Genomic DNA, 72089 nt, shown 5'->3' with positions numbered 1-72089 from the left:
GACAGGGGGCACTCCTTATTGACAGGGGGCAGTCCCAATTGACAGGGGGCACTCCTCATTGAGAGAGGGCACTCCGCATTGACAGCGGGAACTCCTCATTGACAGAGGGCACTCCTTATTGAGAGCGGGCACTCCTCGTTGACAGGGGACACACCTCATTGACGGGGGGCACACGTCATTGACAGGGGACACTCATCATTGACAGGGGGCACTCCTCATTTACGGGGTCATGCCTCATTTCCAGGGTCACTCCTCATTGACGGGGCACTACTCATTGACAGAGGGCACTCATAGTTGATAGCGTGCACTCCTCATTGAAATGGGTCCCTCCGCATTGACAGGGGGCAAAACCCATTGACAGGTTGCACTCCTCATTGACAGGGGGGCACTCCTCATTGACAGGGGGCACTCCTCATTGACAGAGGGCACTTCTCATTGACATGGCGCACTACTCATTGACGGGGAGTGGAACTCCTTATTGACGGGGTGCTCTCCTCATTGACAGGGGACACTCCTCATTGACGGCGGGCACTTCTCATTAACAGGGGCACTCCTCATTGACGTGGAGTGGAACTCCTTATTGACGGGGGGGAACTCCTCATTGACAGGGGTCACTCCTCATTGACATGGGGAAATCCTCATTGACAGGGAGCACTCCTCACTGACAGGGGGCACTCCTCAGTGACAACGGGCACTCCTCATTGACAGGGGGCACACCTCATTGACAGGGGGCACTCCTGATTGACAGGGGTATTCCTCATTGACAGATGGCACTGCTCATTGACAGGGGGCAGTCCTCATTGACAGCGGGCACTTCTCATTGACAGGGGGCACTCCTCATTGACGGGGGGGGGGGGTGCACTCCTTATTGACCGCGGGCACTTCCCATTGACAGTGGGCACTCCTCATTGACAGGGGTTACTCCTCATTGACAGGGGGCACTCCTCATTGACGGGGGTGGGGGTCACTTCTCATTGACGGAGGGCACTCTTCATTGACAGGTGGTACACTTTATAGACGGGGGGGCGCTCCTCATTGACAGGGGACACTCCTCATTGACAGGGGTCATTCTTCATTGACGGGGGGCACTGCTCAATGATGGGGGGTACTCCTAATTTACAGCGGTCACTCCTCAATGACGGTGGGGCACTCCTCATTTACAGGGTTACTCCTCATTGACAGGGGGCTCTCCTCATTGACAGGGGGCACTCCTCATTGACAGGGTGCACTCCTCATTGACAGAGGGCACTCCTCGTTGACAGTGGGCACTCCTCATTGACAGGGGGCACTCTTCATTGACAGGGGGCAGTCCTAATTGACAGGGGGCACTCCTCATTGAGAGAGGGCACTCCGCATTGACAGCGGGAGTTCCTCATTGACAGTGGGAACTCCTCATTGACAGGGGGCACTCTTCATTGACAGGGGGCAGTCCTAATTGACAGGGGGCACTCGTCATTGAGAGAGGGCACACCGCATTGACAGCGAGAGTTCCTCATTGACAGTGGGCACTCATCATTTACAGGGATCATTCCAAATTGGCAGAGGGCACTCCTCATTGACAGTGGGCACTCCTCATTGACACAGGGCACTCCTCATTGATGGGGGCACTCTTCTTTGACGGGGGCACTCCTCATTGACGGAGGGCACTCCTCATTGATGTTGGGCACTCCAAATTTACAGAGGGGTTACTCCTCATTGACAGGGGGTGCACTCCTCATTGACAGGTCCAACCCTCATTGACAGGGTCACTTATTGAAAGAGGGCACTCCACATTGACGGGGTGCACTCCTCATTGACAGGTGGGGCACTCCTAATTTGCAGCGGGCACTCCTCATTGACGGGGGGGGGGGGGCGGTGTTCACTCCTCATTTACAGCATCCTTCCTCATTTACAGCGTCACTCCTCATTTGCAGGGGGCACTCGTAAATGGCAGGGGGGAGTCCTAATTGACAGAGCCACTCCTCATTTTTGGGGGACACCACCCATTGACAGGGGCACTCCTAATTGACACGGGGCACTCCTAATTGACAGGGTGCATCCACCTCATTGACATGGGCACTCCAAATTGACATGGGGCATTGCGAATTCACATGGGGCACTCCGAATTGACGGGAGGCACTCCTTATTGACAGTGGGCATTCCTTATTGACAGGAGGCATTCCGTATTGACAGTGGGCACTCCTTATTGACAGGGGGCACTCCTAATTGACAGGGGGCACTTCTAATTGACAAGGGGCACTCCTAATTGACAGGGGGCACTTCTAATTGACATTGGGCACTCCTCATTGACAGGGGGCACTCCCCAATGACGGGCGGCACTCTTCATTGACGGGGGCATTTCCTCATTGAATGGGTGCACTCCTCATTAACGGGGGGCACTCCTCGTTTTCAGTGGTCTCTCCTCATTGACCGGGGAAAGTGCTCATTGATGGGGGCGCTCCTAATTTGCAGAGGTCACTCCTCATTGACGGGGTGCAGTCTTCATTGACAGGGGGCACTCTTCATTGACGTGGGGCACATTTCCCATTGACGGGGGGCACTCCTCATTGATGGGGGCACTCCTAATTTGCAGTGGTAACTCCTCATTGATGGGGCGTGGGGGCACTCTTCATTGACAGGAAACACTCCTCATTGACAGGGAGCATTCATCATTGACGGCGGGCACTCCTCATTGATGGGGGGGGGGGCACTCCTAACTTTCAGAGTTCACTCCTCATCGACGAGTGGGTTCTCCTCATTGACAGGGGGCTCTCCTCATTGACCAGGGGCAGTCCTCATTGACGGGGGGCACTCCTCATTGACGGGGGCACTCCTCATTGACGAGGGGGCACTCCTCATTGACGGGGGCATTTCACATTGAGAGGGTGACTCCTCATTGACAGGGATCACTCCTCATTGACAGGGGGCACTCCTCATTGATGGGGGATTCTCTTCATTGACAGGGGATTCTCCTCATTGACAGGGGTTACCCCTCATTGAAAAGGGGCACTCCTCATTGTCAGGGGGAATCCTCATTGTCAGGGGGCCCTTTGCAATTACACGGGGCACTCCTCATTGACAGGGGGCATTTCACATGAACAGGAGACACTCCTCATTAACCGGTGGTACGCCTGATTGACAGAGGGCAGTCCTCATTGACAGTGGTGACTCCTCATTGACAGGGGGCACTCCTCATCGACAGGGGGGACTCCTCCTTGACGGGCGGCACTCCTCATTGATGGGTGGGGCACTCCTCGTTTACAGGGTCATTCCTCATTTACAGGGTCACTCCTCATTTCCAGGGCCACTCCTCACTAACAGAAGGCACTCCTCATTGGGAGGGGGCCCTCCACATTGATGGGAGGCACTCCTAACTTCCAGTGGTCACTCTTCATTGACAGGGGGACACTCCTCATTGACAGGGGGCACACCTCACTGATGGGGGGCACTCCTAATTTACAGGGATCATTCCTAATTGACCGGGAGCACTCCTCATTGACAGAGGGCACTCCTCATTGACAGGGGTGTCTCCTCATTGGTAGGGGGCACTCCAAATTGACAGGGGGCACTCCCAACTGACAGGGGGAAATCCTAATCGACAAAGTGTACTGCCAATTAAAAGGTGGTACTCCTAATTGACAGGGGGCACTCCTAATTGACAGGGGGCACTCCTAATTGACAGGCATAAGTCCTAATTAACAGGGGGCACACTTCATTGTCAGGGGCCCTCTGCATTTACAGGGTGACTACTCATTGACAGAGGGCACACCTCATTGACAGGGGGCACTCCTCATTGACAGAGGGCATTCCACATTGACAGGAGATACTCCTGATTGGCAGGGGGCACTATTCATTGACAGTGGGCACTCCTCATTGACACAGGGCACTCCTCATTGATGGGGGCACTCTTCTTTGACGGGGGCACTCCTCATTGACGGAGGGCACTCCTCATTGATGTTGGGCACTCCAAATTTACAGAGGGGTTACTCCTCATTGACAGGGGGAGCACTCCTCATTGAGAGGTCCAACCCTCATTGACAGGGTCACTTATTGAAAGAGGGCACTCCACATTGACGGTGTGCACTCCTCATTGACAGGTGGGGCACTCTTAATTTGCAGCGGTCACTCCTCATTGACGGGGGGGGGGGGGTGTTCACTCCTCATTTACAGCATCCTTCCTCATTTACAGCGTCACTCCTCATTTGCAGGGGGCACTCGTTAATGGCAGGGGGGAGTCCTAATTGACAGAGCCACTCCTCATTTTTGGGGGACACCACCCATTGACAGGGGCACTCCTAATTGACACGGGGCACTCCTAATTGGCAGGGTGCATCCACCTCATTGACATGGGCACTCCAAATTGACATGGGGCATTGCGAATTCACATGGGGCACTCCGAATTGACGGGAGGCACTCCTTATTGACAGTGGCCACTCCTTATTGACAGGAGGCATTCCGTATTGACAGTGGGCACTCCTTATTGACAGGGGGCACTCCTAATTGACAGGGGGCACTTCTAATTGACAAGGGGCACTCCTAATTGACAGGGGGCACTTCTAATTGACATTGGGCACTCCTCATTGACAGGGGGCACTCCCCAATGACGGGCGGCACTCTTCATTGACGGGGGCATTTCCTCATTGAATGGGTGCACTCCTCATTAACGGGGGGCACTCCTCATTTTCAGTGGTCTCTCCTCATTGACCGGGGAAAGTGCACATTGATGGGGGGCGCTCCTAATTTGCAGAGGTCACTCCTCATTGACGGGGTGCAGTCTTCATTGACAGGGGGCACTCTTCATTGACGTGGGGCACATTTCCCATTGACGGGGGGCACTCCTCATTGATGGGGGCACTCCTAATTTGCAGTGGTAACTCCTCATTGATGGGGCGTGGGGGCACTCTTCATTGACAGGGAACACTCCTCATTGACAGGGAGCATTCATCATTGACGGCGGGCACTCCTCATTGATGGGGGGGGGGCACTCCTAACTTTCAGAGTTCACTCCTCATCGACGAGTGGGCTCTCCTCATTGACCGGGGGCTCTCCTCATTGACCAGGGGCAGTCCTCATTGACGGGGGGCACTCCTCATTGACGGGGGCACTCCTCATTGACGAGGGGGCACTCCTCATTGACGGGGGCATTTCACATTGAGAGGGTGACTCCTCATTGACAGGGATCACTCCTCATTGACAGGGGGCACTCCTCATTGATGGGGGATTCTCTTCATTGACAGGGGATTCTCCTCAATGACAGGGGTTACCCCTCATTGAAAAGGGGCACTCCTCATTGTCAGGGCGAATCCTCATTGTCAGGGGGCCCTTTGCAATTACACGGGGCACTCCTCATTGACAGGGGGCATTTCACATTAACAGGAGACACTCCTCATTAACCGGTGGTACGCCTGATTGACAGAAGGCACTCCTCATTGACAGTGGTGACTCCTCATTGACAGGGGGCACTCCTCATCGACAGGGGGGACTCCTCCTTGACGGGCGGCACTCCTCATTGATGGGTGGGGCACTATTCGTTTACAGGGTCATTCCTCATTTACAGGGTCACTCCTCAATTCCAGGGCCACTCCTCATTGACAGAAGGCACTCCTCATTGGGAGGGGGCCCTCCACATTGATGGGAGGCACTCCTAACTTCCAGTGGTCACTCTTCATTGACAGGGGGTCACTCCTCATTTACAGGAGGCACTCCTCTTTGACAGGGAGCATTCGGCAAAGGGGGGGGGCACACCTCATTGATGGGGGGCACTCCTAATTTACAGGGATCATTCCTAATTGACCGGGAGGACTCCTCATTGACAGAGGGCACTCCTCATTGACAGGGGTGTCTCCTCATTGGTAGGGGGCACTCCAAATTGACAGGGGGCACTCCCAACTGACAGGGGGAAATCCTAATCGACAAAGTGTACTGCCAATTAAAAGGTGGTACTCCTAATTGACAGGGGGCACTCCTAATTGACAGGGGGCACTCCTAATTGACAGGCATAAGTCCTAATTAACAGGGGGCACACTTCATTGTCAGGGGCCCTCTGCATTTACCGGGTGACTACTCATTGACAGAGGGCACACCTCATTGACAGGGGGCACTCCTCATTGACAGAGGGCATTCCACATTGACAGGAGATACTCCTGATTGGCAGGGGGCACTCTTCATTGACAGTGGGCACTCCTCATTGACAGGGAACACTCCTCATTGGCAGGGGCGCTCATCATTGATTGGGGGTGTCACTCGTCATTTACGGGGGGGGGGGGCGACTCCCAATTGACAGATTTCTCTCCTAATTGAAAGTGGACACTGCTCATTGACAGGGGACACTCCTCATTGACAGGGGGCACTCGTCATTGACAGGGGACACTCCTCATTGACAGGGGTCATTCGTCATTGACGGGGGGCACTGCTCAATGATGGGGGGTACTCCTAATTTACAGCGGTCACTCCTCAAAGAAGGTGGGGCAGTCCTCATTTACAGGGTTACTCCTCATTGACAGGGGGCTCTCCTCATTGACAGGGGGCACTCCTCATTGACAGGGGGCACTCCTCATTGACAGAGGGCACTCCTCGTTGACAGTGGGCACTCCTCATTGACAGGGAGCAGTCTTCATTGACAGGGCGCAGTCCTAATTGACAGGGGGCACTCCTCATTGAGAGAGGGCACTCCGCATTGACAGCGGGAGTTCCTCATTGACAGTGGGCACTCCTCATTGACAGGGGGCACTCTTCATTGACAGGGGGCAGTCCTAATTGACAGGGCGCACTCCTCATTGAGAGAGGGCACTCCGCATTGACAGCGGGTGTTCCTCATTGACAGAGGGCACTCCTTACTGAGAGCGGGCACTCCTCGTTGACAGGGGACACACCTCATTGACGGGGGGCACACGTCATTGACAGGGGACACTCATCATTGACAGGGGGCACTCCTCATTTACGGGGTCACGCCTCATTTCCAGGGTCACTCCTCATTGACGGGGCACTACTCATTGACAGAGGACACTCATAGTTGATAGCGGGCACTCCTCATTGAAATGGGGCCCTCCGCATTGACAGGGGGCAAAACCCATTGACAGGTTGCACTCCTCATTGACAGGGGGCACTCCTCATTGACAGGGGGTACTCTTCATTGACAGAGGGCACACCTCATTGACAGGGGGCACTCCTCTTTAACAGAGGGCACTTCTCATTGACATGGGGCACTCCTCATTGATGGGGAGTGGAACTCCTTATTGACAGGGGGCACTCCTCATTGACAGGGGGCACTTCTCATTGACAGGGTGCACTCCTCATTGACAGGTGGCAGTGCACATTGACAGAGGGAACTCATAGTTGACAGCGGGCAGTCCTTATTGACAGGGGCCTTCCGCATTGACAGGGGGCAATACCCATAGGCACGGGGCACTCCTCATTGACAGGGGACACTCCTCTTTGACATGGGGAACTCCTCATTGACAGGGGGCACTCCTCACTGACAAGGGGCACTCCTCATTGACAGGGGGCACTCCTCATTGACAGGGGGCACTCCTCATTGACGGGGGTGGGGGGCACTTCTCATTGACGTGGGGCACTCCTCATTGACGGGGGTACACTTTATTGAAGTAGGGGCGCTCCCCATTGACAGGGGACACTCCTCATTCTCAGGGGTCATTCGTCATTGAAGAGGGCAATGCTCAATGATGGGGGGACTCCTAATTTACAGCGGTCACTCCTCATTGACAGGGGGAATTCCACATTGACAGGAGACGCTCCTCTTTGTCAGGGAGCACTCCTCATTGCCGTGGGCACTCTTCATTGACAGGGGGCACTGCTCATTGACCGGTGGCATTCGTCATTGACGGGGGCACTCCTAATTACAGAAGGCACTCATTATTGACAGAGGGCACTCATCATTGACAGAAGGCACTCATTATTGAAAGAGGTAACTCCTCATTGTCAGGGGGCACTCCGCATTTCCTGGGGGCCCTTCTCATTGACAGGGGCACTCCACAGTTACTGGGGTCACTCCTAATTGACAGGGGGAATTCCACATTGACAGGAGAGACTCCTCATTGACAGGGTCACTCCAAATTGACAGGGTCACTCCTAATTGAGAGGGGGCTCTTCGCATTGACAGGGGACACTCAGCATTGACTGGAGACACTCATCATTGACAGGGGACACTCCTCAGTGACAGGGGGCACTTCTCATTGTCAGGGGGCACTGCTTATTGAAGGTGGGGCAGACCTCATAGACGGGGGGGGCACTCCTGATTGACAGGGGACATTCTTCATTGACAGGGGCACTCCTCATTGACTGGGAGCAAACCTCATTAGCAGGAATCACTCCTCATTGACAGGGGCACTCCTCATTGACAGCGGGCACTTCTCATTGACAATGGCACTCCTCATTGACAGGGGGCACACCTCATTGGTGGTTGGGCACTCCTCATTGACGGGGGGGGCACTCCTCATTGACAGGGGGCACTCTTCATGGACGGGGGGGCGCTCCTCATTGACAGGGGCACTCCTCATTGACAGGGGGCATTCGACATTGACTGCGGGGCACTCCACATTGACAGGTGGCATTCGACATTGTGGGGGGGGGCACTGCTCATTGATTGGCGGCACTCCTAATTTACAGCGGTCACTCCTCATTGATGTGCACATAGTTGATAGCGGGCACTGCTCATTGACAGGGGGTCCTCCGCATTGACGGGGGCAAAACCCATTGACAGGGGGCGCTCCTCATTGGCAGTGGGCACTCCTCATTGAGAGGGGGCACTTCTCATTGACAGGGGGCGCTCCTCATTGACAGCGGCACTTCTCATTAACAGGGGGCACTACTCATTGACAGGGAGCTCTCCTCATTGACAGGGTGCACTCCTCATTGGCGTGGGCACTTTTCATTGACAGGGGGTACTGCTCATTGAGCGGGGGCATTCGTCATTGACGGGGTCACTCCTCATTGGCAGGGGGCACCTAACACATTGGCATGGCCACTCCAAATTGTCATGGGGCATTGCGAAATCACATAGGGCACTCCGAATAGACAGGAGGCAATCCCCATTGACAGTGGGCACTCCTTATTGACAGAGGGCACTCCTTATTGACAGTGGGCATTGCGTATGGACAGTGGGCCCTTCTAATTGACAGGTGGCACGCCAATTGACAGGGGATACTCCAATTGAAAGAGGGCACTTGAATTGACAGGGGGCACTCCAATTGACGTGGGGGACTCTCATTGACAGGGGGCACTCCTCATTGGCAGAGGACACTCCGAATAGGCACGGGGCACTCGTAATTGGCAGGGGGGGGGAGTCCTAACTGACAGTGGGCACGAATAATTAACAGGGGGTACTCCAAATTGACAGAGGAAACTCCGAATTCACAGGGGGCACTCCTCATTGACAGCGGGCACTCTTCATTGTCAGCGGGGACTCCTCAATAATGGTGGGGCAGTCCACGTTGACAGTGGGCCACTCCTCATTGACGGAGGGGGGGGCGCTCCTCATTGACAAGTGGAACTCCTCATTGACATGGGCCTCCTAATTGACAGGGGCACTCCTAATTGTCGGGGGACACTACCCATTGACAGGGGGCACTCCTAATTGAGAGCAGGCACTCCTAATTGACAGGGTGTACTCCTGATTGACATGGGCATTGCTATTTGACATGGGGCACTCCTAATTGACAGGAGGCACTCCTTATTGATAGTGGGCACTCCTTATTGACAGAACGCACTCCCTATTGACAGGGGGCACGTCTTATTGACAGGGGGCACTCCTCATTTACCGGGGGCTCTTATCATTGAAATGGGAAAATCCTCTTGACAGGGGTATTGCTCATTGACAGGGGGCACTCCTCATTGACGGCGGGCACTTCTCATTAACAGGGGCACTCCTCATTGACGTGGAGTGGAACTCCTTATTGACGGGGGGAACTCCTCATTGACAGGGGTCACTCCTCATTGACATGGGAAATCCTCATTGACAGGGAGCACTCCTCACTGACATGGGGCACTCCTCAGTGACAGCGGGAACTCCTCATTGACAGGGGGCACTCCTCATTGACAAGGGGCACTCCTCATTGACAGGGGTATTCCTCATTGACAGGTGGCACTGCTCATTGACAGGGGGCACTCCTCATTGACAGCGGGCACTTCTCATTGACAGGGGGCACTCCTCATTGACGGGGGGGGGGTGCACTCCTATTGACCGCGGGCAATTCCCATTGACAGTGGGCACTCCTCATTGAGAGGGGTTACTCCTCATTGACAGGGGGCACTCCTCATTGACGGGGGTGGGGGTCACTTCTCATTGACGGAGGGCACTCCTCATTGACAGGTGGTACACTTTATAGAAGGGGGGGCGCTCCTCATTGACAGGGGACACTCCTCATTGACAGGGGTCATTCGTCATTGACGGGGGGCACTGCTCAATGATGGGGGGTACTCCTAATTTACAGCGGTCACTCCTCAATGACGGTGGGGCACTCCTCATTTCCAGGGTTACTCCTCATTGACAGGGGGCTCTCCTCATTGACAGGGGGCACTCCTCATTGACAGGGGGCACTCTTCATTGACAGGGGGCAGTCCTAATTGACAGGGGGCACTCCTCATTGAGGGAGGGCACTCCGCATTGACAGCGGGAGTTCCTCATTGACAGTGGGCACTCCTCATTCACAGGGGGCACTCTTCATTGACAGGGGGCAGTCCTAATTGACAGGGGGCACTCCTCATTGAGAGAGGGCACTCCGCATTGACAGCGGGAGTTCCTCATTGACAGAGGGCACTCCTTACTGAGAGCGGGCACTCCTCGTTGACAGGGCACACACCTCATTGACGGGGGGCACACGTCATTGACAGGGGACACTCATCATTGACAGGGGGCACTCCTCATTTACGGGGTCACGCCTCATTTCCAGGGTCACTCCTCATTGACGGGGCACTACTCATTGACAGAGGGCACTCATAGCTAATAGCGGGCACTCCTCATTGAAATGGGGGCCTCCGCATTGACAGGGGGCAAAACCCATTGACAGGTTGCACTCCTCATTGACAGGGGGCACTCCTCATTGATAGGGGGTACTCTTCATTGACAGGGGGCACACCTCATTGACAGGGGGCACTCCTCTTTAACAGAGGGTACTTCTCATTGACATGGGGCACTCCTCATTGATGGGGAGTGGAACTCCTTATTGACGGGGGGCACTCCTCATTGACAGGGGGCACTCTCCAGAGACGGTTGGGGGGCACTCCGCATTGACAGGGGGCACTCCACATTGACAGGGGGCACTTCTCATTGACAGGGTGCACTCCTCATTGACAGGGGTCATTCGTCATTGACGGGGGGCACTGCTCAATGATGGGGGGTACTCCTAATTTACAGCGGTCACTCCTCAAAGAAGGTGGGGCAGTCCTCATTTACAGGGTTACTCCTCATTGACAGGGGGCTCTCCTCATTGACAGGGGGCACTCCTCATTGACAGGGGGCACTCCTCATTGACAGAGGGCACTCCTCGTTGACAGTGGGCACTCCTCATTGACAGGGAGCAGTCTTCATTGACAGGGCGCAGTCCTAATTGACAGGGGGCACTCCTCATTGAGAGAGGGCACTCCGCATTGACAGCGGGAGTTCCTCATTGACAGTGGGCACTCCTCATTGACAGGGGGCACTCTTCATTGACAGGGGGCAGTCCTAATTGACAGGGCGCACTCCTCATTGAGAGAGGGCACTCCGCATTGACAGCGGGTGTTCCTCATTGACAGAGGGCACTCCTTACTGAGAGCGGGCACTCCTCGTTGACAGGGGACACACCTCATTGACGGGGGGCACACGTCATTGACAGGGGACACTCATCATTGACAGGGGGCACTCCTCATTTACGGGGTCACGCCTCATTTCCAGGGTCACTCCTCATTGACGGGGCACTACTCATTGACAGAGGACACTCATAGTTGATAGCGGGCACTCCTCATTGAAATGGGGCCCTCCGCATTGACAGGGGGCAAAACCCATTGACAGGTTGCACTCCTCATTGACAGGGGGCACTCCTCATTGACAGGGGGTACTCTTCATTGACAGAGGGCACACCTCATTGACAGGGGGCACTCCTCTTTAACAGAGGGCACTTCTCATTGACATGGGGCACTCCTCATTGATGGGGAGTGGAACTCCTTATTGACAGGGGGCACTCCTCATTGACAGGGGGCACTTCTCATTGACAGGGTGCACTCCTCATTGACAGGTGGCAGTGCACATTGACAGAGGGAACTCATAGTTGACAGCGGGCAGTCCTTATTGACAGGGGCCTTCCGCATTGACAGGGGGCAATACCCATAGGCACGGGGCACTCCTCATTGACAGGGGACACTCCTCTTTGACATGGGGAACTCCTCATTGACAGGGGGCACTCCTCACTGACAAGGGGCACTCCTCATTGACAGGGGGCACTCCTCATTGACAGGGGGCACTCCTCATTGACGGGGGTGGGGGGCACTTCTCATTGACGTGGGGCACTCCTCATTGACGGGGGTACACTTTATTGAAGTAGGGGCGCTCCCCATTGACAGGGGACACTCCTCATTCTCAGGGGTCATTCGTCATTGAAGAGGGCAATGCTCAATGATGGGGGGACTCCTAATTTACAGCGGTCACTCCTCATTGACAGGGGGAATTCCACATTGACAGGAGACGCTCCTCTTTGTCAGGGAGCACTCCTCATTGCCGTGGGCACTCTTCATTGACAGGGGGCACTGCTCATTGACCGGTGGCATTCGTCATTGACGGGGGCACTCCTAATTACAGAAGGCACTCATTATTGACAGAGGGCACTCATCATTGACAGAAGGCACTCATTATTGAAAGAGGTAACTCCTCATTGTCAGGGGGCACTCCGCATTTCCTGGGGGCCCTTCTCATTGACAGGGGCACTCCACAGTTACTGGGGTCACTCCTAATTGACAGGGGGAATTCCACATTGACAGGAGAGACTCCTCATTGACAGGGTCACTCCAAATTGACAGGGTCACTCCTAATTGAGAGGGGGCTCTTCGCATTGACAGGGGACACTCAGCATTGACTGGAGACACTCATCATTGACAGGGGACACTCCTCAGTGACAGGGGGCACTTCTCATTGTCAGGGGGCACTGCTTATTGAAGGTGGGGCAGACCTCATAGACGGGGGGGGCACTCCTGATTGACAGGGGACATTCTTCATTGACAGGGGCACTCCTCATTGACTGGGAGCAAACCTCATTAGCAGGAATCACTCCTCATTGACAGGGGCACTCCTCATTGACAGCGGGCACTTCTCATTGACAATGGCACTCCTCATTGACAGGGGGCACACCTCATTGGTGGTTGGGCACTCCTCATTGACGGGGGGGGCACTCCTCATTGACAGGGGGCACTCTTCATGGACGGGGGGGCGCTCCTCATTGACAGGGGCACTCCTCATTGACAGGGGGCATTCGACATTGACTGCGGGGCACTCCACATTGACAGGTGGCATTCGACATTGTGGGGGGGGGGCACTGCTCATTGATTGGCGGCACTCCTAATTTACAGCGGTCACTCCTCATTGATGTGCACATAGTTGATAGCGGGCACTGCTCATTGACAGGGGGTCCTCCGCATTGACGGGGGCAAAACCCATTGACAGGGGGCGCTCCTCATTGGCAGTGGGCACTCCTCATTGAGAGGGGGCACTTCTCATTGACAGGGGGCGCTCCTCATTGACAGCGGCACTTCTCATTAACAGGGGGCACTACTCATTGACAGGGGGCTCTCCTCATTGACAGGGTGCACTCCTCATTGGCGTGGGCACTTTTCATTGACAGGGGGTACTGCTCATTGAGCGGGGGCATTCGTCATTGACGGGGTCACTCCTCATTGGCAGGGGGCACCTAACACATTGGCATGGCCACTCCAAATTGTCATGGGGCATTGCGAAATCACATAGGGCACTCCGAATAGACAGGAGGCAATCCCCATTGACAGTGGGCACTCCTTATTGACAGAGGGCACTCCTTATTGACAGTGGGCATTGCGTATGGACAGTGGGCCCTTCTAATTGACAGGTGGCACGCCAATTGACAGGGGATACTCCAATTGAAAGAGGGCACTTGAATTGACAGGGGGCACTCCAATTGACGTGGGGGACTCTCATTGACAGGGGGCACTCCTCATTGGCAGAGGACACTCCGAATAGGCACGGGGCACTCGTAATTGGCAGGGGGGGGGGAGTCCTAACTGACAGTGGGCACGACTAATTAACAGGGGGTACTCCAAATTGACAGAGGAAACTCCGAATTCACAGGGGGCACTCCTCATTGACAGCGGGCACTCTTCATTGTCAGCGGGGACTCCTCAATAATGGTGGGGCAGTCCACGTTGACAGTGGGCCACTCCTCATTGACGGAGGGGGGGGCGCTCCTCATTGACAAGTGGAACTCCTCATTGACATGGGCCTCCTAATTGACAGGGGCACTCCTAATTGTCGGGGGACACTACCCATTGACAGGGGGCACTCCTAATTGAGAGCAGGCACTCCTAATTGACAGGGTGTACTCCTGATTGACATGGGCATTGCTATTTGACATGGGGCACTCCTAATTGACAGGAGGCACTCCTTATTGATAGTGGGCACTCCTTATTGACAGAACGCACTCCCTATTGACAGGGGGCACGTATTATTGACAGGGGGCACTCCTCATTTACCGGGGGCTCTTATCATTGAAATGGGAAAATCCTCTTGACAGGGGTATTGCTCATTGACAGGGGGCACTCCTCATTGACGGCGGGCACTTCTCATTAACAGGGGCACTCCTCATTGACGTGGAGTGGAACTCCTTATTGACGGGGGGAACTCCTCATTGACAGGGGTCACTCCTCATTGACATGGGAAATCCTCATTGACAGGGAGCACTCCTCACTGACATGGGGCACTCCTCAGTGACAGCGGGAACTCCTCATTGACAGGGGGCACTCCTCATTGACAAGGGGCACTCCTCATTGACAGGGGTATTCCTCATTGACAGGTGGCACTGCTCATTGACAGGGGGCACTCCTCATTGACAGCGGGCACTTCTCATTGACAGGGGGCACTCCTCATTGACGGGGGGGGGGGTGCACTCCTATTGACCGCGGGCAATTCCCATTGACAGTGGGCACTCCTCATTGAGAGGGGTTACTCCTCATTGACAGGGGGCACTCCTCATTGACGGGGGTGGGGGTCACTTCTCATTGACGGAGGGCACTCCTCATTGACAGGTGGTACACTTTATAGAAGGGGGGGGCGCTCCTCATTGACAGGGGACACTCCTCATTGACAGGGGTCATTCGTCATTGACGGGGGGCACTGCTCAATGATGGGGGGTACTCCTAATTTACAGCGGTCACTCCTCAATGACGGTGGGGCACTCCTCATTTCCAGGGTTACTCCTCATTGACAGGGGGCTCTCCTCATTGACAGGGGGCACTCCTCATTGACAGGGGGCACTCTTCATTGACAGGGGGCAGTCCTAATTGACAGGGGGCACTCCTCATTGAGGGAGGGCACTCCGCATTGACAGCGGGAGTTCCTCATTGACAGTGGGCACTCCTCATTCACAGGGGGCACTCTTCATTGACAGGGGGCAGTCCTAATTGACAGGGGGCACTCCTCATTGAGAGAGGGCACTCCGCATTGACAGCGGGAGTTCCTCATTGACAGAGGGCACTCCTTACTGAGAGCGGGCACTCCTCGTTGACAGGGCACACACCTCATTGACGGGGGGCACACGTCATTGACAGGGGACACTCATCATTGACAGGGGGCACTCCTCATTTACGGGGTCACGCCTCATTTCCAGGGTCACTCCTCATTGACGGGGCACTACTCATTGACAGAGGGCACTCATAGCTAATAGCGGGCACTCCTCATTGAAATGGGGGCCTCCGCATTGACAGGGGGCAAAACCCATTGACAGGTTGCACTCCTCATTGACAGGGGGCACTCCTCATTGATAGGGGGTACTCTTCATTGACAGGGGGCACACCTCATTGACAGGGGGCACTCCTCTTTAACAGAGGGTACTTCTCATTGACATGGGGCACTCCTCATTGATGGGGAGTGGAACTCCTTATTGACGGGGGGCACTCCTCATTGACAGGGGGCACTCTCCAGAGACGGTTGGGGGGCACTCCGCATTGACAGGGGGCACTCCACATTGACAGGGGGCACTTCTCATTGACAGGGTGCACTCCTCATTGACAGGTGGCAGTGCACATTGACAGAGGGAACTCATAGTTGACAGCGGGCAGTCCTTATTGACAGGGGCCTTCCGCATTGACAGGGGGCAATACCCATAGGCACGGGGCACTCCTCATTGACAGGGGACACTCCTCATTGACATGGGTAACTCCTCATTGACAGGTGGCACTCCTCACTGACACGGGGCACTCCTCATTGACAGGGGGCACTCCTCATTGACAGGGGGCACTCCTCATTGACGGGGGTGGGGGGGCACTTCTCATTGACGTGGGGCACTCCTCATTGACAGGGGGTACACTTTATAGAAGTAGGGGCGCTCCTCATTGACAGGGGACACTCCTCATTCTCAGGGGTCATTCGTCACTGAAGAGGGCAATGCTCAATGATGGGGGGACTCCTAATTTACAGCGGTCACTCCTCATTTACAGGGGGAATTCCACATTGACAGGAGACGCTCCTCTTTGTCAGGGAGCACTCCTCATTGCCGTGGGCACTCTTCATTGACAGGGGGCACTGCTCATTGACCGGTGGCATTCGTCATTGACGGGGGCACTCCTCATTACAGAAGGCACTCATTATTGACAGAGGGCACTCATCATTGACAGAAGGCACTCATTATTGTCAGAGGTAACTCCTCATTGTCAAGTGGCACTCCGCATTTCCTGGGGGCCCTTCTCATTGACAGGGGGCACTCCACATTTACTGGGGTCACTCCTAATTGACAGGGGGAATTCCACATTGACAGGAGAGACTCCTCATTGACAGGGTCACTCCAAATTGACAGGGTCACTCCTAATTGAGAGGGGGCTCGTCGCATTGACAGGGAAAACTCAGCATTGACTGGAGACACTCATCATTGACAGGGGACACTCCTCATTGACAGGGGGTACTTCTCATTGTCAGGGGGCACTGCTTATTGAAGGTGGGGCAGACCTCATAGACGGGGGGGGGGGGCACTCCTGATTGACAGGGGACATTCTTCATTGACAGGGGCACTCCTCATTGACTGGGAGCAAACCTCATTGGCAGGAATCACTCCTCATTGACAGGGGCACTCCTCATTGACAGCGGACACTTCTCATTGACAATGGCACTCCTCATTGTCGGGGGCACACCTCATTGGCGGTTGGGCACTCCTCATTGACGGGGGGGCACTCCTCATTGACAGGGGGCACTCTTCATGGACGGGGGGGCGCTCCTCATTGACAGGGGCACTCCTCATTGACAGGGGGCATTCGACATTGACTGCGGGGCACTCCACATTGACAGGTGGCATTCGACATTGTGGGGGGGGGGCACTGCTCATTGATTGGCGGCACTCCTAATTTACAGCGGTCACTCCTCATTGATGTGCACATAGTTGATAGGGGGCACTGCTCATTGACAGGGGGTCCTCCGCATTGCCGGGGGCAAAGCCCATTGACAGGGGGCGCTCCTCATTGGCAGTGGGCACTCCTCATTGAGAGGGGGCACTTCTCATTGATAGGGGGCGCTCCTCATTGACAGCGGCACTTCTCATTAACAGGGGGCACTACTCATTGACAGGGGGCTCTCCTCATTGACAGGGTGCACTCCTCATTGGCGTGGGAACTCTTCATTGACAGGGGGTACTGCTCATTGAGCGGGGGCATTCGTCATTGACGGGGTCACTCCTCATTGGCAGGGGGCACCTAACACATTGGCATGGCCACTCCAAATTGTCATGGGGCATTGCGAATTCACATTGGGTACTCCGAATAGACAGGAGGCACTCCTCATTGACAGTGGGCACTCCTTATTGACAGAGGGCACTCCTTATTGACAGTGAGCATTCCGTATGGACAGTGGCCCTTCTAATTGACAGGTGGCACGCCAATTGACAGGGGATACTCCAATTGAAAGAGGGCACTTGAATTGACAGGGGGCACTCCAATTGACATGGAGGACTCTCATTGACAGGGGGCACTCCTCATTGGCAGAGGACACTCCGAATAGGCAGGGGGCACTCGTAAATGGCAGGGGGGGAGTCCTAACTGACAGTGGGCACGACAAATTAACAGGGGGTACTCCAAATTGACAGAGGAAACTCCGAATTCACAGGGGGCACTCCTCATTGACAGCGGGCACTCTTCATTGTCAGCGGGGACTCCTCAATAATGGTGGGGCAGTCCACGTTGACAGTGGGCCACTCCTCATTGACGGAGGGGGGGGGGCGCTCCTCATTGACAAGTGGAACTCCTCATTGACATGGGCCTCCTAATTGACAGGGGCACTCCTAATTGTCGGGGGACACTACCCATTGACAGGGGGCACTCCTAATTGAGAGCAGGCACTCCTAATTGACAGGGTGTACTCCTGATTGACATGGGCATTGCTATGTGACATGGGGCACTCCTAATTGACAGGAGGCACTCCTTATTGATAGTGGGCACTCCTTATTGACAGAACGCACTCCCTATTGACAGGGGGCACGTCTTATTGACAGGGAGCACTCCTCATTTACCGTGGGCTCTTATCATTGAAAGGGGAAAATCCTCTTGACAGGGGTATTGCTCATTGACATGGGGCACTCCTCATTGACGGCGGGCACTTCTCATTAACAGGGGCACTCCTCATTGACGTGGAGTGGAACTCCTTATTGACGGGGGGGAACTCCTCATTGACAGGGGTCACTCCTCATTGACGTGGGAAATCCTCATTGACAGGGAGCACTCCTCACTGACATGGGGCACTCCTCAGTGACAGCGGGAACTCCTCATTGACAGGGGTCACTCCTCATTGACGTGGGAAATCCTCATTGACAGGGAGCACTCCTCACTGACATGGGGCACTCCTCAGTGACAGCGGGAACTCCTCATTGACAGGGGGCACTCCTCATTGACAGGGGGCACTCCACATTGACAGGGATATTCCTCATTGACAGGTGGCACTGCTCATTGACAGGGGGCACTCCTCATTGACAGCGGGCACTTCTCATTGACAGGGGGCACTCCTCATTGACGGGGGTGGTGCACTCCTTATTGACCGCGGGCACTTCCCATTGACAGTGGGCACTCCTCATTGACAGGGGTTACTCCTCATTGACAGGGGGCACTCCTCATTGACGGGGGTGGGGGTCACTTCTCATTGACGGAGGGCACTCCTCATTGACAGATGGTACACTTTATAGAAGGGCGGGCGCTCCTCATTGACAGGGGACACTCCTCATTGACAGGGGTCATTCGTCATTGACGGGGGGCACTGCTCAATGATGGGGGGTACTCCTAATTTACAGCGGTCACTCCTCAATGACGGTGGGGCACTCCTCATTTAAAGGGTTACTCCTCATTGAAAGGGGGCTCTCCTCATTGACAGGGGGCACTCCACATTGACAGGGGGCACTCCTCATTGACAGAGGGCACTCCTCGTTGACAGTGGGCACTCCTCATTGACAGGGGGCACTCTTCATTGACAGGGGGCAGTCCTAATTGACAGGGGGCACTCCTCATTGAGAGAGGGCACTCCGCTTTGACAGCGGGAGTTCCTCATTGACAGTGGGCACTCCTCATTGACAGGGGGCACTCTTCATTGACAGGGGGCAGTCCTAATTGACAGTGGGCACTCCTCATTGAGAGAGGGCACTCCGCATTGACAGCGGGAGTTCCTCATTGACAGAGGGCACTCCTTACTGAGAGCGGGCACTCCTCGTTGACAGGGGACACACCTCTTTGACGGGGGGCACTCCTCTTTAACAGAGGGCACTTCTCATTGACATGGGGCACTCCTCATTGATGGGGAGTGGAACTCTTTATTGACGGGGGGCACTCCTCATTGACAGGGGGCACTCTCCAGAGACGGTTGGGGGGCACTCCGCATTGACAGGGGGCACTCCACATTGACAGGGGGCACTCATCATTGACGGGGTGGAGGGGGGCGGCAGTCCTCATTGACCGAGGGCACTCCTAATTTACAGGGATCATTCCAAATTGGCAGAGGGCACTCCTCATTGACAGTGGGCACTCCTCATTGACACAGGCCACTCCTCATTGATGGGGGCACTCTTCTTTGACGGGGGCACTCCTCATTGACGGAGGGCACTCCTCATTGATGTTGGGCACTCCAAATTTACAGAGGGGTTACTCCTCATTGACAGGGGGAGCACTCCTCATTGACAGGTCCAACCCTCATTGACAGGGTCACTTATTGAAAGAGGGCACTCCTCATTGACGGGGTGCACTCCTCATTGACAGGTGGGGCACTCCTAATTTGCAGCGGGCACTCCTCATTGACGGGGGGGGGTGTTCACTCCTCATTTACAGCATCCTTCCTCATTTACAGCGATACTCCTCATTTGCAGGGGACACTCGTAAATGGCAGGGGGGAGTCCTAATTGACAGAGCCACTCCTCATTTTTGGGGGACACCACCCATTGACAGGGGCACTCCTAATTGACACGGGGCACTCCTAATTGACAGGGTGCATCCACCTCATTGACATGGGCACTCCAAATTGACATGGGGCATTGCGAATTCACATGGGGGACTCCGAATTGACGGGAGGCACTCCTTATTGACAGTGGGCACTCCTTATTGACAGGAGGCATTCCGTATTGACAGTGGGCACTCCTTATTGAGAGGGGGCACTCCTAATTGACAGGGGGCACTTCTAATTGACAAGGGGCACTCTTAATTGACAGGGGGCACTTCTAATTGACATTGGGCACTCCTCATTGACAGGGGGCACTCCCCATTGACGGGCGGCACTCTTCATTGACGGGGGCATTTCCTCATTGAATGGGTGCACTCCTCATTAACGGGGGGCACTCCTCATTTTCAGTGGTCTCTCCTCATTGACCGGGGAAACTGCTCATTGATGGGGGGCGCTCCTAATTTGCAGAGGTCACTCCTCATTGACGGGGTGCAGTCTTCATTGACAGGGAGCACTCCTCATTGAAGGGGGCACTCATCATTGACAGGGGACACTCTTCATTGACGTGGGGCACATTTCCCATTGACGGGGGGCACTCCTCATTGACAGTGGACACTCTTCATTGATGGGGGCACTCCTAATTTGCAGTGGTAACTCCTCATTGATGGGGCGTGGGGGCACTCTTCATTGACAGGGAACACTCCTCATTGACAGGGAGCATTCATCATTGACGGCGGGCACTCCTCATTGATGGGGGCACTCCTAATTTTCAGAGTTCACTCCTCATCGACGAGTGGGCTCTCCTCATTGACCGGGGGCTCTCCTCATTGACCAGGGGCAGTCCTCATTGACGGGGGGCACTCCTCATTGACGGGGGCACTCCTCATTGACGAGGGGGCACTCCTCATTGACGGGGGCATTTCACATTGAGAGGGTGACTCCTCATTGACAGGGATCACTCCTCATTGACAGGGGGCACTCCTCATTGATGGGGGATTCTCTTCATTGACAGGGGATTCTCCTCATTGACAGGGGTTACCCCTCATTGAAAAGGGGCACTCCTCATTGTCAGGGCGAATCCTCATTGTCAGGGGGCCCTTTGCAATTACACGGGGCACTCCTCATTGACAGGGGGCATTTCACATTAAGAGGAGACACTCCTCATTAACCGGTGGTACGCCTGATTGACAGAGGGCACTCCTCATTGACAGTGGTGACTCCTCATTGACAGGGGGCACTCCTCATCGACAGGGGGGACTCCTCCTTGACGGGCGGCACTCCTCATTGATGGGTGGGGCACTCCTCGTTTACAGAGTCATTCCTCATTTACAGGGTCACTCCTCATTTTCAGGGCCACTCCTCATTGACAGAAGGCACTCCTCATTGTGAGGGGGCCCTCCACATTGATGGGAGGCACTCCTAACTTCCAGTGGTCACTCTTCATTGACAGGGGGACACTCCTCATTTACAGGAGGCACTCCTCTTTGACAGGGAGCATTCGGCAAAGGGGGGGGGGCACACCTCATTGATGGGGGGCACTCCTAATTTACAGGGATCATTCCTAATTGACAGGGAGCACTCCCCATTGACAGAGGGCACTCCTCATTGACAGGGGTGTCTCCTCATTGGTAGGGGGCACTCCAAATTGACAGGGGGCACTCCCAACTGACAGGGGGAAATCCTAATCGACAAAGTGTACTCCCAATTAAAAGGTGGTACTCCTAATTGACAGGGGGCACTCCTAATTGACAGGGGGCACTCCTAATTGACAGGCATAAGTCCTAATTAACAGGGGGCACACTTCATTGTCAGGGGCCCTCTGCATTTACAGGGTGACTACTCATTGACAGAGGGCACACCTCATTGACAGGGGGCACTCCTCATTGACAGAAGGCATTCCACATTGACAGGAGATACTCCTGATTGGCAGGGGGCACTCTTCATTGACAGTGGGCACTCCTCATTGACAGGGAACACTCCTCATTGGCAGGGGCGCTCATCATTGATTGGGGGTGGCACTCGTCATTTACGGGGGGGGGGGGGGCGACTCCCAATTGACAGATTTCTCTCCTAATTGAAAGTGGACACTGCTCATTGACAGGGGACCCTCCTCATTGACAGGGGGCACTCGTCATTGACAGGGGACACTCCTCATTGACAGGGGTCATTCGTCATTGACGGGGGGCACTGCTCAATGATGGGGGGTACTCCTAATTTACAGCGGTCACTCCTCAATGACGGTGGGGCAGTCCTCATTTACAGGGTTACTCCTCATTGACAGTGGGCTCTCCTCATTGACAGGGGGCACTCCTCATTGACAGGGGGCACTCCTCATTGACAGGGGGCAGTCCTCGTTGACGGTGGGCACTCCTCATTGACAGGGAGCACTCTTCATTGACAGGGGGCAGTCCTAATTGACAGGGGGCACTCCTCATTGAGAGAGGGCACTCCGCATTGACAGCGGGAGTTCTTCATTGACAGTGGGCACTCCTCATTGACAGGGGGCACTCTTCATTGACAGGGGGCAGTTCTAATTGACAGGGAGCACTCCTCATTGAGAGAGGGCACTCCGCATTGACAGCGGGAGTTCCTCATTGACAGAGGGCACTCCTTACTGAGAGCGGGCACTCCTCGTTGACAGGGGACACACCTCATTGACGGGGGTCACACGTCATTGACAGGGGACACTCATCATTGACAGGGGGCACTCCTCATTTACGGGGTCACGCCTCATTTCCAGGGTCACTCCTCATTGACGGGGCACTACTCATTGACAGAGGGCACTCATAGTTGATAGCGGGCACTCCTCATTGAAATGGGGCCCTCCGCATTGACAGGGGGCAAAACCCATTGACAGGTTGCACTCCTCATTGACAGGGGGCACTCCTCATTGACAGGGGGTACTCTTCATTGACAGGGGGCACACCTCATTGACAGGGGGCACTCCTCTTTAACAGAGGGCACTTCTCATTGACATGGGGCACCCTCATTGATGGGGAGTGGAACTCCTTATTGACGGGGGGCACTCCTCATTGACAGGGGGCACTCTCCTGAGACGGGTGGGGGGGGCACTCCGCATTGACAGGGGGCACTCCTCATTGACAGGGGGCACTTCTCATTCTCAGGGGTCATTCGTTATTGAAGAGGGCAATGCTCAATGATGGGGGGACTCCTAATTTACAGCGGTCACTCCTCATTGACAGGGGGAATTCCACATTGACAGGAGACGCTCCTCTTTGTCAGGGAGCACTCCTCATTGCCGTGGGCACTCTTCATTGACAGGGGGCACTGCTCATTGACCGGTGGCATTCGTCATTGACGGGGGCACTCCTCATTACAGAAGGCACTCATTATTGAGGGAGGGCACTCATCATTGACAGAAGGCACTCATTATTGACAGAGGTAACTCCTCATTGTCAGGGGGCACTCCGCATTTCCTGGGGGCCCTTCTCATTGACAGGGGGCGCTCCACATTTACTGGGGTCACTCCTAATTGACAGGGGGAATTCCACATTGACAGGAGAGACTCCTCATTGACAGGGTCACTCCAAATTGACAGGGTCACTCCTAATTGAGAGGGGGCTCTTCGCATTGACAGGGGACACTCAGCATTGACTGGAGACACTCATCATTGACAGGGGACACTCCTCATTGACAGGGGGCACTTCTCATTGTCAGGGGGCACTGCTTATTGAAGGTGGGGCAGACCTCATAGACGGGGGGGGGCACTCCTGATTGACAGGGGACATTCTTCATTGACAGGGGCACTCCTCATTGACTGGGAGCAAACCTCATTGGCAGGAATCACTCCTCATTGACAGGGGCACTCCTCATTGACAGCGGGCACTTCTCATTGACAATGGCACTCCTCATTGACAGGGGGCACACCTCATTGGCGGTTGGGCACTCCTCATTGACGGGGGGGCACTCCTCATTGACAGGGGGCACTCTTCATGGACGGGGGAGCGCTCCTCATTGACAGGGGCACTCCTCATTGACAGGGGGCATTCGACATTGACTGCGGGGCACTCCACATTGACAGGTGGCATTCGACATTGTGGGGGGGGGGGCGGGGGGCACTGCTCATTGATTGGCGGCACTCCTAATTTACAGCGGTCACTCTTCATTGATGTGCACATAGTTGATAGCGGGCACTGCTCATTGACAGGGGGTCCTCCGCATTGACGGGGGCAAAACCCATTGACAGGGGGCGCTCCTCATTGGCAGTGGGCACTCCTCATTGAGAGGGGGCACTTCTCATTGACAGGGGGCGCTCCTCATTGACAGCGGCACTTCTCATTAACAGGGGGCACTACTCATTGACAGGGGGCTCTCCTCATTGACAGGGTGCACTCCTCATTGGCGTGGGCACTCTTCATTGACAGGGGGTACTGCTCATTGAGCGGGGGCATTCGTCATTGACGGGGTCACTCCTCATTGGCAGGGGGCACCTAACACATTGGCATGGCCACTCCAAATTGTCATGGGGCATTGCGAATTCACATAGGGCACTCCGAATAGACAGGAGGCACCCCTCATTGACAGTGGGCACTCCTTATTGACAGAGGGCACTCCTTATTGACAGTGGGCATTCCGTATGGACAGTGGGCCCTTCTAATTGACAGGTGGCACGCCAATTGACAGGGGATACTCCAATTGAAAGAGGGCACTTGAATTCACAGGGGGTAGTCCAATTGACATGGGGGACTCTCATTGACAGGGGTCACTCCTCATTGGCAGAGGACACTCCGAATAGGCAGGGGGCACTCGTAATTGGCAGGGGGGGAAGTCCTAACTGACAGTGGGCACGACTAATTAACAGGGGGTACTCCAGATTGACAGAGGAAACTCCGAATTCACAGGGGGCACTCCTCATTGACAGCGGGCACTCTTCATTGTCAGCGGGGACTCCTCAATAATGGACGGGCAGTCCACGTTGACAGTGGGCCACTCCTCATTGACGGAGGGGGGGGGGGCGCTCCTCATTGACAAGTGGAACTCCTCATTGACATGGGCCTCCAAATTGACAGGGGCACTCCTAATTGTCGGGGGACATTACCCATTGACAGGGGGCACTCCTAATTGAGAGCAGGCACTCCTAATTGACAGGGTGTAGTCCTGATTGACATGGGCATTGCTATTTGACATGGGGCACTCCTAATTGACAGGAGGCACTCCTTATTGATAGTGGGCACTCTCTATTGACAGAACGCACTCCCTATTGACAGGGGGCACGTCTTATTGACAGGGGGCACTCCTCATTTACCGGGGGCTGTTATCATTGAAAGGGGAAAATCCTCTTGACAGGGGTATTGCTCATTGACAGGGGGCACTCCTCATTGACGGCGGGCACTTCTCATTAAAAGGGGCACTCCTCATTGACGTGGAGTGGAACTCCTTATTGACGGGGGGAACTCCTCATTGACAGGGGTCACTCCTCATTGACAGGGAGCACTCCTCACTGACATGGGGCACTCCTCAGTGACAGCGGGAACTCCTCATTGACAGGGGGCACTCCTCATTGACAGGAGGCACTCCTCATTGACAGGGGTATTCCTCATTGACAGGTGGCACTGCTCATTGACAGGGGGCACTCCTCATTGACAGCGGGCACTTCTCATTGACAGGGGGCACTCCTCATTGACGGGGGGGGGGTGCACTCCTTATTGACCGCGGGCACTTCCCATTGACAGTGGGCACTCCTCATTGACAGGGGTTACTCCTCATTGACAGGGGGCACTCCTCATTGACGGGGGTGGGGGTCACTTCTCATTGACGGAGGGCACTCCTCATTGACAGGTGGTACACTTTATAGAAGGGGGGGGGGGGCGCTCCTCATTGACAGGGGACACTCCTCATTGACAGGGGTCATTCGTCATTGACGTGGGGCACTGCTCAATGATGGGGGGTACTCCAAATGTACAGCGGTCACTCCTCAATGACGGTGGGGCACTCCTCATTTACAGGGTTACTCCTCATTGACAGGGGGCTCTCCTCATTGACAGGGGGCACTCCTCATTGACAGGGGGGAATCCTCATTGACAGAGGGCACTCCTGGTTGACAGTGGGCACTCCTCATTGACAGGGGGCACTCTTCATTGACAGGGGGCAGTCCTAATTGACAGGGGGCACTCCTCATTGAGAGAGGGCACTCCGCATTGACAGCGGGAGTTCCTCATTGACAGAGGGCACTCCTTACTGAGAGCGGGCACTCTTCGTTGACAGGGGACACACCTCATTGACGGGGTTCACACGTCATTGACAGGGGACACTCATCATTGACAGGGGGCACTCCTCATTTACGGGGTCACGCCTCATTTCCAGGGTCACTCCTCATTGACGGGGCACTACTCATTGACAGAGGGCACTCATAGTTGATAGCGGGCACAGCTCATTGAAATGGGGCCCTCCGTATTGACAGGGGGCAAAACCCATTGACAGGTTGCACTCCTCATTGACAGGGGGCACTCCTCATTGATAGGGGGTACTCTTCATTGAAAGGGGGCACACCTCATTGACAGGGGGCACTCCTCTTTAACAGAGGGCACTTCTCATTGACATGGGGCACTCCTCATTGATGGGGAGTGGAACTCCTTATTGACAGGGGGCACTCCTCATTGACAGGGGGCACTCTCCAGAGACGGTTGGGGGGCACTCCGCATTGACAGGGGGCACTCCACATTGACAGGGTGCACTTCTCATTGACAGGGTGCACTCCTCATTGACAGGTGGCAGTGCACATTGACAGAGGGAACTCATAGTTGACAGCGGGCAGTCCTTATTGACAGGGGCCTTCCGCATTGACAGGGGGCAATACCCATAGGCACGGGGCACTCCTCATTGACAGGGGACACTCCTCATTGACATGGGTAACTCCTCATTGACAGGGGGCACTCCTCACTGACACGGGGCACTCCTCATTGACAGGGTGCACTCCTCATTGACAGGGGGCACTGCTCATTGACGGGGGTTGAGGGGCACTTCTCATTGACGTGGGGCACTCCTCATTGACAGGGGGTACACTTTATAGAAGTAGGGGCGCTCCTCATTGGCAGGGGACACTCCTCATTCTCAGGGGTCATTCGTCACTGAAGAGGGCAATGCTCAATGATGGGGGGACTCCTAATTTACAGCGGTCACTCCTCATTGACAGGGGGAATTCCACATTGACAGGAGACGCTCCTCTTTGACAGGGAGCACTCCTCATTGCCGTGGGCACTCTTCATTGACAGGGGGCACTGCTCATTGACCGGTGGCATTCGTCATTGACGGGGGCACTCCTCATTACAGAAGGCACTCATTATTGAGAGAGGGCACTCATCATTGACAGAAGGCACTCATTATTGACAGAGGTAACTCCTCATTGTCAGGGGGCACTCCGCATTTCCTGGGGGCCCTTCTCATTGACAGGGGGCACGCCACATTTACTGGGGTCACTCCTAATTGACAGGGGGAATTCCACATTGACAGGAGAGACTCCTCATTGACAGGGTCACTCCAAATTGACAGGGTCACTCCTAATTGAGAGGGGGCTCTTCGAATTGACAGGGGACACTCAGCATTGACTGGAGACACTCATCATTGACAGGGGACACTGCTCATTGACAGGGGGCACTTCTCATTTTCAGGGGGCACTGCTTATTGAAGGTGGGGCAGACCTCATAGACGGGGGGGGGGCACTCCTGATTGACAGGGGACATTCTTCATTGACAGGGGCACTCCTCATTGACTGGGAGCAAACCTCATTGGCAGGAATCACTCCTCATTGACAGGGGCACTCCTCATTGACAGCGGGCACTTCTCATTGACAATGGCACTCCTCATTGACAGGGGGCACACCTCATTGGCGGTTGGGCACTCCTCATTGACGGGGGGGGCACTCCTCATTGACAGGGGGCACTCTTCATGGACGGGGGGGCGCTCCTCATTGACAGGGGCACTCCTCATTGACAGGGGGCATTCGACATTGACTGCGGGGCACTCCACATTGACAGGTGGCATTCGACATTGTGGGGGGGGGGCACTGCTCATTGATTGGCGGCACTCCTAATTTACAGCGGTCACTCCTCATTGATGTGCACATAGTTGATAGCGGGCACTGCTCATTGACAGGGGGTCCTCCGCATTGACGGGGGCAAAACCCATTGAAAGGGGGCACTCCTCATTGGCAGTGGGCACTCCTCATTGAGAGGGGGCACTTCTCATTGACAGGGGGCGCTCCTCATTGACAGCGGCACTTCTCATTAACAGGGGGCACTGCTCATTGACAGGGGGCTCTCCTCATTGACAGGGTGCACTCTTCATTGGCGTGGGCACTCTTCATTGACAGGGGGTACTGCTCATTGAGCGGGGGCATTCGTCATTGACGGGGTCACTCCTCATTGGCAGGGGGCACCTAACACATTGGCATGGCCACTCCAATTTGTCATGGGGCATTGCGAATTCACATAGGGTACTCCGAATAGACAGGAGGCACTCCTCATTGACAGTGGGCACTCCTTATTGACAGAGGGCACTCCTTATTGACAGTGGGCATTCCGTATGGACAGTGGGCCCTTCTAATTGACAGGTGGCACGACAATTGACAGGGGATACTCCAATTGAAAGAGGGCACTTGAATTGACAGGGGGCACTCCAATTGACATGGGGGACTCTGATTGACAGGGGGCACTCCTCATTGGCAGAGGACACTCCGAATAGGCAGGGGGCACTCGTAATTGGCAGGGGGGGGGGAGTCCTAACTGACAGTGGGCACGACTAATTAACAGGGGGTACTCCAAATTGACAGAGGAAACTCCGAATTCACAGGGGGCACTCCTCATTGACAGCGGGCACTCTTCATTGTCAGCGGGGACTCCTCAATAATGGTGGGGCAGTCCACGTTGACAGTGGGCCATTCCTCATTGACGGAGGGGGGGGGGGCGCTCCTCATTGACAAGTGGAACTCCTCATTGACATGGGCCTCCTAATTGACAGGGGCACTCCTAATTGTCGGGGGACACTACCCATTGACAGGGGGCAAACCAAATTGAGAGCAGGCACTCCTAATTGACAGGGTGTACTCCTGATTGACATGGGCATTGCTATTTGACATGGGGCACTCCTAATTGACAGGAGGCACTCCTTATTGATAGTGGGCACTCCTTATTGACAGAACGCACTCCCTATTGACAGGGGGCACGTCTTATTGACAGGGGGCACTCCTCATTTACCGGGGGCTCTTATCATTGAAAGGGGAAAATCCTCTTGACAGGGGTATTGCTCATTGACAGGGGGCACTCCTCATTGACGGCGGGCACTTCTCATTAACAGGGGCACTCCTCATTGACGTGGAGTGGAACTCCTTATTGACGGGGGGGAACTCCTCATTGACAGGGGTCACTCCTCATTGACATGGGAAATCCTCATTGACAGGGAGCACTCCTCACTGACATGGGGCACTCCTCAGTGACAGCGGGAACTCCTCATTGACAGGGGGCACTCCTCATTGACAGGGGGCACTCCTCATTGACAGGGGTATTCCTCATTGACAGGTGGCACTGCTCATTGACAGGGGGCACTCCTCATTGACAGCGGGCACTTCTCATTGACAGGGGGCACTCCACATTGACGGGGGGCGGGGGGTGCCCTCCTTATTGACCGCGGGCACTTCACATTGACAGTGGGCACTCCTCATTGACAGGGGTTACTCCTCATTGACAGGGGGCACTCCTCATTGACGGGGGTGGGGGGTCGCTTCTTATTGACGGAGGGCACTCCTCATTGACAGGTGGTACACTTTATAGAAGGGGGGGCGCTCCTCATTGACAGGGGACACTCCTCATTGACAGGGGTCATTCGTCATTGACGGGGGGCACTGCTCAATGATGGGGGGTACTCCTAATTTACAGCGGTCACTCCTCAATGACGGTGGGGCACTCCTCATTTACAGGGTTACTCCTCATTGACAGGGGGCTCTCCTCATTGACAGGGGGCACTCCACATTGACAGGGGGCACTCCTCATTGACAGAGGGCACTCCTCGTTGACAGTGGGCACTCCTCATTGACAGAGGGCACTCTTCATTGACAGGGGGCAGTCCTAATTGACAGGGGGCACGCCTCATTGAGAGAGGGCACTCCGCATTGACAGCGGGAGTTCCTCATTGACAGTGGGAACTCCTCATTGACAGGGGGCACTCTTCATTGACAGGGGGCAGTCCTAATTGACAGGGAGCACTCCTCATTGAGAGAGGGCACTCCGCATTGACAGCGGGAGTTCCTCATTGACAGAGGGCACTCCTTACTGAGAGCGGGCACTCCTCGTTGACAGGGGACACACCTCATTGACGAGGGGCACACGTCATTGACAGGGGACACTCATCATTGACAGGGGGCACTCCTCATTTACGGGGTCACGCCTCATTTCCAGGGTCACTCCTCATTGGCGGGGCACTACTCATTGACAGAGGGCACTCATAGTTGATAGCGGGCACTCCTCATTGAAATGGGGCCCTCCGCATTGACAGGGGGCAAAACCCATTGACAGGTTGCACTCCTAATTGACAGGGGGCACTCCTCATTGATAGGGGGTACTCTTCATTGACAGGGGGCACACCTCATTGACAGGGGGCACTCCTCTTTAACAGAGGGCACTTCTCATTGACATGGGGCACTCCTTATTGATGGGGAGTGGAACTCCTTATTGACGGGGGGCACTCCTCATTGACAGGGGGCACTCTCCAGAGACGGTTGGGGGGCACTCCGCATTGACAGGGGGCACTCCACATTGACAGGGGGCACTTCTCATTGACAGGGTGCACTCCTCATTGACAGGTGGCAGTGCACATTGACAGAGGGAACTCATAGTTGACAGCGGGCAGTCCTTATTGACAGGGGCCTACCGCATTGACAGGGGGCAATACCCATAGGCACGGGGCACTCCTCATTGACAGGGGACACTCCTCATTGATATGGGGAACTCCTCATTGACAGGGGGCACTTCTCACTGACACGGGGCACTCCTCATTGACAGGGGGCACTCCTCATTGACAGGGGGCACTGCTCATTGACGGGGGTGGGGGGCACTTCTCATTGACGTGGGGCACTCCTCATTGACAGGGGGTACACTTTATAGAAGTAGGGGCGCTCCTCATTGACAGGGGACACTCCTCATTCTCATGGGTCATTCGTCACTGAAGAGGGCAATGCTCAATGATGGGGGGAGTCCTAATTTACAGCGGTCACTCCTCATTGACAGGGGGAATTCCACATTGACAGGAGACGCTCCTCTTTGACAGGGAGCACTCCTCATTGCCTTGGGCACTCTTCATTGACAGGGGGCACTGCTCATTGACCGGTGGCATTCGTCATTGACGGGGGCACTCCTCATTACAGAAGGCACTCATTATTGAGAGAGGGCACTCATCATTGACAGAAGGCACTCATTATTGACAGAGGTAACTCCTCATTGTCAGGGGGCACTCCGCATTTCCTGGGGGCCCTTCTCATTGACAGGGGGAGCTCCACATTTACTGGGGTCACTCCTAATTGACAGGGGGAATTCCACATTGACAGGAGAGACTCCTCATTGACCGGGTCACTCCAAATTGACAGGGTCACTCCCAATTGAGAGGGGGCTCTTCGCATTGACAGGGGACACTCAGCATTGACTGGAGACACTCGTCATTGACAGGGGACACTCCTCATTGACAGGGGGCACTTCTCATTGTCAGGGGGCACTGCTTATTGAAGGTGGGGCAGACCTCATAGACGGGGGGGGGGGCACTCCTGATTGACAGGGGACATTCTTCATTGACAGGGGCACTCCTCATTGACTGGGAGCAAACCTCATTGGCAGGAATCACTCCTCATTGACAGGGGCACTCCTCATTGACAGTGGGCACTTCTCATTGACAATGGCACTCCTCATTGACAGGGGGCACACCTCATTGGCGGTTGGGCACTCCTCATTGACGGGGGGGCACTCCTCATTGACAGGGGGCACTCTTCATGGACGGGGGGGCGCTCCTCATTGACAGGGGCACTCCTCATTGACAGGGGCATTCGACATTGAGTGCGGGGCACTCCACATTGACAGGTGGCATTCGACATTGTGGGGGGGGGCGGGCACTGCTCATTGATTGGCGGCACTCCTAATTTACAGCGGTCACTCCTCATTGATGTGCACATCGTTGATAGCGGGCACTGCTCATTGACAGGGGGTCCACCGCATTGACGGGGGCAAAACCCATTGACAGGGGGCACTCCTCATTGGCAGTGGGCACTCCTCATTGAGAGGGGACACTTCTCATTGACATGGGGCTCTCCTCATTGACAGGGTGCACTCCTCATTGGCGTGGGCACTCTTCATTGACAGGGGGTACTGCTCATTGAGCGGGGGCATTCATCATTGACGGGGTCACTCCTCATTGGCAGGGGGCACCTAACACATTGGCATGGCCACTCCAAATTGTCATGGGGCATTGCGAATTCACATAGGGCACTCCGAATAGACAGGAGGCACTCCTCATTGACAGTGGGCACTCCTTATTGACAGAGGGCACTCCTTATTGACAGTGGGCATTCCGTATGGACAGTGGGCCCTTCTAATTGACAGGTGGCACGCCAATTGACAGGGGATACTCCAATTGAAAGAGGGCACTTGAATTGACAGGGGGCACTCCAATTGACATGGGGGACTCTCATTGACAGGGGGCACTCCTCATTGGCAGAGGACACTCCGAATAGGCAGGGGGCACTCGTAATTGGCAGGGGGGGGGGAGTCCTAACTGACAGTGCGCACGACTAATTAACAGGGGGTACTCCAAATTGACAGAGGAAACTCCCAATTCACAGGGGGCTGCCCTCATTGACAGCGGGCACTCTTCATTGTCAGCGGGGACTTCTCAATAATGGTGGGGCAGTCCACGTTGACAGTGGGCCACTCCTCATTGACGGAGGGGGGGGGGGCGCTCCTCATTGACAAGTGGAACTCCTCATTGACATGGGCCTCCTAATTGACAGGGGCACTCCTAATTGTCGGGGGACACTACCCATTGACAGGGGGCATTCCTAATTGAGAGCAGGCACTCCTAATTGACAGGGTGTACTCCTGATTGACATGGGCATTGCTATTTGACAGGGGGCACTCCTAATTGACAGGAGGCACTCCTTATTGATAGTGGGCCCTCCTTATTGACAGAACGCACTCCCTATTGACAGGGGGCACGTCTTATTGACAGGGGGCACTCCTCATTTACCGGGGGCTCTTATCATTGAAAGGGGAAAATCCTCTTGACAGGGGTATTGCTCATTGACAGGGGGCACTCCTAATTGACGGGGCACTCCAATTGACAGGGTGCACTCCAATTCACAGGGAGCACTCCAACTGACAGGGGGGACTCCTCATTGACAGCGCGCACTCCTCATTGACACGAGGCACTCCTCATTGACAGGGGTACCCCTCATTGACAGGAGGCAGTCCTCATTGAAACAGGGTACTCTTAATTGACAGGGGAAATCCTAATTGACAGGGGAACTCCTAATTGACAGGGGGCAGTCCTAATTGACGGGGCCACTCCTCATTGACAGGGTGCACTCCTCATTGACAGGGGGCACTCCTCAGGCTGGGGGGCTGTCCTCTTTGACAATTGACATGGGGCATTCCAATTGACATGGGGGACGCCTAATTGACAGCGGGTCCTCCTCATTGGCAGCGGGAACTTCTAATTGGAAGGGGGAACTACTAATTGCCAGAGGACACTGCTAATTGAGAAGGGGTACTCCAACCATGACAGGAGGCACACCAAATTGACAGGGGCACTCCAAATTGACGGGGGGTACTTCGAATTGGCAGGGTCACTCCGAATTGGCAGGGGGCACTCGAAAATGACAGGTGGATCTCCTAAATGAAAGGGGGCACTGCTCATTGACAGGTGACACTCCTCATTGACAGAGGGCACTCCTCATTGACAGGGAGCACTCCTCATTGACAGGGGGCACTCCTCAGTGACAGGGGGAACTCCTCATTGACAGGGGGCACTCCTCGTTGATAGGGATCACTCCTGAGTGACAGGGAGCACTCCTCATTGACAGGGGGCACTCATCATTGACGGGGGGGGCGGGGGGGGGGGGGGCGGCAGTCCTCATTGACCGAGGGCACTCCTAATTTACAGGGATCACTCCAAATTGGCAGAGGGCACTCCTCATTGTCAGTGGGCACTCCTCGTTGACACAGGGCACTCCTCATTGACGGAGGGCACTCCTCATTGATGTTGGGCACTCCAAATGTACAGAGGGGTTACTCCTCATTGACAGGGGGAGCACTCCTCATTGACAGGTCCAACCCTCATTGACAGGGTCACTTATTGAAAGAGGGCACTCCTCATTGACGGGGTGCACTCCGCATTGACAGGTGGGGCACTCCTAATTTGCAGCGGGCACTCATCATTGACGGGGGGGGGATGTTCACTCCACATTTACAGCATCCTTCCTCATTTACAGCGTCACTCCTCATTTGCAGAGGGCACTCGTAAATGGCAGGGGGGAGTCCTAATTGACAGGGCCACTCCTCATTTTTGGGGGACACCACCCATTGACAGGGGCACTCCTAATTGACACGGGGCACTCCTAATTGACAGGGTGCATCCACCTCATTGACATGGGCACTCCAAATTGACATGGGGCATTGCGAATTCACATGGGGCACTCCGAATTGACGGGAGGCACTCCTTCATGACAGTGCGCACTCCTTATTGACAGGAGGCATTCCGTATTGACAGTGGGCACTCCTTATTGACAGGGGGCACTCCTAATTGACAGGGGGCACTTCTAATTGACAAGGGGCACTTCTAATTGACAGGGGGCACTTCTAATTGACATTGGGCACTCCTCATTGACAGGGGGCACTCCCCATTGACGGGCGGCACTCTTCATTGACGGGGGCATTTCCTCATTGAATGGGTGCACTCCTCATTAACGGGCGGCACTCCTCATTAACGGGGGGCACTCCTCATTTTCAGTTATCTCTCCTCATTGACCGGGGAAACTGCTCATTGATGGGGGGCGCTCCTAATTTGCAGAGGTCACTCCTCATTGACGGGGTGCAGTCTTCATTGACAGGGAGCACTCCTCATTGAAGGGGGCACTCATCATTGACAGGGGGCACTCTTCATTGACGTGGGGCACATTTCCAATTGACGGGGGGCACTCCTCATTGACAGTGGACACTCCTCATTGATGGGGGCACTCCTAATTTGCAGTGGTCACTCCTCATTGATGGGGCGTGGGGGCACTCTTCATTGACAGGGAACACTCCTCATTGACAGGGAGCATTCATCATTGACGGCGGGCACTCCTCATTGATGGGGGGGGGACACTCCTAATTTTCAGAGTTCACTCCTCATCGAAGAGTGGGCTCTCCTCATTGACCGGGGGCTCTCCTCATTGACCAGGGGCAGTCCTCATTGACGGGGGGCACTCCTCATTGACGGGGGCACTCCTCATTGACGAGGGGGCACTCCTCATTGACGGGGGCATTTCACATTGAGAGGGGTGACTCCTCATTGACAGGGATGACTCCTCATTGACAGGGGGCACTCCTCATTGATGGGGGATTCTCTTCATTGACAGGGGATTCTCCTCATTGACAGGGGTTACCCCTCATTGAAAAGGGGCACTCCTCATTGTCAGGGGGAATCCACATTGTCAGGGGGCTCTTTGCAATTACACGGGGCACTCCTCATTGACAGGGGGCATTTCACATTAACAGGAGACACTCCTCATTGACCGGTTGCACGCCTGATTGACAGAGGGCACTCCTCATTGACAGTGGTGACTCGTCATTGACAGGGGGCACTCCTCATCGACAGGGGGGACTCCTCCTTGAAGGGCGGCACTCCTCATTGATGGGTGGGGCACTCCTCGTTTACAGGGTCATTCCTCATTTACAGGGTCACTCCTCATTTCCAGGGCCACTCCTCATTGACAGAAGGCACTCCTCATTGGGAGGGGGCCCTCCACATTGATGGGAGGCACTCCTAACTTCCAGTGGTCACTCTTCATTGATAAGGGGACACTCCTCATTTACAGGAGGCACTCCTCTTTGACAGGGAGCATTCGGCAAAGGGGGGGGGGGGCACACCTCATTGATGGGGGGCACTCCTAATTTACAGGGATCATTCCTAATTGACAGGGAGCACTCCTCATTGACAGAGGGCACTCCTCATTGACAGGGGTGTCTCCTCATTGGTAGGGGGCACTCCAAATTGACAGGGGGCACTCCCAACTGACAGGGGGAAATCCTAATCGACAAAGTGTACTCCCAATTGAAAGGTGGTACTCCTAATTGACACGGGGCACTCCGAATTGACAGGGGGCACTCCTAATTGACAGGCATAAGTCCCAATTAACAGGGGGCACACTTCATTGTCAGGGGCCCTCTGCATTTACAGGGTGACTACTCATTGACAGAGGGCACACCTCATTGACAGGGGGCACTCCTCATTGACAGAGGGCATTCCACATTGACAGGAGATACTCCTGATTGGCAGGGGGCACTCTTCATTGACAGTGGGCACTCCTCCTTGACAGGGAACACTCCTCATTGGCAGGGGCGCTCATCATTGATTGGGGGTGGCACTCGTCATTTACGGGGGGGGGGGGGGACTCCCAATTGACAGATTTCTCTCCTAATTGAAAGTGGACACTGCTCATTGACAGGGGACACTCCTCATTGACAGTGGGCACTCCTCATTGGCAGGCGGCACCCAACATTGATGGGGGGTGGTGGGCACTTGTCATTGACGGGGGGGAGCGGGGGCACTCCAAATTGACAGACGTCTCTCCTAAATGACAGGGGACATTGTCATTGACAGGGAGCACTCCTCATTGACAGGGAGCACTCCTCATTGACAGGGAGCACTCGTCATTGACAGGGGGCACTCGTCATTGACGTGGGGGGGGGGATTTCCTCATTGACAGAGGGCACTCCTAATTTACAGGGATCACTCCTAATTGGCAGAGAACACTCCTCATTGACAGGGCTCACTCCTCATTGACGGGGGGCACTCCTCATTGACGGGGGGGGGGGGGCACTCCTCGTTGACAGGTTCACTCCACATTGACAGGCGTCACTCCTCATTGACGGGGCATTCGACGTTGACGGGGGGCACTTCTCGTTGACGGGAGGACACTCCTCGTTGACGGGGGGCACTCCTCATTTACGGGGGCATTCCTCATTTTCAGGGGTCTCTTCTCATTGACAGAGGGCACACCTCATTGACGGGGCACTCCTCATTGACGGGGGCATTCCTCATTGAGGGGGGCATTCCACATTGTTGGGGGCATCCCTCATTGTCGGGGTGCATTCCTCATTGACGGGGGCATTACTCATTGACAGGGGGCACTTTTTGTCAGGGGGCTCTCCTCGTTGTCGGGCGCCATCCGCATTTTCATGGGGCCCTCCTCATTGACAGGGGGCACTCCTCATTGATGGGGGCACTCCTTATTGTCAGGGGGCACTCTTCATTGATGGGGGACGGCACTCCTATTGACAGGAGGCACTCCTCATTGATAGGGGGCATTCGTCAAAGGGGGGGGGGCGCACTCAACATTGATGGGGGGGCACTTCTAATTTACAGTGATCACTCCAAATTGACAGGGGGCATCCCTCATTGAAAGAGGGAACTCTTCATTGACAGAGGGCACTCCTCATTGACACGGGTGTCTCCTCATTGGAAGCGGGCACTCCAAATTGACAGGGGGCACTCCCAACTGACAGTGGGAGATCCTAATCGACAAAGAGCGCTCCCAATTGAAAGGTGGTACACCTAATTGACAGGGGGCACTCCTAATTGACAGGGATCAGGCCTAATTGACAGGGGGTACACTTCATTGTCTGGGGCTCTCTGCATTTACAGGGTGACTACTCATTGACAGAGGGCACTACTCATTGACAGGGGTGACTCCTCATTGACAGGAGGCACCCCTCATTGACAGGGGGCATTCCACATTGACAGGGATCACTCCTCATTGACAGCGGGCAATCTTGATTGACGGGGCAGGCAATCCCTATTTACAGGGGTCACTCCTCAGTGACAGGGTTCACTCCTAATTGACAGGGGGCACTCCTCATTGACAGGGGGCACTCCTCATTGACTGGGGATACTCCTCATTGGCATGGGGCGCTCATCATTGATGGGTGGGGCACTGGTCATTCACGGGTGGCTCTACCAATTGACAGAGGTCTCTCCTAATTGACAGTGGACACTGCGCATTGACAGGGGGAACTCCTCATTGGCAGGGGCGCTCATCATTGATTGGGGGTGGCACTCGTCATTTACGGGGGGGGGGGGGCGACTCTCAATTGACAGATTTCTCTCCTAATTGAAAGTGGACACTCCTCATTGACAGTGGGCACTCCTCATTGGCAGGCGGCACCCAACATTGATGGGGGGGGGGTGGGCACTTGTCATTGACGGGGGGGAGAGGGGGCACTCCAAATTGACAGACGTCTCTCCTAATTGACAGGGGACATTGCTCATTGACAGGAGCACTCCTCATTGACAGGGAGCACTCCTCATTGACAGGGAGCACTCGTCATTGACAGGGGGCACTCGTCATTGACGTGGGGGCGGGGCACTCCTCATTGACAGAGGGCACTCCTAATTTACAGGGATCACTCCTAATTGGCAGAGAACACTCCTCATTGACAGGGCTCACTCCTCATTGACGGGGGGCACTCCTCATTGACGGGGGGGGGGCACTCCTCGTTGACAGGTTCACTCCACATTGACAGGCGTCACTCCTCATTGACGGGGCATTCGACGTTGACGGCGGCACTTCTCGCTGACGGTGGGACACTCTTCGTTGACGGGGGCACTCCTCATTTACGGGGGCATTCCTCATTTTCAGGGGTCTCTTCTCATTGACAGAGGGCACACCTCATTGACGGGGCTCTCCTCATTGACGGGGGCATTCCTCATTGAGGGGGGCATTCCTCATTGTTGGGGGCATCCCTCATTGTCGGGGTGCATTCCTCATTGACTGGGGCATTACTCATTGATGGGTGGCACTCCTCCTTGACAGAGGGCACTCCTCATTGACAGAGGGCACTCCTCATTGACAGTGGACACTGCGCATTGACAGGGGGCACTCCTCATTGATGGGGGTACTCCTCATTGACAGGGGGTCATCCTCATTGACAGGTAGCACTCCTCATTGACAGGGGGCACTCCTCATAGACGGGGGGCGAGGTCACTCCTCATTTACAGCATCACTCCTCATTTACAGCATCATTCCTCATTTACAGGGTCACTCCTCATTTACAGGGTGACTCCTCATTGACAGGAGGCACTCTTCATATACAGCGGACATGCCACATTGACAGGGAACACTGCTAATTGGCAGAGGGCACTCCTCACTGACAGGGAGCTCTCATCATTGACAGTGGGCACTCCTCCTGGACAGTGGGCACTCCTCATTGACAGAGGGCACTCCTCATTGACAGGGATCACTCCTCTTTGACAGGGGGCACTCCTCATTTACAGGGGGAACTCCTCATTTACAGGGGGCACTCCTCATTGACAGGGATCACTCCTGAGTGACAGGGAACACTCCTCATTGACAGGGGGCACTCCTCATATTCGGGGGGGGGGGGGGCAGTCCTCATTGACAGAGGGCACTCCGAATTTACAGGGATCACTCCTAATTGGCAGAAGGCACTCCTCATTGACAGTGGGCACTCCTCATTGACACTGGGCAGTCCTCATTGATGGGGGGCACTCCTCATTGACGGGGGCACTCCTCATTGACGGGGGGCACTACTCATTGACGGGGTCATTCCTCATTGATGGAGGGCACTCCTCATTGATGGTGGGCACTCCAAATTACAGAGGGGTTCCTCGTCATTGACAGGGGGAGCACTCCTAATTGACTGGGCCAACCCTCATTGACAGGGTCACGTATTGACAGAGGGCTCTCCTCATTGACGGGGGCACTCCTCATTGACAGGTGGGGCACTCCTAATTTGCAGTGGGCACTCCTCATTGACGGGGGGGGGGGGTCACTCCTCATTTACAGCATCCTTCCTCATTTACAGCGCCACTCCTCATTTGCAGAGGGTACTCGTAATTGGCAGGGGGGAGTCCTAGTTGACAGGGGGCACTCCTAATTGTCGGGGGACACTACCCATTGACAGGGGCACTCCTAATTGACACGGGGCATTCCTACTGGACAGGGTGCACCCACCTCATTCTAATGGGCACTCCAAATTGACATGGGGCACTGCGAATTCACATGGGGCACTCCGAATTGACAGGAGGCACTCCTTATTGACAGTGGGCACTCCTTATTGACAGCAGGCACTCCTAATTGACAGGGGACACTCCTAATTGACAAGGTGCACTCCTAATTGACAGGGTGCACTTCTAATTGACATTGGGCACTTCCAATTGACAGGGGGCTCACCTCATTGAATGGGCACACTCCTCATTGACGCCGGGGGACTCCTCATTGACGGGGGATGCACTCCGCATTGAGGGGGGAACTCCTCATTGACAATGGGAAGCACTCATTGACAGGGGCCATCTAATTGACAGGGGGCACTCCTAAGTGACATGGGGCACTCCAAATATTCGGGGGACACTACCCATTGACAGGAGGTACCCCTAATCGACAGGGTGCACTCCTCATTGACAGGGGGCGCTCCTCATTGACAGGGGGCGCTCCTCATTGTCAGGGGCACTCCGCATTGATGGTAGCGCTCATCTCATGGATGATGCGGCACTCCTCATTGACGTGGGGTGGAGGGGGGGAATCCTCATTGACGGGGCGGGCACTACTCATTCACGGGGGGGGGGGCGGGGTGGGGGCACTCGTCATTGACGGTGGGCACTCCTGATTCACAGGGGGCACTCTTCATTGACAGGAGGCACTCCTAATTGACACGGGACACGACACATTGACGGGGGGCACTACTAATTGTAAGCAGTCCTTTTTGACATGGGGCACTCCTAATTGTAATGGGGCATTTCTCATTGACAGGGGGCAATCCCCTGCCACAACTAGGAGCTCCCCCTGTCAATTAGGAGTGCCCCATGTCAATGAAGAGTGCCCCAGTCAATTAGTAGTACCACCTTTCAATCAGTGGTGCCCCCTGTCAATAAGGAGTGCCCCCTGTTAATGAGGAATGCCCCGTATTAATTAGGAGTGTCCCATTTCAATTTGGAGTTCCTCATGCGAATGAGGAATGCCCCAATCAATGAGGTGTGCCCCCTGTATTTGAGTAGTGTCCCCCGACAATTGGGACTGCCCCCTGTCAGTGAGGAGTGCCCCACCGTCAATCACGAGTGCCCCCTCTCAACGAGGCGTGCCCGCTGTCACCAAGGAGTGACGCCCGTCAATTAGGAGTTCCCCCTGTCAATAACGAGTGCCCCCTGTCCATGAGGAGTGGCCCCTGTCAATGAGTAGTGTTCCCCGACAATTAAGAATGCCTCCTGTCAATTTGGAGTGCCCCCTGTCAATGAGGAGATTCCCTTGTCACTGAGGAGTTCCCCTTGTCAATGAGGAGTGCCCCCCGTCAATGAGGAGTGCCCCACCGTCAATGACGATTGCCCAACCGTCATTGAGGTGTTCCCCCTGTCAATGAGTAGTGCCCCATGTCAATGAGGACTGCCCACTGTTCATGAGAAGTGCCCCTGTCGATCAAGAGTGCCCACTGCCCCCTTGTCAATTTGGATTGACCTCTTTCAATTAGGAGTGCCCCTTGTCAACGAGGAGCTCCCCCTGTCAATTAGGAGTGGCCCCGGTCAATTAGGAGTCACCCCTTTCAATTAGTAGCGCTCCATTTCAATGAGTAGTGTCCCGTGTCAATTAGGAGTACCCCCTGTCAATCAGGAGTGCCCCCTTCAATCCGGAATGCCCCATGTCAATGAGGAATGCCCCATGTCAAAGCGGAGTAGCCACTGTCAATCAGAAGTGCTCCCTGTCAATGAGTGGCGCCCCCTGTCAATAAGGAGTGCCCCCTGTCAATAAGGAGTGCCAGTGTCAATGAGGAGTGCCCCCTGTTAATGAGGAATACCCCGTATCAATTAGGAGTGCCCCATGTCAATTTGGAGTCCCCCATGTTAATGAGGAGTGCCCCCTGTCAATGAGGTGTACCCCCTGTCATTGAGTAGTGTCCCCCGACCATTGGGACTGTCCCCCTGTCAATGAGGAGTGCCCCACCGTCAATAAGGAGTGCCCCCTCTCAATGAGGCGTGCCCGCTGTCACCTAGGTGTGACCCCTGTCAATTAGGAGTGCCCCCTGTCAATTAGGAGTGGCCCCGGTCAATTAGGAGTCACCCATTACAATTCCTAGTCCCTCATTTCAATGAGTAGTGTCCCGTGTCAATTAGGAGTGCCCCCTGTCAACCAGGAGTACCCCCTTCGGGCTGGAATGCTCCCTGTCAATAAGGAATGCCCCATGTCAATTAGGAGTGCCCCATGTCAATTAGGAGTCCCCCATTCCAATGAGGAGGATCTCCTAATTGACAAGGGGCACTCCTAATTGAAAGGGGTTAGTCCTACTTGACAGGGGGCGCTCCTAATTGGCAGGATGCAGTCCTAATTGACAGGGGGTACTCCTACTTGACAGAGGGCACTCTTCATTGACAGGGGTCACTCCTCATTGACAGGGGTACTCCTCATTGGCATTGGGCACTCCTCATTGACAGGGGGCATTCCTCAGTGACAGGGGGCACTCTTCATTGACAGGGGGCAGTCCTAATTAACACGGGACACTATTCATTGACGGGGACCACTACTAATTGAAAGGAGCCACTCCGAATTGACCAGGGCCACTCCTCATTTGCCAAACATTCTCCCTGAAGGCAATGCTCCTTTAAGCTGCATGGTGCATGCTTAACTTCAAAAAAAATTTTTTTTTCAGTTTTTAATCAGTATCGACTGTCAGTTATGAGTGTTCCGTGCCAATTAGTCATTCGCCTCACCAATTAGGGTTGACCCCTGCCAAGTAGGAGTGACCACTGCCAATTAAGAGTTCCCCCTGTCAATTAGGAGTGCCCCCTGTCAATGAGTAGTGCCCTCTGTCAATGACGCGTGCCCACTGTCCATGAGGAGTGTCCCCTGTCAATTAAGAGTCTCCCCTTATCAATTTGGAGTGCCCACCTCCAATTAGGAGTGTCCTATGTCAATCAGGAACTCCCCCTGTCAATTAGGAGTGGCCCCTGTCAATTAGGTGCTCCCCCTGTCGGTTAGGAATGTTCCCTGCCAATTAGGAGTGACTGCTGCAAATTAGGAGTGACCGCTGCCAATTAGGAGTGCCCCCTGTCAATGAGGTGAGCCCCCTGTCAATGAGGAGTCCCCCTGTCAATGAGGAGTACCCCTGGAAATGAGGAGTGCCACCTGTCAATGAGGAGTACCCCTGGAAATGAGGAGTGCCCCCTGTCAATGAGGAGTACCCCTGGAAATGAGGAGTGCCCCCTGTCAATCAGCAGTGCCCCCTGTCAATTAGGAGTGCCCCGGGAAATGAGGAGTACCCCTGGAATTGAGGAGTGCTCCCTGTCAATGAGGAGTACCCCTGGAAATGAGGAATACCCCCTGTCAATCAGCAGTGCCCCCTGTCAAATAGGAGTGCCCCCTTTCGAATAGGAGTGCCCTCTGTCAATTAGGACTCTCCCCTGTCTGTTAGGAGTGCCCCCTTTCAATTTGGAGTGTCCCTTGTCAATTAGGAACACCCCCTGTCAATTCAGCTTGGCCCCGGTCAATTACGAGAGACCCCTTTCAATTAGGAGTGCCCCCTGTCAATGAGGAGGGCCCGCTGTCAATTGGGAGTGGCCCCTGTCAATAAGGAGCGCCTTCTGTCAATGAGGAGTGCCACTGTTAATGTGGAGTGCCCCCTGTCAATGTAGAATGCCCCATATCAATTAGTAGTGCCCCATGTCAATTATGAGTTCCCCATGCTAATGCGGAGGGTCCCCCCCCCGTCAATGAGGAGTGCCCCTTCGGTCAAAGAGGAGTGCCCCCCGTCAATGAGGAGTGCCCCCTCTCATTGAGTAGTGTCCCCCGACAATTACGATTGCCCCCTGTCAATGAGGAGTGCCCCCTGTCAATTTGGAGGCCCCGGTCAATGAGGAGTTCCCCTTGTCAATGAGGAGGCCCCCCACCCCCATCAATGAGGAGTGCCCCTTCCGTCAAAGAGGAGTGCCCCCTCTCAATGAGGCGTGCCCCATATCACCTAGGAGTGACCCCAGTCAAATAGGAGTGCCCCCTGTCAATTAGGAATGCCCCCTGTCAATGAGGAGTCCTCTGTCAATGAGGAGTTGCCCTTGACAATTAGGAGTGCATCCTTTCAATTAGGAATGCCCGTTGTCAATTAGGTGCTCGCCCTCTCAATGAGGAGCGGCCCATATCAATTAGGAGAGCCCCCTGCCAATAAAGAACAAGGAACAAAGAACAGTACAGTACAGGAAACAGGCCCTTCGGCCCTCCAAGCCTGTGCCGCTCCTTGGTCCAACTGGACCAATCGTTTGTATCCCTCCATTCCCAGGCTGCTCATGTGACTATCCAGGTAAGTCTTAAACGATGTCAGCGTGCCTGCCTCCACCACCCGACTTGGCAGCGCATTCCCGGCCCCCACCACCCTCTGTGTAAAAAACGTCCCTTTGATGTCTGATATACTTCGGCCCTCTCAGCTTGAGCCCGTGACCCCTCGTGATCGTCACCTCCGACCTGGGAAAAAGCTTCTCACTGTTCACCCTATCTCTAACCTTCATAATCTTGTATACCTCTATTAGATCTCCCCTCAATCTCCGTCTTTCAAAGGTGAACAACCCCAGTCTACCCAATTTCTCCTCATAGCGAAGACCCTCCATACCAGGCAACATCCTGGTAAAACTTCTCTGCACTCTCTCCAATGCCTCCACGTCCTTCTGGTTGTGCGGCGAGCAGAACTGGACGCAGTACTCCAAATGTGGCCTAACCAGCGTTCTATACAGCTGCATCATCAGACTCCAGCTTTTATACTCTATACCCCGTCCTATAAAGGCAAGCATACCATATGCCTTCTTCACCACCTTCTCCACCTGTGTTGCCACCTTCAAGGATTGTTGGGCTTGCACACCTAGGTCCCTCTGTGTTTCTATAATCCTGATGACTCTGCCATTTATTGTATAACTCCTCCCTACATTATTTCTTCCAAAATGCGTCACTTCGCATTCATCCGGATTAAATTCCATCTGCCACCTCTCCGCTCAATTTTCCAGCCTTTCTATATCCTGCTGTATTGCCCGACAATGCTCTTCGCTATCCGCAATTCCAGCCATCTTCGTGTCATCCGCAAACTTGCTGATTACACCAGTTACATCTTCATCCAAATCATTTATATATATCACAAATAGCAGAGGTCCCAGTACAGAGCCCTGCGGAACACCACTGGTCACAGACCTCCAGCCGGAAAAAGACCCTTCGACCACTACCCTCTGTCTCCTATGGCCAAGCCAGTTATCCACCCATCGAGCCACTTCTCCTTGTATCCCATGAGCCTTAACCTTCTTAACCAACCTGCCATGTGGGACTTTGTCAAATGCCTTACTGAAATCCATATAGACGATATCCACGGCCCTTCCTTCATCAACCGTTTTTGTCACTTCCTCAAAAAACTCCACCAAATTTGTAAGGCACGACCTCCCTCTTACAAAACTATGCCCTCTGTCACTAATGAGATTGTTACGTTCTAAATGCACATACATCCTGTCTCTAAGAATCCTCTCCAACAACTTCCCTACCACGGACGTCAAGCTCACCGGCCTATAATTTCCCGGGTTATCCCTGCTACCCTTCTTAAACAACGGGACCACATTCGCTATCCTCCAATCCTCAGGGACCTCACCCGTGTCCAAAGAAGCGACAAAGATTTCCGTCAGAGGCCCAGCAATTTCACCTCTCGTCTCCCCTGAGCAGTCGAGGATAGATGCCATCACGCCCTGGGGCTTTGTCAGTTTTAATGTTCCCTAAAATACCTAACACTTCCTCTCTTGTAATGGAGATTTTCTCTAACGGGTTAGCACCTCCCTCCGAGACACTCCCGGTTAACAGGCCCCTCTCCTTCGTGAATACCGATGCAAAGTATTCATTTAGGATCTCCCCTATTCCCTTGGGTTCTATGCATAATTCCCCTCCTTTGTCCCTGAGAGGTCCGATTTTCTCCCTGACAACTCTTTTCTTCCTAACGAAGAGTGCCCCCTGTCAATCCAGCTTGGCCCCGGTCAATTAGGAGTCAGTAAGGAGTGCCCCCTGTCAATGAGGAATGCCCCATGTCAATTAGGACTGCCCAATTTCAATTAGGAGTGCCCCATGTCAATGCGGAGTGCCATCTGTCAATGAGGAGTGACCCCTGTCAATGAGTAGTGTCCCCCGACAATTAGGAATGCCCCCTGTCAATTAGGAGTGCCCCCTCTTTATTAGGAGGCCCTTGTCAATGAGTAGTTCCCCTTGTCAATGAGGAGTTCCACTTGTCAATGAGGAGTGCCTCCCGTCAATGAGGAGTGCCCCCCCCCCATGTCAATCTTGAGTGCACCACCGTCAATGAGGACTGCCCCACCGTCAATTAGGAGTGCCCCACGGTCAATGAGGAGTTCCCCCTGTCAATGAGGAGTGCCCCCTGTCAATGAGTAGTGTCCCATGTCAATGAGGAGTGCCCACTGTCCATGAGAAGTGCCCCCTGTCGATCAGGAGAGCCCCCTGTCAATTTGGAGTCATCCTTGTCAATTTGGAGTGCCCCCTTTCAATTAGGAGTGCCTCCTTTCAATTGGGAGCTCCCCCTGTAAACTAGGAATGGCCCCTGTCAATGAGGTGTGTGCCCTGACAATGAGGAGTCTCCCCTGTCAATTAGATGTGACCCCTTACAATTAGGAGAGCCCCTTGTCAATTAGGAGCTCTCCTTGTAAACTAGGATTGGCCCCTGTCAATTAGGAGTGGCCCCTGTCAAGTAGGAGCGACCCCTGTCAATTACTCGTGCCCCCATCAATGAATAGAGTCCTGTGCCAAATAGGAGTACCCCCTTTTCAATTACGAGTGCTCCATGTCAATTTGATGCTCCCACTGGCAACGAGGAGTGGCCCCTGCCAATTGGAGTGCCCCCTGTAAATTGGAGGGCACCTGTCAATTGGAGTGCCCCCTGTCAATAAGGAGTGCCCCCTGTCAAAAAGGAATGCCCACTGTCAATAAAGATTGCCCAGTCAATTTGGAGTGCCCCATGTCAATTAGGAGTGCCCCATGTCAATTAGGAATGCCCCATGTCAATCAGGATTGCCCCCTGTCAATGAGGAGTGCCCACGTACCACGGGGAGTGCCCCCTGTCGATTAGGAGTCTCCCCAGTCAATTTGGAGTGCCCCCTTTCAATCAGGAGTGCAACTTGTGAATTATGACCTCACCCTGTCAATAAATAGTGGCCCCAGTCAATTCGGAGTGAATTCAATTAGTAGTGACCCACGACAATGAGTAGTGTCCCGTGTCAATTAGTAGTGCCCCTGTTAATGAAGAGTGCCCCCTGTCAATCCGGGTTGCCCCCTGTAAATCAGGAATGCCCCCTGTCAATGAGGACTGCCCCCACCCCGTCAATGAGGAGTGCTCCACCGTCAATGAGGAGTGACCCACCGTCAATGAGGAGTGCCCCCTCGCAATGAGGAATGCCCCATGCCAATGAGGATTACCCCTGTCAATGAGGAGTGTCCCACCGGTAATGAGGAGTGACCCACCGTTCAATGAGGAGTGCCGCTGTCAATGAGGAGTGCCCCATGCCAATGAGGAGTGCCTCTGTCAATGAGGAGTGCCCCCTGTCAATGAGGAATGCCCGCTGTCATTTAGGAGTGCCCCCGTCAATTAGGGGTGCCCCCTGTCAAGTAAGAGTAACCCCTTTCAATTAGGAGTGCCCCTTGTCAATTACGAGATCCCACTGTCATTTGGGAATGCTCCGTGTCAATTTGGAGTGACCCCTGCCAATTAGGAGTGCCCCCTGTCAATTAGGAGAGACCCCGGTCAATTAGGATTGACCCCTTTCAATTAGTGCCCTCCATCAATGAGTAGCGTATCGTGTCAATTAGGAGTCCCTCTTGTCAATTAGGAGTGTCCGCTGTAAATCCGTGCGTCCTGTGAATGAAGAATGCCTTCTGTCAATGAGGAATGCCCCTTGTCAATTAGGAGTGCCCCATGTCAATTAGGAGTGACCGATGTCAATGCGGAGTACCCGCTGCCAATGAGGATTGCTCCCTGTCGATGAGGAGTGCCCCCTGTCAATTTAGAGTCTCCCCTGTCAATTTGGTGTGCCCCCTTCCAATTACGACATCCCCCTGTCAATTAGGAGTGGCCCCGGTCAATTAGGAGTGACCCCTTTGAATTTGGAGTGAACCTATTAATGAGGAGTGCACCCTGTCAATTAATAGTGCCCCCTTTCAAGTAGGTGTGCCGCCTGTCAATAAGGAGTGCCCCCTGTCAATAAGGAGTGCCACTGTCAATGAGGAGTGCCCCCTGTCAATGAGGAATGCCGCATGTCAATTAGAAGTGTCCCATCTCAATTAGGAGTGCCCCAAACTAATAAGGAGTGCCCCCTATCAATGAGGAGTGTCCCCTGTCATTGAGTAGTGTCCCCCGACAATTAGGAGTGGCCCCTGTCAAGTTGGAGTGCCCCCTGTCAATTTGGAGGCCGCTTTCAATGAGGAGGTCCCCTTGTTTATGGGGAGCGCCCCCCCCCCCATCAATGAGGACAGCCCCCACCCCGTCAATGAGGACTGCCCCCACCCCGTCAATGAGGAGTGACCCACCGTCAATGAGGAGTGCCCCACCGTCAATGAGGAGTGCCCCTTCGCAATGAGGAGTGCCCCCCGTCACCTAGAAGTGACCCCTGTCAATTAGGAATGCCCCCTGTCAATTAAGAGTGCCCCCCTGACAAGGAGGAGTGTCCACTGTCAATTAGGAGTGCTCCCTGTCAATTAGGAGTGTCCCCCTGAAAATTAGGAGGTCCCTGTCAATGAGGAGTGCCCCCTGTTAATGTGGGGTGCCCCCTATCAATGAGTAGTGCCCTCTGTCAATGGCGAGTGCCCACTGTCCATGAGGAGTGCCCCTGCCGATTAGGAGTGCCCCCTGTCAATTAGGAGTCTCGACTGTGAATCTGGACTGCCTCCTTTCAATTAGGAGTGCCCCTTGTCAACTAGGAACTTCCCCCTGTAAATTACGAGAGCCCCCTACAAATTAGAAGTGACCCCTGCCAATTAGTAGTGCCTCAGATCAATGAGTAGAGTCCCGGGTCAATGAGGAGTCCCTCCTGTCAAATAGGAATTCCCCTGTCAATCAGGAGTGCCCCATGTAAATGATGAATGCCCCCTGTCAAAGAGAAGTGCTCCCTGTCATTGAGGAGTGTCCCCTTGTCAATGAGCAGTACCCCCCCTCAATGACGGGTGCCCCAACGTCAACGAGGAGTGTCCCCTAGTCAATGAGGATTGACCACTGTCAATTAGGAGTGCCCACTGTCAATGAGGAGTGTCCCCAGTCACTGAGGTGTGTCGTCTCTCAATTAGCAGTGCCCCCTGTCAATTAGGTCTGCCCCCTATCAATTAGCATAGCGCCTTGTCAATTAGGAGCTCCCCCTGTCATTTCGGAGTGGCACCTATCAATTAGGAGTGCCCCCTGTCAATGAGGAGTGCCCCCTGACAATGAGGAGCGCTCCCTGTCAAGGAGGAATGCCCCCTGTTAATGAGGAGTGCCCCCTGTCAATTAGGTCTGCCCCCTGGAAATTCGGAGTGGCACCAATCAATTAGGTGTGACCCCTGTCAACTTGGAGAGCCCCGTGTCAATGAACACTTCACCGTGTCAATGAGCCGTGCCCCACCGTCAATGAAGAGTGCTCCCCGCACCCTCCCACCCCCGGCCTCCCCCCCCCCCTCCGTGAATGAGTAGTGCCCGCCCCGTCAATGAGGATTTCCCCCACGTCAATGAGGAGTGCCCCCCCGTCAACGAGGAGTGCCGCACCATCCATGAGGAGACACCCACCAGCAACGCGGAGTGCCCCTGTCAATGAGGAGTGGCCCCCGTCACCAAGGAGTGATCCCTGTCAATTAGGAGTGCACCCCTTTTCAACTAGGAGTGCCGCTCTGTCAATGAGGTGTGTCCACTGTAATCTAGGAGCGCCCCTGTAAAAGAGGAGTCTCCCCTGTCAAGTAGGAGTGCCCCCTTTCATATAGGAGTGCCCCATGTAAGTTAGGACATTGATCAGTTAGCGCCACCGTCAATGAGTAGTGCCGCCTGTCAATGAGGAGTGTCCCCTGTCACTGAGGTGTGTCGCCTGTCAATTAGGAGTGCACCCTGTCAATTAGGATAGCGCCTTGTCAATGAGGAGCTCTCCCTGTCAATGAGGAGTGGCACCTATCAATTAGGAGTGCCCCCTGTCAATGAGGAGTGCCCCCTGTCAATGACGAATGCTCCCTGTCAATGATGCGTGCCCCCTGTCAATGAGGAGTGTCCACTGCCGATGGGGTGTGTCACCTGTCAATTAGGAGTACCCCCTGTCAATTAGGAATGCCCCCTGTCAATAAGGAAGCCCCTGTCAATGGGGAAATTCCCATGTCAATGAGCAGTACCCCCCCCCCCCCCAATGACGAGTGCCCGACCGTCAACGAGGCGTGACCCCTAGTCAATGAGGAGTGACCATTGTCAATTAGGAGTGCCCCCTGTCAATGACGAGTGCCCCCTGTCAACGAGGAGTGGTCCCTGTCAAGGAGGAATTCACCTGTCAATGGGGAGTGCCGCGTGTCAATGACGAGTGCCCCCTGTCAATGAGGAGTGGTCCCTGTAAATACGGAATGCCCCCTGTCAATGAGGAGTGCCCCCTGTCAATTAAGTCTGCCCACTGTCAATTAGTACAGCGCCTTGTAAATTTGGAGCTCACCCTGTCAACTAGGAGTGGCACCTATCAATTAGGAGTGCCCCCTGTCAATGAGGAGTGTTCCCTGTCAATGAGGAGTGCTCCCTGTCAATGAGGAAGTCCCCTTGTCAATGAGCAGTACCCCTCCCCCTCAATGATAAGTGCCCCACCGTCAATTAGGAGCCTTTGAGGAGTGCCGCCTGTCAATGAGGACTGTCCCCTGTCACTGAGGTGTGTCGCCTGCCAATTAGGAGTGCCGCCTGACAATTAGGTCTGCCCCCTGTCAATTAGGATAGCGCCTTGTCAATTAGGAGCTCCCCCTGTGATTTCGGAGTGGCACCTATGAATTAGAAGTGCCCCCTGTAAATGAGGAGTGCCCCCTGTCAACGAAGAGTGCCCCCTGTCAAGGAGGAATGCCCTCTGTCAAAGAGGAGTGCCCCCTGTCAATGAGGAGTGTCCCCTGCCGATGGGGTGTGTCGCCAGTCAATTAGTTGTGCCCCCTGTCAATTAGGTCGCCCCTGTCAATGAGGAAGTCCCCTTGTCAATTAGCAGTACCCCCCGCCCCCCTCAATGACGAGTGCCCACCGTCAACGAGGAGTGACCCCTAGTCAATGAGGAGTGACCACTGTCAATGAGGAGTGCCCCCTGTCAATGAGGTGTGCCCCCTGTCAATGAGGAGTGCCAACTGTCAAGTTGGAATGCCCACTGTCAATGAGAAGTGCTCCCCGTCAATGAGGAGTGCCCCCTGTCAATGAGGAGTGTCCCCTGCCGATGGGGTGTGTCGCCAGTCAATTAGTTGTTGCCCTGTCTATTCGGACGCCCCTGTCAGTGAGGAAGTGTCCCCTTGTCAATGAGCAGTACCCCCCACCCCTCAATGAGGAGTGCCCCACCGTCAACGAGGAGTGACCACTAGTCAATGAGGAGTGACCACTGTCAATTAGGAGTGCCCCCTGTCAATGAGGAGTGCCCCCTGTCAATGAGGAGTGCCCCCTGTCAAGGAGGAATGCGCCCTGTCAATGAGGAGTGCCCGCTGTCAATGACGAGTGCCGCCTGTCAATGAGGAGTGTCCCCTGTCACTGAGGTGTGTCGTCTCTCAATTAGCAGTGCCCCCTTTCAATTAGGTCTGCCCCCTGTCAATTCGCACAGCGCCTTGTCAATTTGGAGCTCCCCCTGTCATTTCGGATTGGCACCTATCAATTAGGAGTGCCCCCTGTCAATGAGGAGTGCCCCCTGTCAATGAGGAGCACCCCCTGTCAAGGAGGAATGCCCCCTGTCAATGAGGAGTGCACCCTGTCAATTAGGTCTGCCCCCTGGCGATTCGGAGTGGTACCTATCAATTAGGTGTGACCCCTGTCAATTTGGAGAGATTCGTGTCAATGAACACTTCACCGTGTCAATGAGCAGTGCCCCACCGTCAATGAGGAGTGCTCCCGCACTCCCCCCACACCCCGGCCTCCCCCCCCCCCCCACTCCGTGAATGAGTAGGGCCCGCCCCGTCAATCAGAAGTTCCCGCACGTCAATGAGGAGTTCCCCCCCGGAAATGAGGAGTGCCGGACCTTCAATGAGGAGACACCTACCATCAACGCGGAAAGCCCCTGTCAATGAGGAGTGGCCCCCGTCACCTAGGAGTGATCCCTGTCAATTAGGAGTGCCCCCCTTTTCAAATAGGAGTGCCTCTCTGTCAAAGAGGTGTGTCCACTATAAATTAGGAGCGCCCCTGTAAAAGAGGAGTGTCCCCTCTCAATTAGGAGTGCCCCCTGTCAATGAGAATTGCATACTGTCAATAAGGATTGCGCCCTGTCAATTACGAGTCTCCCCTGTCAATTAGCATTGCCCCCTTTCAGATAGGAGTGCCCCTGGTAAGTTAGGACAGTGGTCAGTTAGCCCCACCGTCAATGAGGAGTGGCCCCTAGTCAATGAGGAGTGTCCCCTGTCACTGAGGTGTGTCGCCTGTCAATTAGGAGTGCCCCCTGTCAATTAGGAGAGCGCCTTGTCAATTTGGAGATCTCCCTGTCAATTTGGAGTGGCACCTATCAATTAGGAGTGCCCCCTGTCAATGAGGAGTACCCCCTGTCAATGAGGAGTGCCCCCTGTCAATGACGAATGCTCCCTGTCAATGATGGGTGCCCCCTGTCAATGAGGAGTGTCCCCTGCCGATGGGGTGTGTCGCCTGTCAATTAGGAGTACGCCCTGTCAATTAGGAGTGGCCCCAGTCAATTACGACGCCCCTGTCAATGGGGAAATTCCCATGTCAATTAGCAGAACCCCCCCCCCTCAATGACGAGTGCCCGACCGTCAACGAGGAGTGATCCCTAGTCAATGAGGAGCGACCACTGTCAATTAGGAGTGCCCCCTGTCAATGACGAGTGCCCCCTGTCAATGAGGAGTGCCCCCTGACAAGGAGGAATGCCTCCTGTCAATGAGGAGTGCTCCCTGTAAATGAGGAGTGCCCCCTGTCAATGAGGAGTGCCCCCTGACAAGGAAGAATGCCCCCTGTCAATGAAGAGTGCCCCCTGTCAAGGAGGAATGCCCCCTGTCAATGAGGAGTGCCCCCTGACAAGGAGGAATGCCCCCTGTCAATGAAGAGTGCCCCCTGTCAAGGAGGAATGCCCCCTGTCAATGAGGAGTGCCCTCTGTCAATGAGGAGTGTCCCCTGCCGATGGGGTGTGTCGCCAGTCAATTAGTTTTGCCCCCTGTCAATTAGGTCGCCCCTGTCAATGAGGAAGTCCCCTTGTCAATGAGCAGTACCCCCCGCCGACCTCAATGACGAGTGCCCACCGTCAACGAGGAGTGACCCCTAGTCAATGAGGAGTGACCACTGTCAATAAGGAGTGCCCCCTGTCAATGAGGAGTGCCCCGTGTCAATGAGGTGTGCCCCCTGTCAATGAGGAGTGCCAACTGTCAAGTTGGAATGCCCACTGTCAATGATAAGTGCTCCCCGTCAATGAGGAGGGCCCCCTGTCAATGAGGAGTGTCCCCTGCCGATGGGGTGTGTCGCCAGTCAATTAGATGTTGCCCTGTCAATTCGGACGCCCCTGTCAATGAGGAAGTGTCCCCTTGTCAATGAGCAGTACCCCCCCCTCAATGACGAGGGCCCCACCGTCAACGAGAGTGACCCCTAGTCAATGAGGAGTGACCACTGTCAATTAGGAGTGCCCCCTGTCAATGAGGAGTGCCCCCTGTCCATGAGGAGTGCCCCCTGTCAAGGAGGAATGCGCCCTGTCAATGAGGACTGCCCGCTGTCAATGACGAGTGCCGCCTGTCAATGCGGAGTGTCCCCTGTCACTGAGGTGTGTCGTCTCTCAATTAGCAGTGCCCTCTGTCAATTAGGAATGCCCCTGTCAATGAGGAGTGCCGCCTGTCAATGACGAGTGCCCCCTGTCAATGAAGAGTGGTCCCTTTAAATAAGGAATGCCCCCTGTCAATGAGGAGTGCCCCCTGTCAATGAGGAGTGCCCCCGTCAATGAGTAGAGTCCCATGCCAATACGGTGTGACCCCTGTCAATTAGGTCTTCCCCCTGTCAGTTAGGATAGCGCAATGTCAATTAGGAGTACCCCCTGTCAATTAGGCGTGGCACCTATCAATTAGGAGTGCCCCCTGTCAATGAGGAGTACCCCCTGTCAATGAGGAGTGCCCCCTGTCAATGAGGAACGCTCCCTGTCAATGATGAGTGCCCCCTGTCAATGAGGAGTGCCCCCTGTCAATGAGGAGTGCCCCCTGTCAATGACGAATGCTCCCTGTCAATGATGAGTGCCCCCTGTCAATGAGGAGTGCCCCCTGTCAATGAGGAGTGTCCTCTGCCGATGGGGTGTGTCGCCAGTCAATTAGTTGTGCCCCTGTCAATTAGGACGCCCCTGTCAATGAGGAAGTCCCCTTGTCAATGAGCAGTACCCCCCCCCTTAATGACGAGTGCCCCACCGTCAACAAGGAGTGACCCCTAGTCAATGAGGAGTGACCGCAGACAATTAGAAGTGCCCCTTGTCAATGACGAGTGCTCCCTGTCAATGAAGAGTGCCCCCTGTCAATGAGGAGTGCCCGCTGTCAATGACGAGTGCCGTCTGTCAATGAGGAGTGTCCACTGTCACTGAGGTGTGTCGTCTCTCAATTAGCAGTGCCCCCTGTCAATTAGGTCTGCCCCCTGACAATTAGCATAGCGCCTTGTAAATTAGGAGTTCCCCCTGTCATTTCGGAGTGGTACCTATCAATTAGGAGTGCCCCCTGTCAATTAGGAGTGCCCCCTGTCAATGAGGAGCGCCCCATGTCAAGGAGGAATGCTCCCTGTTAATGAGGAGAGCCCCCTGTCAATAAGGAGTCACCCCTGTAAATGAGGAGTGCCCCCATCAATGAGGATTGCCGCTTGTCAAGGAGGAATGCCCACTGTCCATGAGGAGTGCCTCCTTTAGAATAGGAGTGCCCCCTGTCAATTAGGACCCTCCCGTGTCGGTTAGGAGAGCCCCCCTTCAATTAAGAGTGTCCCTTATCAATTAGGAGCTCCCCCTATCAACAATTAGGAGTGTCCCTTATCAATTCGGAGCTCACCCTGTCAATCAGGAGTGCCCCCTGTCAATAAGGAGTGCCCCCTGTCAATAAGGAGTGCCATTGTCAATGAGGAGTGCCCCTTGACATTGAGTAGTGTCCCTCGACAATTAGGACGGCCGCCTGTCAATTAGGAGTGCCCACTGTCAATTTGAAGGCCCCTGTCAATGAGGAGTTCACCTCGTCAATGAGGAGTGCCCCACCGTCAATGAGGAGTGCCCCCTCTCAATGAGGCGTGCCCCCTGTCGCCTAGGAGTCGTCCCGGTCAATTAGGAGTGCCCACTGTGAATTTGGAGGCCCCTGTCAATGAAGAGTCCCCCTTGTCAATGAGGAGTGCCGCCCCCATGAATGAGGAGTGCCCCCCCCCCCGTCAATTAGGAGTGCCCCCTGTCAATTAGGAGTGCACCCTGTCAATGAGGAGTCTTATGTCAATGAGGACTTCCCCTTGACAATTAGGAGTGCCTCATTTCAGTCAGGAATGCCCCTTGTGAATTAGGTGCTCCCCCTCTCAATTAGGAGTGGCCACTGTCAATAAGGAGTGCCCCCGTCAATAAGGAGTGCCCCCCCCGTCAATGAGGAGTGCCCCACCGTCAATGAGGAGTGCCCCACCGTCAATGAGGAGTGCCCCACCGATAATGGGGAGTGTCCCACCGTCAATGAGGAGTTCTCCCTTTCAATGAGGACTGCCCCCTGTCAATGAGATCTGGCCCCTCTCAATGAGTAGTGTCCCATGTCAATGAGGAGTGCCCGATGTCAATGAGGAATGCCCACTGTCCAGGAGAAGTGCTGCCTGTCGATCAGGAGTGACCCGTGTCAATTAGGAGTCTCCCTTGGCAGCTTGGAGTGCCCCCTTTCAATTATGAATGCCCCTTGTCAACTATGAGCTCCCGCTGTCACTTAGGAGTGGCACGTTTCAATTAGTAGCGCCCCCTTTCAATGAGTAGTGTCCCGTGTCAGTTAAGAGTGCCCGCTGTCGATTACGAGAGCCCCCTGTCAATCAGGAGTGCCCCCTTCAATCAGGAATGCCTCCTGTCAATGAGGAATGCCCCATGTCAATGAGGACAGCCCCCTGTCAATGAGGAGTGCCCCATATCAATTACGAGTGCCCCATATCAATTAGGAGTATCCCATGCTAATGAGGAGTTTCCCCAATCAATGAGGAGTGCCCCCTGTCATTGAATAGTGTCCCCCGACAAGTAGGACTGCCCCCTGTCAATTAGGAGTGCCCGCTGTCAATCTGGATGCCGCTGTCAATGAGGAGTTCCCCTTGTCAATGAGGAGTGAACCCCGATCAATGAGGAGTGCCCCCCTCGTCAATAAGGAGTGCCCACCGTCAATGAGGTGTGCCCCCTCTCAATGAGGCGTGTCCCCGTCACCTAGGAGTGACCCCGGTCAATTAGGAGTGCCCACTGTCAATTTGGAGGCCCCTGTCAATGAGGAGTGCCCACTGTCCATGAGGAGTACCCCCTGTCAATTAGGAGTCTCCACTGTCCAATCGAAGTGCCCCCTTTCAGATAGGAGTGCCCCTTTTCAATTAGGTGCTCCCCTTGTCAATTGGGAGTGGCCCCGGTCAGTTCGGGGTGACCCCTTTCAATTCGTAGTGCCCCCCGGCAATGAGTAGTGTCCCGTGTCAAATAGTCAATGTGGAGGCCTCTGTGAATTAGGAGTTCCCCTTGTCAATTAGGAGCTGCCCCTGTCAATTAGGAGTTGCCCCTGTTAATTAGGTGTGAACCCTGTCAATTAGGAGTGCCCCGTGTCAATAGGGAGTGTCCCCTGTCAATAAGAAGTGCCCCCTGTCAATAAGGAGTGCCCCCTGCCAATTACGAGTGCCCGCTGTCAATTCGGAGCGCCCCCTGTAAAGTTGTAGTAACCCTTTCAATTAGGAGTTCCCCTGTCGGTTAGGAATGTCTCCAGCCATTAGGAGTGACCGCTGCCAATTAGGAGTGACCGCTGAGTATTAGGAGTGCCCCCTCTTAATGAGGAGAGCCCCCTGTCAATAAGGAGTCACCCCTGTAAATGAGGAGTGCCCCCATCAATGAGGATTGCCGCTTGTCAAGGAGGAATGCCCACTGTCCATGAGGAGTGCCTCCTTTAGAATAGGAGTGCCCCCTGTCAATTAGGACCCTCCCGTGTCGGTTAGGAGAGCCCCCCTTCAATTAAGAGTGTCCCTTATCAATTAGGAGCTCCCCCTATCAACAGTTAGGAGTGTCCCTTATCAATTCGGAGCTCACCCTGTCAATCAGGAGTGCCCCCTGTCAATAAGGAGTGCCCCCTGTCAATAAGGAGTGCCATTGTAAATGAGGAGTGCCCCTTGACATTGAGTAGTGTCCCTCGACAATTAGGACGGCCGCCTTTCAATTAGGAGTGCCCACTGTCAATCTGAAGGCCCCTGTCAATGAGGAGTTCACCTCGTCAATGAGGAGTGCCCCACCGTCAATGAGGAGTGCCCCCTCTCAATGAGGCGTGCCCCCTGTCGCCTAGGAGTCATCCCGGTCAATTAGGAGTGCCCACTGTGAATTTGGAGGCCCCTGTCAATGAAGAGTCCCCCTTGTCAATGAGGAGTGCCCCCCCCATGAATGAGGAGTGCCCCCCCCCGTCAATTAGGAGTGCCCCCTGTCAATTCGGAGTGCACCCTGTCAATGAGGAGTCTTATGTCAATGAGGACTTCCCCTTGACAATTAGGAGTGCCTCCTTTCAGTCAGGAATGCCCCTTGTGAATTAGGTGCTCCCCCTCTCAATTAGGAGTGGCCACTGTCAATAAGGAGTGCCCCCGTCAATAAGGAGTGCCCCCCCCGTCAATGAGGAGTGCCCCACCGTCAATGAGGAGTGCCCCACCGTCAATGAGGAGTGCCCCACCGATAATGGGGAGTGTCCCACCGTCAATGAGGAGTTCTCCCTTTCAATGAGGACTGCCCCCTGTCAATGAGATCTGGCCCCTCTCAATGAGTAGTGTCCCATGTCAATGAGGAGTGCCCGATGTCAATGAGGAATGCCCACTGACCAGGAGAAGTGCTGCCTGTCGATCAGGAGTGACCCGTGTCAATTAGGAGTCTCCCTTGGCAGCTTGGAGTGCCCCCTTTCAATTATGAATGCCCCTTGTCAACTATGAGCTCCCGCTGTCACTTAGGAGTGGCACGTTTCAATTAGCAGCGCCCCCTTTCAATGAGTAGTGTCCCGTGTCAGTTAAGAGTGCCCGCTGTCGATTACGAGAGCCCCCTGTCAATCAGGAGTGCCCCCTTCAATCAGGAATGCCTCCTGTCAATGAGGAATGCCCCATGTCAATGAGGACAGCCCCCTGTCAATGAGGAGTGCCCCATATCTACTACGAGTGCCCCATATCAATTAGGAGTATCCCATGCTAATGAGGAGTTTCCCCAATCAATGAGGAGTGCCCCCTGTCATTGAGTAGTGTCCCCCGACAAGTAGGACTGCCCCCTGTCAATTAGGAGTGCCCGCTGCCAATCTGGATGCCGCTGTCAATGAGGAGTTCCCCTTGTCAATGAGGAGTGAACCCCGATCAATGAGGAGTGCCCCCCTCGTCAATGAGGAGTGCCCACCGTCAATGAGGAGTGCCCCCTCTCAATGACGCGTGTCCCCTGTCACCTAGGAGTGACCCCGGTCAATTAGGAGTGCCCACTGTCAATTTGGAGGCCCCTGTCAATGAGGAGTGCCCACTGTCCATGAGGAGTACCCCCTGTCAATTAGGAGTCTCCCCTGTCCAATCGAAGTGCCCCCTTTCAGATAGGAGTGCCCCTTTTCAATTAGGTGCTCCCCTTGTCAATTGGGAGTGGCCCCGGTCAGTTAGGGGTGACCCCTTTCAATTCGTAGTGCCCCCCGGCAATGAGTAGTGTCCCGTGTCAAATAGTCAATGTGGAGGCCTGTGTGAATTAGGAGTGCCCCTTGTCAATTAGGAGCTGCCCCTGTCAATTAGGAGTTGCCCCTGTTAATTAGGTGTGAACCCTGTCAATTAGGAGTGCCCCGTGTCAATAGGGAGTGCCCCCTGTCAATAAGAAGTGCCCACCGTCATTAAGGATTACCCCCTATCAATGAGGAATGCCCCATGTCAATTAGGAGGGCCCCATGTCATTGAGGAGGGCCCCGTGTCAACGAAGAGTGCCCCCGTCAATGTGAAGCCCTCTGTCAATGAAGAGCTAGCCTTGACAAATAGGAGTGCCTCCTTTCAATTAGGAATGCCCCTTGTCAATTAGGAGCTCCCCCTGTCATTAAGGAGTCCCCCCAGTCAATCAGGAATGCCCCCGGTCAATGGGAAATGCCCCATGTCAATTAGGACTGCCCCCTACCAATTAGGAGTGACCCCTGCTAATTCGGAGTGCCCCATGCCAATGAGGAGTGCCCGTACCAATGAGGAGTGCCCCTGTGAATGGGGAGTGCCCCCTGTCAATAAGGAGTGCCCCCTGCAAATTATGAGTGCACGCTTTCAATTAGGAGTGCCCCCTGTACAGTTGGAGTATCTCTTTCAATTAGGAGCTCCCAATGTCGGTTAAAAATGTCCCCTGCCAATTAGGAGTGCCCCCAGTCAATCAGGAGTGGCCCCTGTCAAAGAGGAGTGCCCCTGTCAATGAGGGGTGCCGACTGCCAATGAGGAGTGCCCCATGCCAATGAGGAGTGCCCATTCCAATGAGAAGTGTCCCTGTCAATTAGGAGTGCCCCTCTTTCAATTAGGAGTGCCCCCTGTCAAGGAGGGCTGTCCACTGGCAATTAGGAGTGCCCCCTGTCAAAGCGGAATGTCCCCTGTCAATTGGGAGTGACCCCTGTCAATTAGGAGTGCCCCCTGTCAATAAGGTCTGCCCCCTATCAATTGGGATAGCGCCTTGGCAATTTCGAGGTCCCCCTGTCAATTAGGAGTGGTCCCTATCAATTAGGAGTGACTCTTGTCAATTAGGAGAGCCCCCTGTCAATGTGGACTTCACCCTGTCAATGAGGAGTGCCCCAACGTCAATGAGGAGTGCCCCCCTCCCTGTCAATGAGTAGTGCCCCCCCCCGTCAATGAGGATTCCCCCCACGTCTTTGAGGAATACCCTCCCGTCAATAAGGAGTACACCACCGTCAATGAGGAGTGCCTCTCCATCCATGAGGAGAGCCCCACGATAAATGCGGAGTGACCCCTATCAATTCGGAGTGCCCCCCTTTCAATTAGGAGTGCCCCCTGTCAAAGCGGAGTGACCACTGTCAATTTGGAGTGACCCCTGTCAATGAGGAGTACCTCCTTTCATTTAGGAGTGCCCCTTGTCAATTAGGAGTTCTCCTTCAGTCAGGAGTATCCCCTGTCAATTAGGAGTGACCCCTGTCAATTAGGAATGCCTCCCTGTCATTTAGCTGGATCCCCACTGTTAATGACGAGTCTCCACTGTATATGAGGAGTGCGCCCTGTCAATGAAGAGTGCCCCCTGTCAATGAGGAGTGCACCCTGTCAATGGGGTTTGCCATTTGTCAAAGAGGATTGCCCGCTGTCAATGAAGAGTGGCCACTCTCAATGAGGAGTTCCCCATGTCAAATAGGAGTGCCCCCTGTCAATTAGGAGTACCCCCTTTCTATTAGGAGTGCCCCTTGTCGGTTAGGAGCTCCCCCGGTCAGTTAGGAGTGCCCCGTCATTTTGGATTGCCCCCTGCCATTGAGGAGTGACCCCTGTCAATCTGGAGTGCCCCCTGTCAATTTGGAGTACCTCCTGTTAATTTGCCGTCCCCACTGTCAAATAGGACTGCCCCCTGCCAAGTACGAGTGCCCCCTGCCAATTAAGAGTGGCCCCTGCCAATGAGGAGTGCTCCCTGTCAATTAGGAGTCCCGCATGTCAATTGGAGTGCTCCCTCTCAATTGGAGGGCCCATGGTCAATTAGGAGGCCCCTGTCAATGAGAAGTTCCCCTTGTCAACGAGGACAGACCCCCACCCCCCTCCCCGTCAATAAGGAGTTCTCCACCGTCAATGAGGAGTGCACCCCCGGAAATGAGCAGTGCCCCCTCTCAATGGGGATTGCCATTTGTCAATGAGGATTGCCCCCTGTCAATGAGGATTGGCCACTGTCAATGAGGAGTGGCCATTCTCAATGAGGAGTGCCCCATGTCAATTAGGAGTGCCCCCTGTCAATTAGGAGTACCCCCTTTCTATTAGGAATGCCCCTTGTCGGTAAGGAGCTCCCCCTGTCAATTTGGAGTCATCCTTGTCAATTTGGAGTGCCCCCTTTCAATTAGGAGTGCCTCTTTTCAATTGGGAGCTCCCCCTGTAAACTAGGAATGGCCCCTGTCAATGAGGTGTGTGCCCTGACAATTAGGAGTCTCCCCTGTCAATTAGATGTGCCCCCTTACAATTAGGAGTGGTCCCGATCAATTAGGATTGAGTCTTGTCAATTAGGAGAGCCCCCTGTCAATGTGAACTTAACCCTGTCAATGAGGAGTGCCCCACCGTCAATGCGGAGTGCCCCCCCGTGAATGAGTAGTGCCCCCCCGTCAATGAGGATTCCCCCCCCCAACGTCAATGAGGAGTACCCTTCCGTCAATGAGGAGTGCCCCACCGTCAATGAGGAGTGCCCCACTATCCATGAGAAGAGCCCCATTATCAATGAGGAGTGCCCCCTGTCAATGAGGAGTGGCCCCCGTCACCGAGGAGTGACCCCTGTCAATTAGGCGTGCCCCCCTTTCAATTCGGAGTGCCCCCACTGTCAAGGAGGGGTGTCCGCTGTCAATGAGCAGTTCCCCCTGTCAAAGCGGAGTGCCGCTTGTCAATTAGGAGAGACCCCTGTCAATTAGGAGTACCCACTTTCAATTAGCAGTTCCCCTTGTCAATTAGGAGATCCCCGTCAGTCAGGAGTATCCCCTGTCAATTAGGAGTGACCCATGTCAATTAGGAGTGCCCCCCAGTCAATTAGCTGTACCCCCACTGTTAATGGCGAGTGTCCACTGTCTCTGAGGAGTTCCTCCCGTCAATGAAGAGTGCCATTTGTCAATGAGGAATACCCTGTCAATGAGGAGTGGCCCCTCTCAATGAGGAGTGCCTCATGTCAATCAGGAGTGCCCCTGTCAATGAGGAGTGCCCCCTGTCAATGAGGTGTGCCCCCTGTCAATTAGGAGTGCCCCTGTCAATTAGGAGTGCCCCTTGTCAGTTCGGAGCTCCCCCGGTCAGTTAGGAGTGCCCCCTGTCACATAGTAGTGCCCCCTGTCATTTTGGATTGCTCCCTGCCAATTAGGAGTGACCCCAGTCAATTTGGAGTGCCCCATGTCAATTGGGATAGCGCCTTGTTAATTTCGAGCTCCGCCTGTCAAGTAGGAGCGGCCCCATCAATTAGGAGTGACTCTTGTCAATTAGGACAGCCCCCTGTCAATGTGGACTTCACTCTGTCAATGAGGAGTGCCCCACCGTCAATGAGGAGTGCCCCCCTCCCTGTGAATGTGTAGTGCCCCCCCCCCCTCGCCCGTCAATGAGGAGTGCCCCACCGCCAAAGCGGAGTGCCCCCTGTCAATTTGGAGTGACCCCTGACAATTAGGAGTGCCCCTCTGTCAATAAGGTCTGCCCCCTATCAATTTGGATAGCTTCTTGTCAATTTCGAGCTCCACCTTTCAATTAGGAGTGGTCCCTATCAATTAGGACTGACTCTTGTCAATTAGGAGAGCCCCCTGTCAATGTGAACTTCACCCTGTCAATGAGGAGTGCCCCACCGTCAATGCGGAGTGCCCCCCCGTGAATGAGTAGTGCCCCCCCGTCAATGAGGATTCCCCCCCCCAACGTCAATGAGGAGTACCCTCCCGTCAATGAGGAGTGCCCCACCGTCAATGAGGAGTGCGCCACTATCCATGAGAAGAGCCCCATTATCAATGAGGAGTGACCCCTGTCAATGAGGAGTGGCCCACGTCACCGAGGAGTGACCCCTGTCAATTAGGCGTGCCCCCCTTTCATTTCGGAGTGCCCCCCCGTCAAGGAGGGGTGTCCGCTGTCAATGAGCAGTTCCCCCTGTCAAAGCGGAGTGCCGCTTGTCAATTAGGAGAGACCCCTGTCAATTAGGAGTACCCACTTTCAATTAGCAGTTCCCCTTGTCAATTAGGAGATCCCCGTCAGTCAGGAGTATCCCCTGTCAATTAGGTGTGACCCATGTCAATTAGGAGTGCCCCCCAGTCAATTAGCTGTACCCCCACTGTTAATGGCGAGTGTCCACTGTCTCTGAGGAGTGCCTCCCGTCAATGAAGAGTGCCATTTGTCAATGAGGAATACCCTGTCAATGAGGAGTGGCCCCTCTCAATGAGGAGTGCCTCATGTCAATGAGGAGTGCCCCTGTCAATGAGGAGTGCCCCCTGTCAATGAGGTGTGCCCCCTGTCAATTAGGAGTGCCCCTGTCAATTAGGAGTGCCCCTTGTCAGTTCGGAGCTCCCCCGGTCAGTTAGGAGTGCCCCCTGTCACATAGTAGTGCCCCCTGTCATTTTGGATTGCTCCCTGCCAATTAGGAGTGACCCCAGTCAATTTGGAGTGCCCCATGTCAATTGGGATAGCGCCTTGTTAATTTCGAGCTCCGCCTGTCAAGTAGGAGCGGCCCCATCAATTAGGAGTGACTCTTGTCAATTAGGACAGCCCCCTGTCAATGTGGACTTCACTCTGTCAATGAGGAGTGCCCCACCGTCAATGAGGAGTGCCCCCCTCCCTGTGAATGTGTAGTGCCCCCCCCCTCGCCCGTCAATGAGGAGTGCCCCACCGCCAAAGCGGAGTGCCCCCTGTCAATTTGGAGTGACCCCTGACAATTAGGAGTGCCCCTCTGTCAATAAGGTCTGCCCCCTATCAATTTGGATAGCTTCTTGTCAATTTCGAGCTCCACCTTTCAATTAGGAGTGGTCCCTATCAATTAGGACTGACTCTTGTCAATTAGGAGAGCCCCCTGTCAATGTGAACTTCACCCTGTCAATGAGGAGTGCCCCACCGTCAATGCGGAGTGCCCCCCCGTGAATGAGTAGTGCCCCCCCGTCAATGAGGATTCCCCCCCCAACGTCAATGAGGAGTACCCTCCCGTCAATGAGGAGTGCCCCACCGTCAATGAGGAGTGCGCCACTATCCATGAGAAGAGCCCCATTATCAATGAGGAGTGACCCCTGTCAATGAGAAGTGGCCCCCGTCACCGAGGAGTGACCCCTGTCAATTAGGCGTGCCCCCCTTTCAATTCGGAGTGCCCCCCCTGTCAAGGAGTGGTGTCCGCTGTCAATGAGCAGTTCCCCCTGTCAAAGCGGAGTGCCGCTTGTCAATTAGGAGAGACCCCTGTCAATTAGGAGTACCCACTTTCAATTAGCAGTTCCCCTTGTCAATTAGGAGATCCCCGTCAGTCAGGAGTATCCCCTGTCAATTAGGAGTGACCCATGTCAATTAGGAGTGCCCCCCAGTCAATTAGCTGTACCCCCACTGTTAATGGCGAGTGTCCACTGTCTCTGAGGAGTGCCTCCCGTCAATGAAGAGTGCCATTTGTCAATGAGGAATACCCTGTCAATGAGGAGTGGCCCCTCTCAATGAGGAGTGCCTCATGTCAATGAGGAGTGCCCCTGTCAATGAGGAGTGCCCCCTGTCAATGAGGTGTGCCCCCTGTCAATTAGGAGTGCCCCTGTCAATTAGGAGTGCCCCTTGTCAGTTCGGAGCTCCCCCGGTCAGTTAGGAGTGCCCCCTGTCACATAGGAGTGCCCCATGTCATTTTGGATTGCTCCCTGCCAATTAGGAGTGACCCCAGTCAATTTGGAGTGCCCCCTGTCAATTTGGAGTACCTCCTGTTAATTAGCCGTGCCCGCTCTCAATTAGGACTGCCCCCTGCCAATTACGAGTGCCCCCTGCCTATTAGGAGAGGCCCCTGCCAATGACGAGTGCTCCCTGTCAATTAGGAGTCCACAGTAAGAAGTCTCACAACAGCAGGTTAAAGTCCAACATGTTTATTTGGTAGCAAATACCATAAGCTTTCGGAGCACTGCTCCTTCGTTAGATGGAGTGGAAATCTACTCTCAAACAGGGCAAACAGACAGAATCAAGTTGCAGAGTACTGATTAGAATGCGAATCCTACAGCCAGCCATCTACCAGGTACACGGCACCTACTCCTGCAACTCGGCCAACGTTGTCTACCTGATAAGCTGCAGGAAAGGATGTCCCGAGGCATGGTACATTGGGGAGACCATGCAGACGCTACGACAACTGATGAATGAACACCGCTCGACAATCACCAGGCAAGACTGTTCTCTTCCTGTGGGGGAGCACTTCAGCAGTCACGGGCATTCAGCCTTGGATCTTTAGGTAAGCGTTCTCCAAGGCTGCCTTCACAACACACGACAGCGCAGAGTCGCTGAACAGAAACTGATAGCCAAGTTCCGCACACATGAGTACGGCCTAAACCGGGATGTTGGATTTATGTCAGATTATCAGTAACCGCCACAGCTTGCCTCCTGGACTTGCATAATTTCACAGGCTGCTCTGTCTGGAGACAATAGACATCTCTTTAACCTGTGTTTGATGATTCCACCCACATTGTCTGTACAGTTAAGACCTGGCTGGTTGTAGGATTCGCATTCTAATCAGTATTCTGCAAATTGATTCTGTCTGTTTGCACTGTTTGAGAGCAGATTTCCACTCCATCTGACGAAGGAGCAGTGCTCCGAAAGCTAATGGTATTTGCTACCAAATAAACCTATTGGACTTTAACCTGGTGTTGTGAGACTTCTTATTGTGTTCACTCCAGTCCAATGCCGGTATCTCCATATCATAATTAGGAGCCCCCATGTCAAATGGAGTACCCATGTCTTTTGGAGTGCTCCCTGTCAATTGGAGTGTCCACTGTCAATTAGGAGGCCCCTGTCAATGAGGAGTTCTCCTTGTCAATGAGGACAGACCCCCACCCCCTCTCTCCCCCGTCAATGAGGAGTGCTCCACCATCATTGAAGAGTGCTCGCCCGGCAATGAGGAGTGCCCCCACTGTCAATGGGGAGTGTCCCCTGTAAATGCCGAGTGCCCCCATGTCACCTAGGAGTGACCCCTGTCAATTAGGAGTGCCCCCTATCAATGAGGAGAGTCCACTGTCAATGAGGAGTGCCCCCTGTCAATGAGAAGTCCCCCACCGTCAATGGGGAGTTCCCCCTGTCAATGAGGAGTGCCCCCCGTCACCTAAGAGTGACCGCTGCCAATTAGGAGTGCTCCCCCTGTCAATGGGGAGTGCCCCCTGTCAATGAGGAGTGCCCCCAATCAGGAGGAGGGTCCACTGTCAATTAGGAGTGCCCCCTGTCAATGCGTAGTGCCCCCTGTCAATGCGGAGTGCCCCCTGTCAATGAGGAGTGCCCCCTGTCATGTTGGACTGCCCCCTGTCAAGGAGGAGTGCCTCCTCTCAATGAATAGTGCCCCCTGTCAATGAGGAGTGTCGGATGTCAATGAGGAGTGCTGCCAGTCAATGAGGAGTGTACTCCGTCAATGAGTGCCCAATGTCAATGAGGTGTGCCGACTGTCATTAGGACTGCACCCCTGTCAATTAGGTCTACCCCCTGTCAATTAGTTTAGCGCCCTGTCAATTACGAGCTCCCCCTGTCAATTAGGCGCGGTCCCCATCAATTATGAGTGACCCCTGTCAATGAGGAGTGCCCCCAATCAATGAGGAGGGTCCACTGTCAATTAGGAGTGCCCCCTGTCAATGCGTAGTGCCCCCTGTCAATGCGGAGTGCCCCCTGTCAATGAGGAGTACCCCACCATCAATGAGGAGTGCCCCTCCCTATGAATGAGTCGTGCCCCCCCGTCAATGAGGATTCACCCACGTCAATGAGGAGTGCCCCCCCCCCCCCGTCAATGAAGAGTCCCCCACCGTCAATGAGGAGTCCCCCACATTCAATGAGGAGTACCCCACCATCAATGAGGAAAGCCCCACCATTAGTCTGGAGTGGCCCTTGTCAATGACGAGTGCTCCATGTCAATGCGGATTTCCCCCTGTCAATGAGGAGTGGCCCCCGTCACCGACGAGTGACACCTGTCAATTAGGAGTGCTCCCCTTACAATTAGGAGTGCCTCCCTGTCAAGGAGGGCTGTCCACTGTCAATTAGGAGTGTCCCCTGCCAAAGCGGTGTGCCCGCTGTCAATTAGGAGTGACCCCTGTCAATTAGGAGTGCCCCCTGTCAATAAGGTCTGCCTCCTGTCAATGAGGATAGCGCCTTGTCAATTTCGAGCTCCGCCTGTCAATTAGGAGTGGTTCCTATCAATTAGGAGTGACTCTTGTCAATTAGGAGAGCCCCATGTCAATATGTACTTCACCCTGTCAATGAGGCGTGCCACACCGTCAATGAGGATTGCCCCCCTCCCTGTGAATGAGTAGTGACCCCCCCGCCCGTCAATGAGGATTCCCCCCCTCGTCAATGAGGAGTGCCCTCCCGTCAATGAGGAGTGCCCCCTGTCAAGGAGGAGTTGCCCCGCCATCAGTGCGGAGTGCCCCCTGTCAATGAAGAGTAGCCCCCGTCACCGACGAGTGACCCCTGTCAATTAGTCGTGACCTCCTTTCAATTAGGAGTTCCCCCCCCCTTCAAGGATGTGTGTCCGCTGTCAATTAGGAGTGCCCCTGTCAAAGCGGAGAGTCCCTTGTCAATTCGGAATGACCCTGTCAATAAGGAGTACCCACTTTTAATTCAGAGTGCCCGTTGTCAATTAGGAGTTCCCCGTCAGTCAGGAGTATCCCCTGTCAATTAGGAGTGACCCCTGTCAATTTGGAGTGCCCCCTGTCAATTAGCTGTTCCCCCACTGTTAATGACGAGTGTCCACTATCTATGAGAAGTGCCCCCTGCCAATGAAGAGTGCCCCCTGTCAGTGAGGAGTACCCCCTGTTGTTTGAAGGTCTCGCCAAGGCCATCCCCACACCCCCACTTCTTGCCTTCAAACAACCGCACAACCTCAAACAGACCATTGTCCGCAGCAAACTACCCAGCCTTCAGGAGAAGAGTGACCATGACACCACACAACCCTGCCACAGCAGCCTCTGCAAGACGTGCCGGATCATCGACACACATGCCATCATCTCACGTGAGAACACCATCCACCAGGTACACGGTACATACTCTTGCAATTCGGCCAACGTTGTCTACCTCATACGCTGCAAGAAAGGATGTCCGAGGCATGGTACATTTGGGAAACTATGCAGACGCTGCGACAACGGATGAATGAACACCGCTCGACAATCACCAGGCAAGACTGTTCTCTTCCTGTTGGGGAGCACTTCAGCGGTCACGGGCATTCGGCCTCTGATATTCGGGTAAGCGTTCTCCAAGGCGGCCTTCGCGACACACGATAGTGCAGAGTCGCTGAGCAGAAACTGATAGCCAAGTTCCGCACACACGAGGACGGCCTCAACCGGGATATTGGGTTCATGCCACACTATTTGTAACTCCCACAGTTGCGTGGACCTGCAGAGTTTCACTGGCTGTCTTGTCTGGAGACAATACACATCTTTTTAGCCTGTCTTGATGCTCTCTCCAATCACATTGTTTTGTTTCTTAAAGACTTGATTAGTTGTAAGTATTCGCATTCCAACCATTATTCATGTAAATTGAGTCTGTGTCTTTATAAGCTCTGTTTGTGAAGAGAATTCCCACTCACCTGAAGAAGGGGCTTAGAGCTCCGAAAGCTTGTGTGGCTTTTGCTACCAAATAAACCTGTTGGACTTTAACCTTGTGTTGTTAAACTTCTTACTGTTCTTACAGCTAGCCAATTGCTGATCCAAACCACTAAATCATCCTCAGTCCCATGCCTCCGTATTTTCTGCAATAGCTTACCTTGGGGAATCTTATCAAATGCTTTACTGAAATCCATATACACCACATCAACTGCTTTACCCTCATCCACCTCTTTAGTCAACCAACAGGACCGGTTGGGTGAGTGGACAAATCAATGGCAGATGCAGTATAATTTGGATGAATGTGAGATTACTCACTTGGGAAGCAAAAACAAGGAGACAGATTACTACTTGAATGGCTGTAAATTGGGAGAGGGGAGTGTGCAGTGAGGCCTGGGTGTCCTTGTGCACGAGTCACTGAAGGTAAGCGTGTAGGTGCAGCAGGCAGTGAAGAAGGCAAATGGCACATTGACTTTCATTGCGAGAGGTTTCGAGTACAGAAGCAGGGATTTGCTGCTGCAATTACACAGAGCCTTGGTGAGGCCACACCGAGAGTATTGTGTGCAGTTTCGGTCTCCTTTTCTGAGGAACGATGTTCCTGCTCTCGAGGGAGTGCAGCAAAGGTTTAACAGGCTGACTCTAGCGACGGCGGGAATGATGTATGAGGAGAGATTGCCTCGGTTAGGATTGTTTTCGCTGGAATTCAGACAAATGAGGGGGATCTCAGAGAGACCTGTACAATTCTAACAGGACTAGACAGGGTAGATGCAGGGAAGATATTCCCGATGATGAAAGACTGCAGAACCAGGGGCTACATTCAGAGGCTTTAGGGTAGATCATATATGACGGAGGTGAGGAGGCCAAAAAGTGGTGAGCCTGCGGAATTCTGGAACACAGGAAGTAGTTGATGCGAAAGCATTGAATGGACACAAGAGGCGGCTGGATATCGCACTTGGGATGAATGGGTTCAAACGATATGGGAAAAAGTAGGATTAGACTCTTGAGTTCGACGAGCAGCCATTATCATAATGAATGGCGGAGCAGGCTCGAAGGGCCGAATGGCCTCCTCCTGCTCCTATCTCCTCTGTCAAAAAACCCTGCAGCAGCCGCCTGAATTCCTTGCATTCAGGATGTAAGTGTGGGTTTTCCCGCTCTCTGCCTCTTTTGTGAGACATCAGGGAGGGGTACAGAATGAGAGAAAGGGGACAGAGCATGTAAGAGACAGTGAGACCAGGCAGAGTGGCAGGGACAGGAGATAAGGAATATTGTTGGGAGGAGGGGCCAAGTGTTAGGGTGAACTCTGCTGTGCAGTCACAGCCCAGCTGCCCATTCTCTGGGTAATAGAAAAAAGAAAATTACAGAACAGGAACAGCCCCTTCGGCCCTCCAAGTCTGCACCGACCATGCTGCCTGTAGTAGGTAAAAATTACCTGAGACTGGTATGAGTGGCATACATCAAGGTTTATTCTCACAAGCTTGCGGGAGAGTTCTGGCAAACTTAACAGCGATACGCCAAAACCTCTCACTGAACACAGGAAAGTGGGGACATTTGTACAGCATGGCTCCCAGCACCAGTCACGATACAAACACAGGTCTGGTCATGAATTCAAGTCAAACTGACAGTCCTTTATCACGAAGCACGATGCATCTGACCATAAATCAGAGTGCATCTGATTCTCAGGTCACGAAGCACAAGTCTCTGGCAGCTGTAGTCACGATCTAGTATCTGGTTTCCTGCTCTTCCGCGGCTTCCCTTTGAAGTTCCCGGTGCAATTTACAGGTGGCCCAGTGGGAGTCATCCTTTAAACGGCCGTATCGTGCTCCAAATCTTGTAACTGCCTTCTCCGTGCAAATGACACACAAGCCCGCAGGAAAGGCAAGACTTTACAAACACATTTAAATTTGAAAAAGTTATCTGCGAATAACTTGTTTTGATGTCAGAAGCAGTAGAAACAATGGGATTAGCCACAATGAAGGGTTATGATTGTGATACATTCTAAGTACAATGTTCAACCTTTTAGGTACAAAATACATTAATCCTTTCCCTTTAGATACAAAATACATTGAATACAAAATTTACCCTTTCCCTTCTTCACTGCCCGATTGAACTAAAACCCCTTATAATTCCAGTGACAATGTCCCTCCATGCCCATCCTATTCATGTATTTGTCAAGACGTCCCATAAAAGTCACTCGAGTATTCACTTCCACTATCTCCCCCAGCAACGAGTTCCAGGCACCCACTGCTCTGTGTAAAAAAACTTGCCTCGGACATCTCCTTTAAAACTAGCCCCTGACAACTGAAACCTATTCCCCCGTGTTATTGATTCTTCCATCCTGCGAAAAAGCTTCTGATCATCCACTCTGTCCATGCCTCTCATAATTCTGTGGTCTTCTACCAGGTCACCTCTCAACCTCCGTTGTTCCAGTGAGAATAGACCAAGTTTCTCCAACCT

Source organism: Mustelus asterias, unplaced genomic scaffold (genome assembly GCF_964213995.1).
Source record: "Mustelus asterias unplaced genomic scaffold, sMusAst1.hap1.1 HAP1_SCAFFOLD_36, whole genome shotgun sequence".
Classification (NCBI taxonomy): domain Eukaryota; kingdom Metazoa; phylum Chordata; class Chondrichthyes; order Carcharhiniformes; family Triakidae; genus Mustelus; species Mustelus asterias.
Note: the sequence above shows the minus strand (reverse complement) of the source record.